This window comes from Gordionus sp. m RMFG-2023, chromosome 4 (genome assembly GCF_954871325.1).
Source record: "Gordionus sp. m RMFG-2023 chromosome 4, tfGorSpeb1-WG-v2, whole genome shotgun sequence".
In the NCBI taxonomy this organism is placed as follows: domain Eukaryota; kingdom Metazoa; phylum Nematomorpha; class Gordioida; order Chordodea; family Parachordodidae; genus Gordionus; species Gordionus sp. m RMFG-2023.
The window spans coordinates 28,363,552-28,424,499 of NC_088778.1; the positions used below are offsets into that span (position 1 = coordinate 28,363,552).

Consider the following 60,948-nt stretch of genomic DNA (forward strand, 5'->3'; position numbering starts at 1 on the left):
GTATTTTACTTTAGATATTAGCTATTTATTTGGGATTTAACATGTCTATCTTCTTCTATCTATCATTTACTATATCAAAATTTATAACACACAATATCGTATCTGATGATCCAAATCATAAGCTGGTCAACAAAATAAAGATCAAAATTTTTTTATAGAAACTTTAAAGAATACCTGATCAAAACAAAGTTAAAAAATGAAAATTAGATTGAGTGATAAAAAATTAAAAAAAGAAAGAAAATATTGATGTTTGACATCTAGCCCCATGTTAGTTTATGTATAAATACTTATTTTTTATAATAAGTTCCTTATTTTTTATTAATATATTAATAAGATATTTTTTTCTTCATATTGCCTTTATGAATTTTATTTTAAAAAAAAGAGCAAATTAAAGGATTTTACTCATTAAAACTACATTAATTAATCTTTGTTTAATCTGTAAATATTGTTTTTATATTTTTATTTTAAATTATGACTATATTTTATACTATTAAGCTTTTTATATTGAAGTTTTTTTGCAACAATTCTACTATTTTTCTTTCTTTCATTTTTCTTATTATAATTCAACTTTTTCTTATAATGATAGAATCCTTTTCTTATTATCACCTAAAATTTATTTAAATAATATTTAAAATTTTGCAAATTCAAGTATAAGAGATGATATAAAATGTTGAAATAGAAGATAATAATACTGTATTGGAAGAAAATGTAGCATTAATATTTTTTTTCAAGCCACGGGAATATTTTTTTATTGACAACACCTGGGCCTGTCCTGCATAATTCTAAGGGAGCATTAAGTATTTTTTCAATTCTCTTGAACGAAATAATTATTTTATCCATCATAATATACCATTAGATTCCTCATCTTGTTCTATATAAATTAGGATTTATAAATTAATTTTCTTTAATATATAATATATATATTTACCAAGTTTAAGAATAAAGTGTCTGTTTCTTGATGCTTAATGAATTCAATTATATACTAAAATTTTGTAAATTTACTGATGTCGCTCAGGAAATTTGTAGCTTATTTTTTTAAACATCATAAATATTAAATTAAAACTTTGGTATAAAATATACTTTTGATATGATGCTCAATATTACCCAAGTTAACTATAAGAAATATAAACATGTTTATATATATTCTTACAAGATTAGTTATATGTAAAAGATTTATCCTAATATTTATCATTTTTCACATATTCTATAATTATAAGGTGGCCTACAATCTTAATATTTAAAATTCTAAACTTAGATTTATATTATAAATTGCCTTAATATGGATTAAAAAAAATTTTAAGAAATATATTAAAAATACACATCTAAACTGATAGAAGTTGGATAATGCCAAATAATATCAAGCTATTCAAGATATTAAATATAATTTAAAAGATTCATTTAATTTAAACAATTCAATTTCGAAAATGAAGACCTTTCTAATATAACGAGTTACATTACTTTAAAAATTGTTCAAAATAATTATCAATTCAAAAAAATATTTATTTACCTTCCAAATAACCATCTAATTAAATAAAATAATAAATTTTTTTATTATAGATTTTGAAACCATTATTATATAGGACTAAGTAAAATGGTGAAATATTAAAATTTTATTTTAATATTGTGGAGAGAAAATAAAAATTATGGAGGGAATTAGTATTTAATATTTTAATTAGGGCGTAAAGTTTACTAATTATTAAAATTAGTTTTGAAAAATTTAATTTATGATTGATAGATTTTAGTAATTCGTTTTAATTTATAAATTTATACTATGACTGATTGTAAAGGTGAAATTTATTTTTGTTATTTAAAATATATTCAAATTATATCATTAGTGGTGATACTTAAATTTTTCGAATCATGATAGATAACTATTAATATTTAAAAATAATAAATAAGTTTGAATAAATATACATCTATAATTATTAGTAATTTTAAGAAAGATCTTTAAAAAACACAATAAATATATGAATACTAATATATAGTGTAAATTGTCCAAAATAACAATAAGGAACATAAAATATTTACTTGAATCTGCTAAATCTACACCTAACAATATAAAATGTAAAATTTAAAATAATTTTTTATTATACTTCTACGTTAAAAAAAATGAATTTAAAATGATTAAAATAAAATTCTTCAACACCTAAAAAATAAATTCTAAAATAAATTAAAATTTCGGTTAATTATAAACAATAGGGGAATTTGTAAAAGAGTTTATTATTAATTTACACGTAATATTTTTTTGGGAAATTGTAAAGTATTTTCCTTTTTTTTATCGAAATTTCTAGAAATATTTTTTAGTTTCTTCAAAACTCTATGGTAGATAAATAGGATTATTCTTTTAACACAATAAATTTAAAAAATATTCTAATAATATTCAAATATAATTTAATTAGATTTTATCCAATTTAACCTGATAATATTTTTTAACGAAAAAACAAACTTAATAAGATTTACTATATCTTAAAGGGCGATTTAAAAATCAGAGTAAAATGTTTAATAATAAATTTAAAGCATGCATATTATAATTTTATTTAAATTAATTAACTAATATTCTTATGCTATTTTTAATTTTCGGCAAGACAAAATTATATTATTTCTATATAGATATAACCATTAAATTGTAGAACATATGGCGACATATTTGTATCTGTTAAAATAAAATGAAAAATTAAATAAATGCTTAAATATATATTTTGTACCTTTCTCAGATGTAATTGTAATATCCCCAAAGACTATAACAGTTTAATTGATTAAATATCTTATGATTATAAATTTATTATATTAAATACCAGGTTCTTGGACCATTTTATTTCCTAAAATAAAATATAAATATTGTTTTTGCTATGATACTTTCATGGCAGACATTATAAAGCCATAACCAAGTATATAAAGAATAGAAGGGGAGTATAATAATGATTAAAACTATTGAATATTGTTGTATTTAGAATTTAAGATATATGTAATCTATTTGCATTTTCATAATATGTAATTTCTTGCATTTTTATATATAAATAACTTATTTATTAGAATTCAATTTATATGGACCCGGGTAAAATGAACCTGTTTTTAATATGTTTATTAATATTTTAATTAATATTAAATAAATGTTTTTTTTACATCTTATTTTAATTATTCAATTTTTATTAAATTATCTTCTCAATAATAAGATTAAAAATTACTACAATATTGTTTGTATAATATATTAGAAGTGGTAATAAAATTAATCTTCTATTTCTAAGAAATTTTATATTCGAAGAAACGCAGGGTACAAACTATATTGATTTATTATATATAATTAAAAGAAGCTATGTGTTTTTTAAAAAATATATGTAAATAAATAAATATTATTTAATAAAAAATATAATAGTGGATTTTTCAAACAATATTTGGCTTTATTAAAAAAACTTTTTCCATTTTTGTATACCATAAAGACACTATGTACTTTAAAAACAATCTAATAAATACATCATTACCTATAGATATAATTAGGGTGCCATTTAAATCTTCTAGATATTAACAAATATTTATTTAAAATATTCAAAAAATAGTTTTAAATTATGTCTGAATCGTTATATAATAGATGTAAGATTTTAAAAATTTGAAAATCATATATTTCTAGGGAAAAAAAGCTCTATAGTATACCTAGTCGTTTTATCATCATAACTAACACATTTAAAAAAAATAAAGTATATTATTTTATACAATTTTTTTTAAAGAAAATCTCCTTTTGTAAAAGTTTTATTATAAGGGACTTATTTACTTGAATTAAACATGTATTGCGTTTTGACAGTTACTATTTAATATAAAAATTAAGGAAATTTTTTTTATATTATAATATAATTTACCATCTGGCTTTTTATCTTGAACTAAAGTTGTACTATATGTAATTAATTTTTTAAAATTTAAATTACTTAGGTTAAGAGTGAGCTTTTCATATCCTAATTCTAATATATTTAATTGAATATCAATTAAAAAGTTGTCCTAATTTACTGATTCCGATCCATAAATTTGAACCTATTAAGATAATTTTAAAATTATTAAGTGAAACACATATTATAGGAGGAAATATACTTTCGATGTAATATTCCATATCATTTAAGTAAACTATAAGAAATATTATATATATAGATAAAAAAATTTATAATATAAAGGTATACCATTTATATAACTTTTAATGTTATCTATAATTTTAAAAATGTAATTATTGATTATTGAATATTTAAAACAAAATAATCGTAGTAATTTGATATGAGTGTTACAAACAAAATATATATAATTATTCCCAATTTGGTACTTAAATTAACTTATTGAACCTTCGATTCTAGTGTAGCCACCTACAAATAAAAATATATATAATAAATGTGAAATTCATGCTTTATTAATATAAATATACCCTTTTCATCACATAAGATATGATCTAAAATAAGTAATTTTAAATGTCACAACAGGAAATATAAATCGTAGGTGGCTTACTCATAGTATGATATTTTCTACAAATCATCATATTTTGATCTAAATATATTTTTTATGTGATTTAAGAAATAGTAAACATAAGGATAGATTATATTTGTTAGGGTTGTTAAATGGGTCAATATTTAAATGGGGCTAACCTAATATTTTACAACAAAAATATATGCGAACCTCAAAGATGTTCAAATCTTTCTGTCATCTGTGATCAAAATCTCCAGACTTTCATATTATTTTTGACCACTGAAATATTTTTAATAGCCCGTTTTTTAAAAAGTTAAGTCATTTAAATAAAACTATTTATTTTGACATAACATGATTTTTTTTTATTAATATTCAAAAAAATATCGGACCCTGCTATACTTTAGGAACTCTTCAAAATTTTAAAATGGGATTTTTCTTATATGAATATTAAATAAGACCTAGTTTTGGTATAGAAGGTCGTTAAATTAATAAACCTGTTTAGCTGCCTTAAAATAAATTCCAAGAATAACTTCTAGCACTTTTCTTTATCTAGCTTCAAAAGGCCTCCAAGCACTCCTTTGTAGGAACTAGAAAGAATATCAACAGTTTTTAGAGAAATCCCTTTTGAATTCTATATTATGAATTAGTGGATTTAAATTTAGCTTTTCTTAGTGAATTTTAACCTTTATTTAATTTTTTTTTAAAAATACAATTCATCAAATATAAATAAATGCATTATTTGAATTAGTGTCAATTTTTAATTTTAATGCTTTGTCCTGATTTAATTTTAACACTCCATTTAAAAAGTCATTGTATGGAAAATAAATTTCTTAAACAAACATTTAAGATGCACTACTGGAGTAATGAACCAGGAACAAACCGATAGACGAAATATTAAATGCCTAATATTGTATATCATTAAGTAAATTACAAATTTTATAAATATAATAAAATAATATGAATTAGCTCAAAAATATATATTTCTATATATAATAAGCTATTTTAAAAAATAATCTTAATTACTAATTAATTTAAGCAAAAATTAAAAAATTAGGCCTCGTTAATAGTACACGCGATTAATTTAATTCATCACCACATAATTTGCAAAAGCAAGTTTATAATAAATATGATATATAATGACTGAGGGATGCGAAAACAAGTTATATCACTTTAATGAAATTTGAAAATTATATATTGCAATGCAAATAAAATTTCTCTTACTATAAATGTGGTCTTACTTAAGGCACGATACATTTACAGTAAGCGTAATTCGCTCAAGCGATACAAAACTAGAGCTAGCAAAATCACAGGTGATTAACCACCGCGATAATAATTTTTGAAATATATCTAAACTCCTGACATGATTTCTTCATTTCCCTCTATATTTATAAATAATATTGGTGATGCTTATAGCAAAAAATTTCTCATCACTTGAAAGAAATGCACTTACTATAAATGCTGCTTTATTTTGATATGTAGTTTATGCTTACTAAAATATTTAAATTCTAGTATAACCCAACATACAGCTGTTTCGAAAATCCTTAAATTTTAACATAACATATAAAAAACTTCGTGAGGGTTTCTAAACAAATTGGAAGTCTTCGCATTTGATAAATCTTTTATTAAGGATTCGGAGATTTAAGATTAGGCAGAATTCGCCGAATACAAATTTTTTTTGCAAATTCTAAAAGCTTTTTATTTACTTCAAATCTTTAACGACGTCGACATATAATTTTAATTTCCCAATACTAACCGATTAAAAAAATGTTTTTTTAAACCTATTAAATAAAATTTCGAAAATATTAACAGACCAGATGCTTTGTTGGTTTAAGCAGATCATGCTATTAATAAGATAAATAAACTAGCTGTGAACCTAAAAACCATATTAGTATTGATTAATATGTTATATATATAAGAACTAGCTTAAATTAAAATTTAGTAAGTTTTTTAAATCAAATAATTTATTTTATAATATTCTCTAAGCATAATTTATATTACTTAAAAAAACTTATAACTAAACCCTTCATTTTATAGACATCTCCTTGCATATTTTATCACTTTCTATGCGATAGAATAATATATCGCCCGATACAATTTTATTATAACTCATAAAAACAAAATCTTTATTTACCCTTATTCAGAGTCAGACTATTCCATTTTATCAATATCCTTTCCTCTTCTATATCCACTATTAAAATAATGATATATTTGTTAATATGAGTGGTTTAAAGCCATGCCTAAATTCCTAAAGAACCTCATAACAAATAAAGACATAGAGTTAGATAACCTAGAATATAGAATTGTCTGCATAATAATCTAACTTCATAGTTGCTTGAATTGAAATTTACCAGTCAATGAGAGCAGACATGTGTTAATAGTCATACCCGTCAACCATCTACTAAAAATAAACTTTCAGATTATTTTTAAAAAATGTTCAAATTCTCAATATCTTCTCGCAACCTTTCATCAGATGATGACCTAAGACCTGATGGCCTCATTATCCTGAGCTATGAGCAAATCTCTCATCTATGATTATATTTTAATTACCTCATTTCAATCAAATATTAATAGTTGAAACATAAAAAGAATTAAATAAAACACCGAATATTATTTTACCCCAATAGCATCCACCAGTGAACAATTTGCCTTTAACATATTCTTTTTTTTGAAATTTTTTTAAAATTTCACTCAGGAACCAAAGAATTCCTCTTTCAGAGAAAATAGAAATAGAAATTTTCCTTTTAAGGACTCATTTATGCTCTTCTTAATTGAGCGTTTCCCCCCCCACCCTCATGGCACAATTTTGTATATTTTTTATATTCATTTTTAAAATAAAATTTATTTTTTATTTGTTTTACATTTTTTAACCCCAAATTATTAAAATTTTTGGAATTCAAATTTATCGAATCTCAAATTCTCTAACTTTAGAAACCCTAAGCTACCTCAATTTGTGGCTTATAGTTAAAATATTTTTTTTTAAGCATATATAACGTTGCATTAAAAAAAATGTTATTCAGGATGATCTCTTATAGCGAAAATGATATTTAAATGATAGATTACTAGATTCTCCTCTCTTAGAAAATGTTATCAATTAATAAAATAAAAAATTATTTACTTGAATCTTCCAAATTCACACCTAATTTAAAAAGAAGATTTTAAAAAAATTGCAAATACACCCTAAGGAAATAATTGATGACAGTGTTTTGATAGAAAACGTAAGGTTTTATTCTCTCTTTTATTTATTTATCTACAAACATTATGTTTTATCATAATGTTAAGAATTTCAGAATTTTAGTCACACATTGCTTATTCCATAGATATTTAATAACACAAGGAAGGGAAATAATATAAAGCGGTTTTATTGATTATTAATAAGTTTTAAGCATAGACTTTTACATTGATTGCTTAACGCTCAATTATAATGTCATAAGGATTTTTCATTTGGCAATCATTTGCAATGATACAATCTCATTTTAATAAATCTATGTTTATAATGATTTTAAATTTATGAAATATTTTTTATTTAAATCGCATATAAATATTAATTGCAAAATATAACATTTTTTCAGAGAGATTATATATAAAATAATTAATTATTTTTAAATTTATATTTAATGTAGAAAAATGAATTTATATACTATTTATATATATATATAATATATTAAACAATTTTTTAAAAATAATATAGAATGAAAAAATAGTAACAGAAAGTTATATGCAAGATGGAGAATTTTCAAAAAATTTGATTGTATATTTATTTTTTTTATATGACAAAAATAGCTGTTTATTTGTAATAGAATATGAATAATTATTTTTTAATATAAAATGTAAATTTAAAATTCATATAAAAGTAAAGTTTTATTTATTCGGAAAAAAAAATAAAGATGTATCTTTTTCATATGTTTTATCTTTTATTTATATAATTTTTGTTTTTACTAATAATTGTATTCAGAAATTTTCTTAAAACTTAAACAACCTTTATATAATGAAAATGAAGTTAAATCTAAATTATCATGAGTAAAAATATAAACTTTTAAGGATAACCCATGCAGTTAAAAAGAATTTTTAAACAACAAATATTTATGTTTGCATATTTTTCAAAAATCTTTTTATCCAACATCTACAAATCATCATATTTTATAAATGTGTATTTATTTACATGATTTTTAAATTTTCCCAATAAATTTTTAGTTAAATCTAAATGGCCTATATATATTTGGTAAATTTGAAAGAAATGAGATTTGCCGGCAATGTGTTATTTTTCAACTTTAAATCATTTTCTTAGGGCGTTTTTTAATTTATAAATCTTTTTACTATATCTTAACTATTTATGGTTTATTACTATAAAGATGATAAAATAACATATTGCGGGACAAAATAAATTGCCGCTAACAAATATATAAATTTTCTTTAATTATATTTGAATGAATTATATTAATAAGATCTGGATGATATTTATGTTATCATGATGACTAAAAATATAATTTTAATTAATATATTTTTTTAACATACATATAATATTACTATTTGTTAATTTACAGATATAATGTTAAACCGACTTATTTTTTTCTATTATTTTTATTCCTGAATTGGAAACCTAAATAATTTTTAATCAAAATGATTCTCATTTTTTTTAAAATTAACTAGTTTCCAATTTATAATAAAAAGTAAATAGACCCATGCAGTTAAAAGAAAATTTATTTACAGCATATATAATAAATTAATTATTTAAAAATATAATAGTTTCAAGCCAATATATATTTTTCCCATTATATAAAACATAACTATTTTTTATACATGTTATGTTTTCATGAAATATATAGGGTATTTTTTATTTTTCTTTCATTTTGTAATTTATCAATTAATCTATTTTCCCCAAAATATAAAAAAACTGTTACATGATTCATATTCTATCATAAATTAAACTGCTATTTTTATTATATTAAAAAATTACAAATTTAATTTTTAAAAATGATCCATCTTGCGGATATTTCTTTATTACTTTATTTTCTTATTATATATTATTATTATAAAAATTATGATATAAAATTAATCTTTTACATTCACTTATATATGAATATTTAAATTAAAGTTAATTATTTTTAAGTTATATCTTTTTGAAAAATATTACATCTATATTTACATACGATTTAAATAAAATATAAAAAAAATTCATAAATACATAAAATATTTAACCTTAAAATCAATGTATTTATTAAAAATTATATTTTTTTCAAATGAAATTTATTTTAAAGATGTTTTTTAATCGGTGAGCATTCTATATTAATTAAGTCTGTAGTTTTATGGCATCAAACAATATTAACAAAAATAAAAAAACTTAATATTGGTCTAAGAAATTTTAACTAAATGAGATTTTACTTTGGTATTATAGAAATAGGTAGACAATTAAAAAAAAATTTTAATTGTTTTAATTGCACGCATTTCAGAGGCGTTTGTTAACAAATTGAAAAAAGAGTGACATTTTTTCTAGAAATAATAGAAAAGGTAAGCAAACTCACATTCACATAATATAATCTAACTGAGCCTCCAATATTTTCTATTGAAAACTATACTATTTTTTAGGCATACAAATTTTAATTTTTGAAATTTTAAACAAAATTATATTAAATATATTTTATGTACCATTATGTTGTAGAATATATTGCTTATTATCTAATAAAACAATTAGTTTTTTAAATCACACCCGTTTATAACAAAACTATATATTTTTGCATACTTCTCTCAGACGTAACTGTTAATTTATCAGAAACTAGAAATATTATTTTTAATTGATTAATATTCTATTAAATAAATTATATTATATTGCATACTATCTTCGATAAATATGTTTCTTCCTAAAGGAAAAAAAATATTATATTTACAATGTTGTTCCTATTGACATTATTAAAGTATATATATATGTGTGCCATAAAATAAGAATATAAAAATTGGTGTTTAAATTATTTAAAATTTATTTATTTAATCACCTGTTGATATTATTAAGGTGCCCATTACGCCTTCTAGATATGGATTATATTAAAATTGTATATTTCATATTATCGCTATTCAAATTTTTAGATATTAGGAACTCCCACGAATTATTTGGAAATCTTTTCAATTGGAATTCAGAATCATTATAATTGCAACAGTTCTCTTAATTTTTTATATTTTAAAAAAAATATAAATTTTGGTTAGCGGGTAATGATCATTTTTTTGTGATACAATCTACTATAATAAAATTTGATCTGGCCGCTTATAAGCAAGTAGTTATCATCTCTCTATATTTACCATTTAACTCCTTATAGGAATTATCTTTTTAGAGTTACCATGTCATTATGGTCATCATCCACTTCTAGTGTATCACTCCTTATACCCTATAGTAACCACCTCATTGAATGACTCCATATGTACTATTCTAGTCCATTATAAGTGGTAAATTATGAAGACTATGTTATATCACGGAGTCCTATAAATGGTCTAGCTATTTCAATATGTACCACACGCTATCGTAAAATGCTGATAATTTGCTCACTATTAGGATTTGTCAAAATAAAAAGATGACCAAGAAAGAAGTATTAATTATAAGGACACCCTCTTAAAGAAACTGCTACTATGATAATGGGCTCGAACTAAAAAGGAAAAACTATAAGATTTTTCTTTTTATATTATTTTTAGATTTTGAAATAACATTCAAAATTCTTTCATCTATTTTTAATAATGGAGTAATTATTTAAAATTTAAAAAGTACTTATTCCTTTATATTATTTGATCATGGACAAAATTTTGCTCCTGCAAATTAGATTAGAATTTAAGTATATGAATTTTAATTTGGAAGAATAAAATGTAAAAGTCAAGTAAACATTTTTTTTATTTCTGTAAATTTCGATAATATTTTTTTTTGTTGAATCTTTTTTTTATTTAAAATTTATTATATATATTAAATATTTACATATAAATCTATTTTGAAAAAAAAACATGAATATTTTTAAAAAAAAATTAAAAGGAGAATGCTAAGTGAATGGGCCAATTAAAAAATTTATATAATGAAAGATTTAATTAGCCATTTTTTGTGTTTAGATTATTATATTAGTCGTATTGGGATATGGAATCCATATTTCTGAATTTTTCAATCCTAAATTCTTATTGAGAGCGATTTTCAAATTTAAAAAATCTTATTTGGTTGGAAATGTATTTCAGTATGTATATAGTACCCAGACTGGGAATTTCATAGAAATTTATCGTGAACTTAAGAATTATCCACTTAATTTATAATGTTTTTTGTTATCATATTTAGCAGATTTATGGGCAAGAATTATCTAAAATTCGTGGCTTGGGAATTGGCTCGGGAGTCTGCTCATATGGTTCATTGTGCAGCCAACTCGACCTAGTCGTTTGACTGCACTTACATTTCCGGGTATATCGAATTTTAAATTTTATAAAATCGCCCTCAGTGAACGATTTAAAATTGAATTCCCGTATCCCCATGAATTTCATATCCCAATACGACATATCTATTAAATTAATTTTTTTTAATAAAAAAAAATATTCTGGGATATTATGTGATAGATTTTTAAAAATTAAATAGAAAAATATTCGATCCAAATCGGGCCTTTTAACAACATGACTGTCTACCTACCAAAATATATTAACAAAATATTTTTTTATAAAAGAACGTAAAAGATTTATTTCGATTATAATGATTCTGAATAATTCATACGACTTTTAAAGGAAATCCCTAATAAGGAATTCTAAATTCAGCGGTATTCCAAATTATTAATGTAATATATCAATAAAATCTTTTTAAATTCTGTTAGATTTAAAAATAGACTAATTAAGGTCATCTTCAGGCCATTTTAATCATATATATTGGATACGGACGTGGCAACGTTATATTTTTTAAATTTTAGGGAACTAGCTTAAATTATTGTAAATTTGAAGTGATTCATAGTTTCTTAATAAAAAATATATTATATATACTTAGTTGTTTCACTAGAATAGCTTTATCATAATAAAATTTATGAAATATTTAATTATATGATTTTAGATAATATTCATTTTCCCGCTTTGCATGAATTTAAATTTAAAAATTATATGAAATAAATAAATTTTCTTGATTAATTTAAAATTCATTTACCTGAATTAAACATGTTTTCGCTTTTAATAGTTACTTTAAAAATTAAAATTAATGTAAAAGAAACAAAAATTAACTTTATAAAAGAAAGTAAAGTCAAAAGATGGAATAATAAATTAATAAAATAAAAGGAAAATGTTAAAAATGGGGTAGTTAAGCCATAACACATGAAAATGTAGCTTTTCTTTTGTAAATTCATTTATAATTCTACTTATACACTCGACTCTATATTTTTTATTAGTTAATGGATTTAGTTTGTAAATTTTCTTTCCTTTTATTAAGAATTTTTTAAACTTTTGTAATACTGTTTACCATGTATCTGAAAATTATTATATCGCTTCGATTTTTTTTTTATAAAAATTAATTTATCTGTTAAAACCTATTTAACTAGTTTTAAATATAAATAAATTCTTTTTATGATTAACACTTTTGTGATATATACTAATTACATTTTGAAAATGGGTAATATATTTTAAAATTTTCCTAATTAAATGCAAATCCCACTTAATATTAAAAATTTAAATTACACGGTAAGGTGAGATATATGATCTCAAATAGGGTTGCTGTATAAATTTAATAAGTTATTTATAATTCTTATGAAAACAATATAGTTTTATCCTTAAATTAATCTGGTTACATATAATATGCAAATGAACTAAATAATATATTTTACCAATAGGTTTCTTATCTTGTTCTATAAAAAGGGCTTTACAATTAATTTATCTGAAATTTTATACCTAAGTTGATGGTAAGTATTTTATGTGAGACAATTCCTATAGTAAATTATATCATTGTTCTTTAAATATTATCTAGTAATTTACTTATTCCTATCCACAAATTTGAACCTTCAAATAATTTTAAACAATGAAATATTAAGTGAATATCAATTAAATAGTGATATACTTTTGATGTATAGCTCCATCTTATTTAAGTAATCTATAAGAATTACAAATAATTTGTTAATAATTTGTAAGTAACTAAAAGGCCTACCATTTATAAAACTTTCAACATTTTCTATAAAAATACATTTATATAACGTCAATATTGATTTGTAAAATCGACTATAAAACATATATCAACAATAATTAATAAAAATGACCATTGATGACTTAGTAAATGCACAGGCATCTAAACCAAAAACTACCTCTTACAAATATTCGAATTCAATTTTGATTTATATTCAAATATTTTACAGATAATATATGTATCCTAATTATTTTTTTCATTTGTATTGATTTGACTTTTATTATTTATTCAAACAAATTAATTTAAAAAAATATATTTTATAATGTTAATATTTTCGTATAAAACTATATCTATAGTTAGCTAATTTTGTGCGAAATATCTATTACATATTACTTATTTATTATTACTTTTACTACCATATCGAAGTTAATATTTGCCTAGAACGGAATGAAACAACAGACAACTTCTAATTACAACTTAAATCACCCAAACACAATAATATAAAAATTATAATTGCTCTTTAATTTTTTTTACATTACATATAAATATGTATGATGTTTATTATTATTTTTTTTTAATCATGTTTTTTTACTATAGAAATGAATGGGATTAAAAGTTTTAAAATTATTTTAATAATATTGTTAAAATTGATATTCCTATTAAGAAAATTTGATAATATTATTCGAATAAATGGAATATTTCTGTGACAAATTTCTATTGAGCGAAACTAAGATTTTCATTATCCTGCCTGCAAATTTTGTTGTAAAAGCTGAATGAATAAAGAGAGCCTTGTTCTAATATTAAAAGTAATAATGTTGTTTCTATACATCCACTGTAAATAATTTATTGTGAGAGCACTTAAATATGTGTAAGAGTCCTATCTTCTCTCTTGGAACCGTCACGATGGAAGAGAAATAAATTGTCATTCCTACAGATTACAGCTTCATCTTAGCTTTTTAATGTTTATAATTATTATGCCATTAAAACATTGATAAACTATCTTAAACTGTTGGTCCTAGGTAAATCTACCTAAGGCAAAAATTATCCAGCCAAATCCTTTACTTCCTAAGTTTTCTAAAATAGTGTAATACACTCTTAAATAAATTTAAATATGTTTAAACAATTAATAAACCTTTTAAAATGAATTGCCTAATATTTGTTGTTTAATTAAACAATTTTAAATGGGCACTAAAGAGAACTATAGGTTCTGGTTCTTTCCTAGATTTGCCATTCTAAGGGTTTCAGGTTTCAGTCTGATTAGAATATCTTTATACAATATGAACCAAATAAGAAGGAAATAGAATAATAAAACTCGATTTTAAATAATTTATAAGAATTATTCCCCATTAATTAAATGATAAACCTTCTTTTTGTATGGTACCTAACACATTTCCATCTGTTAATGAGTAATATCAAAATTTAATTTAATGTTTTCTTCAAGTAAATATACCTTTTTCTTTGCAAATTGTAATAGCTGGGAATAATTATATTTTTAATTAACAATTTTTTTTACATTCATAAATTAGAAGTAGTTTACTTAGGTTATCATGTTTCCTACAAATTATCACATTTCGATCTATCCAGTTATACCAAAATAATGACTAATTAAAAAAATTAATAATATTTACCTGAAATGGAATCCAGAACTAATATAATTAAGGATAATTATAAATAAATGTCATAATTTATAGATTATCATACAATGATTATTGTTAAGACATTCATAAATTGCAATGAGAGCTGATATAAACACAAAATATTTATTCATTTTTTTTCTTTTATTAAATGTAAATGATTTTTAAAAATTGATGAATACTATATAATATAATCGAAGGATAATAACTTTCACACACCTAACATAAGTTTGTTTATATTTTTAAAATTGAAAGGAGGGGTCAAAAGTAATTAAAGTTCATAAAAGCTTAATTAATAATAAAATAATAAATAAAAATACTAATAAAAATTGGAAGGTAAAAAAAAACGAAAAAATTGCAATAATTTTAATTAAGATAAAACAATATAAGGTATCGAGATATTTTACAACGTCAATCCTTTTTTACACTTTTACATCTAAAGCCATATCATAATCTCTTCGAAAGCAAATCTCAGAGTTAATTTAGAAATTTGGTGATAATCCTTTAAAAGACCAATCAACCCAAAAAATATCGCTTAACGACAAAGACTTGCTACCGCAGTTATTCGTTTTAACTACATAAACTTTAAATCTTGAATCAATTAATCTTCTATATTTTTCCCAATGTTGCCTTCTTTTCGCCCCTATATTTTCTATGATTCTCTTTTGATATCTTTTTAAACTTCTTCTATTCATTTTTTTTCTCCTTGATCATAGTTTGAGATTTTACGTCTGTATTAATTTCATATATTTTAAAAAATAATATATGCCTTCCTTTATTATATTTACTTAAATAAAAAAGGAATTGCATCAAAAAAAAGAAGAAAAGAAAGAATATGACCGTTTAAAGGTTCTAATTTTGTGCAGTAAGAGAGTATTTAAAAAAGGGCGGGGGGGGGGGGGGGGGTGTTAAGATAAATGAAATGAAAGGCGCAAGAGATAAAGTTTATAAAATGTGTGAATTATTTTTTAAGATCATTTCTTTATTGCTCATGATCTGTCATACAAATTTGATATAAAATATATTATAAATTTATATTTTCTACCTAAATTAAAAAAATAGATATATTGATAGAACCTATAATAACTACCTTAGATCCATTTAGATAAGTCAGATCCATAGCCAGAAAGTTGTGGAGAAGGGGGGGGGGGGGCAACAGGTTATTTGGGGTCTAATATTCGGTTGTCGTAATTTTTTATATGCCTAAAACAAATGCAGATGCCTGGTTTAGTAGCCATAAATTAATATTTTGAACCGTAGCTATAGGAGGGTATTAACGTACTCCCTCAAATAATGGGAAAAAAAATTTTAAACTTGGCTTTGTTACAAATATTTCTAAAAGTATTCTTATAGCTTAACGATAGCGCTTAAAAATGATCTAATCGCCGGATTGTCTGTAGAATAAAATCGTTGCTTTTAGATGCTAAACTAGTGTAATTATGAAATTTATCATTTTAATGGCTTTGAGCATGGGTAGATAGTGATGGTGACGTATCATTATTGTCTCTTTCAAAAGTTATATGTATATGTAGTTGAGCATTTCAAATATTAAATTCATTGACCTATAATTATTATAGATAAAAAGAAGAGTTCACAATTATATGGAGTTCAATTATACAAGTTTCAATAAAGAAATATTTTACTAATTTATAGGTTTCTTATATAATTTTTTATAAATTAAATAACGTAAGATAATAATAATAAATTGCTATTGATAAATTATAAATTAAAAGAGTTCACAATTGGAGTTCAATTATACGTATTATTTAAAGCTTCGCAGTCTATAATAATTTTATATGTATTGTATTAATTTTTATTAATTTAAAATTAAAGAGAATAAGTGTTAAGAACCCTATGTTGGAAGGAATATTATTATAAAACAAATTTTCAAGTGGTAAAGCAACAAACAAATTTTGCTTTACGATGCTTGTCAAATTGTCTTTGAAATTATTACAATTCTGAATGGTGATTACATGATTTTTTGTTTGTTGATCAATAAAATAATATCATTAAAGGAAATCTTATTATTTTTTGGTTAAAAAAATTGAAATACTATTATTTTTTCTGTGCTTAAGTCTCATTTATTTTCTTTCGAATAATTCGAAATTGCCTGCGAACCGATTAAAAATATATTCAGTTAACTTTTGAAAATAGTATTTTAAAATAATATAAATACATAAAATAACATGAAATAAGTTAGTAAAAATCACGATATATTTTATAAATGGTTATCCAAAAATCATAATTATTATAAATTATTTTAATTAATATTATAATTTATTTTAATTAATATTATAATTTATCTTAATTAAAATTTTAATTTATTTTAATTAATATTATAATTTATTTTAATTAATATTATAATTTATTTTAATTAATATTATAATTTATTTTTAATTTTATATTATATTTTATAATTATTTTTTAGATTTATTTTAAATAATAAAAAATGTAAAAATAAGAATTTCTTTTTTAAGTTCAAAGGAAACTTATATTTGCCTTGAAACACAGATATTTATGGCTGATTGTAAATTTTAATAGAAAATCAATTGAAAAATTTAAACTTAAAATCTTAAAAAATGGTAATGGGGACCTAAGGATCCTTTAGTAGAAATAATTCTTGTGATATATGAAAATTTGGAAGTGTGAATCTATTGTTTAAATCAGATTGGGGTAAATTCAAAAGGGAAACCAATTGAGAAACATCAATTATATAGGTTATATAATATGCTACGTAGCTATTCAATCCTTGAAAATATAATAGATAACCTTTTAGATATTGCAGTAATGAGGAATTTATTATATGTTTTATAATGAATATATATATATATATATATCATTAAGATTAATATAATAATTTGTAAGGTTAACTATCTAGCACATATAGATAGTATCAATTATATAATGTAATTTAGGTTATAACTAAATTGTGAATGTACATATAAATGAATATTTCATTGCATGACAGAATCAAATATATAACCTGTAACATAAATCTATTGGATGTTTTATGTATAAATTATGGGGAATGGGAAAATGTCATGGTAAGTATGAACTATTTTGCAAATGTGATAATTGTTTGAGCAATATTAATGTATTGGATATTTCATGAAATTAATATGGATAAAGATAAAATTGTGAACAAAATTAAGTTAATGGAATAAATTAAGGAGAATTTGCAGAATATGATAAAATTATGGTTGATAATGAACTTATGAATGAATTTTAAATTCTGATATTGAAATAATTATGAAATGGAACAATTATATATGATTTAATATGAACAAAATATAATTATTATAATTGCTGACAAACAAAAATTTAGAAAATTATATGGAAATAGTTAATTTGGTACAAACGAAAATGTTCATGCTTATAGCTGAATAAAATTAGAATGAAAATTATTAATGGCTGAATAATTTTGGGAAATGAAAATATTGGAAAACTATTGATAATTGACATTCATTTGCATGTATATGAAAATAGAGTATCATCGATCACTTATGGGATGATGGTTATTTATGGAAATTGATTACTCTTAGTGAAATGAACATTAATATAATAATTATATGGGAAAACACGGAGAATGGTTTGTGGATCTATGGTAATTAGGAAGTTGGGCTCTCAAACATGACCTATAAAGCCAAATTTAGTCTTATTTGGGTTAAAGGACTCTTCTTGTACAATGTAAGTGTATGGATTATCTCATGGGTCATTCAAGGATGATAACGATCTCTTTACCAGCTCTAATATAACAGTAAGGTGACCTCGTGGGCCAGCACAATGTAGGCCTATCTAAAATGGACTCGGTAGCGATACTCCGTTGGGAGATTAAGCATACAATGACCTCGATAACAATACTCCGGTGGGAGACATACAATAGAATCAATAAGAATAATCCGGTAAGATATCTGTCGAGTCAACATATGCTAAGGTGGGAGTTCAATTAACAAAGGAAACAATAATGATACTCTAGGTGAAATCAATCAACAATGGAACGATATTGATACTTTAGATAAGATCATTCAACAAGAAAAACGTTCATAATTTAGGTGAGATAAATTTTACTAAGGCAGCTAATATTGATGCTCTTTTGGGAGATAAAAATTATAAAAATAACATCACATGGTAAAGGTATATGGAGTTCAAAGACAAGGATTTTTTATGTGAAACTTTAAGTCGTGGATGCTTCTAGGAGATGTAAGTTCCCTTTCAATCAATGACGGGGAAATTTAGTAATTAGGAATTATTTATATGTTATATAATGGTTATATATAAAGATATTTATGATTTATATAATAATTTGTAAGGTTAACTACCTAACATATATAGATATTAACAATTATAGTAAGTATTTTCCGCTATAATTAAATTATGAATGTACATGTATAAATGAATTGTATGTTAGAATCACATATATTAAAGATATTATTGTGTAAAGATACCTATATATATAACCCTTTTTTCTTTATATTTCATGTTAATAATTGTATTATTTAAAATTTATATAATGAAATTACAAAAAATACCAAAAAATATTAATTTTCTAAACTTTAAATATTACATTTTGAATCATAAAACACGTTTCTGTATCATTATATATCATATAAAATTTCATTTAAGATAATCGATAAAAGTAGTAACAAAAATAAAAGTTTTTTATAAGTTAATAGTAATCTCTGAAAGTAAAATTAACAATAATATCATTTTCAGTGTTTAATGAATAAAATCAAATAAATGGTTTAAGTTAATAAATACTTGGATAAAGATAATAGAAAGATTTTGAGCTTTTAGTAATAAAAGAAATGCCAAAACAAAACAAAATAAGATAAAATATCATTATTTTGTTAAAATAAATTTAATATAATAATATTTTCATTAACCAGATTAAATCTTAGAACTCCTCATTTGTAGTTGGCATTTCATCACTCTTCTACTTCAATGCTATTAGCAATAAATTGAAATCATGATAATTATCTTCCATTTCTAGATATGATCATACTTATATTCCCATTTATTTACTTTTTGATTAAGTTAAATCTTGATTTCCAAATTTTTCAGAGGCTATATTAAATTCTAAATTATACAAATCTATGTTGTTGTTTAATAAATATGTTTAGTTAGTACATTTTTCTAAATTTTGATACATGTATCTGAGAATTTGCAGAATACATGTGAATCGTAGCCAATTTACCACAGCAGTCATTCTAAAACGCTATACCGGGTCGAAGCTAAAAAAATATTATTTATTAAAAATAATAATTATATGTAAATGATTCTCAGATTCACAGTTGCTCACATATGAATAGTTATAAATAGAGGGTTCTTTCGTTCTAATCTTTATTACTAATATTAGAAGCATCAATCCTTTTTTAAAATTTTGAAATTTTTATGAAAAATTTTAAAGAATTTCATGAAAAACTAAATTTTAAGATTTTATTTGTTGGTGATTCTGAATCGGGAAAAACATGCCTAATTGATAGAATAATTAAAAACTCATTTAACAAAGTTAAATATAGATATTGAATTGAAGTTCTTTATATTTATCTAGATTTATAAAAAAACAACATTTAACACCTTTATATATAAAAAGGAGCTAGAGAGTTATAAATTGCAAATTAATGTATGGGACACACCAGGTAATAATAAATTACATATAAATAATTTATAAGATATATGATTTATTACAGATAATCTTAAATATTAGTTATAAAAATATTTTTTTAATATAGTATTTGATATATATACATTCTAATAATTAAAACTAATCTAAATTGTATATCTGTGTTTTTTGGTAAACCTATTTTAATATAATTTTATTCCACTATGTTTAAATATAATAAATCTATATATAACAATTTATTTAATGATGTCATTTTGTCACATTCTTTCTAAATATTAAGAATATTTAATTAAGACATAACATACTTTAATATTATCACATTAGTTAACATAGAGAAGAGACATAATATTTTTGGACATTATTACAATATAAAATTGATCATTAAACCAAAACCATGATTCAAACATTTCAATGACAATGAACTGTATTTAGAATTACTATTACTCTTAAGAGAATAGTATATTTTAAAATTGATTTTATTCCAATTTTATAAAAAAAAATTTAATTGATAAAAAAATGAAGTATTTTTTCTAGATCTTCAATATTTTGCCCATTCCTTGCTACCTTTTTTATATTATAACTAAATTTAATTTTTCATTAGAATATAAAAAATTTATATTCATTTCTTACAGGCTCTTACTCAAATAATACTCTTATGCTCAGAGTTAGGTGAGTTATTAGAATATCTTAATTACAAGTATCTTATTAAAAATATCAAAAATATATAATATTGTATCTTTTTCCAAAAGAAATTATATTATCAATAAGCTAAAGATGAAATTAGATTTTAGACTACATCCAAATTACTTTTTTTAAAAAAAAATACCCAAAGTTGGAGGTTTACTTAACTTGATCCAACTTTGTGTTGAGTTTGTGAAATTGTACTTATTTTTATAGTTCAAGGTTGGGGGGAAGGTGGAAAGATTTCAGGTAGGTTGGATTTGTAAATATTTTAACTACAATTTTGCATTTAATTAGTGATGATAGTTTTATTTTATATTTACAATTCTGTTTGTTTAGAATTATTTTCTTATAAAATTATTAAAATAAAGATATATTTTTTTAAAATTTAATTTTCAAGTTGTTGCTATGTAATTAATTTTATGTTTGGATCAGGTCAATAAAATTTTTTTTTGTCTTATGGGTTTTTTAAGAAAACCGCATCTTGTAAGTCACTATTCAAACTATTGTTGAATGCGATGAGAAATTTAAGTGTATTTTATACAAGAGTAAAAAAGCTTTCAATAGCTAAATTCACATCTAAAAAATTTGAAACAGTAATCAAGTTAAGTCACATGAGTGTATGCAACAAAGGGGCAAATCCCCCCAACCCCCCCCCTCTCGAGAGTCAACAAATTCTGATGCCAGCAAAAATATTTTTCAAAAATATAACTGATTTCTACATCTTATTCATACATTCCAATTTGCATTTATTTATCACATTCACAGAAGAAATAAATACTCTAATATCATATTCAAATTTTGGTTTATTTATCTGCTATTTTAAAATTTCTCACAAATCATTTGAAACTTTTTCACTGCAAAGCTAAAGTAAAATAGCAGAAAGTATTATACTGGAACAAGGAAATTAGTGACAAATATATATGGCAAGTCTCATAAATTACATTGTTGAGTTAAAAGCTTAGCTATGAATTTAATATTTATCTGCCTCGACTTTCACAGGGCACACCTATCGTTCTAACATTATGGGGTCATTTGATGAATATTTTATAACTCATGAATGATAGTTTTTGACTAATCAGGCAGCACTTGCAAATATTATTACTATGGCAGAGTCCTTCCGAATCTATTTCAAATTTTGATAAGGGGAAAAAAATTAAATATTTGGCAGATTTTTATTGTCATGATTTTAAAGGATCTCATGTGCATTACTAACTGAATACAAACTATTGTATAAAAGGGTTAAATACAGTTGATAATATTTCTAAAAATGCTTTATTTTTACTTCTGCCAAAGAAAGAGCAGTTTCTTTTTTAACAAGAAATGCCAGAAAAGTAGTGTTGTTGAACGGTTCGATTTGAGTCTATTTTAAAATGCGGCTATATTTTAGCCAGAAAAGGTCGCATAGGTAATATATGTCCAAACCTTTGTGCCATTTATAAGAAAAATCTAAAAGCGGCTCAGATCAAACCATTTTTACAAAATTACTGAGAAGTACTACCTCTAAAAATAAATTGAATAGATGTTGGCCCTTCTTAATTCATATATGGAATTGACACCAAGCACCGATATCCTTGAAAAATTAGCTCAATCCCATAGAAGATTGAATTTTACATTGTAAATTTATAATATGCTTCTTAATAACACCATTTTTTATATCATGATTACCTAGTATTTTATATATGTTAGCGACAATGTGATTTTTCCAGCTATGCCCTATTTTTTTAGACTTAAAATAATTTTTGAGCGCGTTCTTTTAAATTTAAAGATCGTATTTTACTTGAAATGTATTCCATCATATGTGGAATAATACCTACCTTATAAATTTCAGACATGCCTTTGAAGCTTTAAACTTAATATAATTAAATTATTTATATTAGTTTTTCCATATATTTTTTATATAAATTATAAATGACTCAAAGGTTAACGGCGAAATTGCTTACAATTCATAAGATAGGTATTCCAAACATGATGACACATTTTCGGTAAAATCAGATTATAAACTTTAAAAAAAATGCGCTTCAAAAAAATGATTTAAATTTAAAAATAACACATTGCCGCTAACATAGATTCACACAATAATCTTTATAAACATTTTGGTGTATTAATTTATATTTCCAACATTTTTTAAAAAAAAATCAAAGGCTTTTTCGAGACATTTAATTTTATGATTCTCATACACATACAACCGAAATATACATTTAATATTTTATAATTAATTTCTATTTGAATTTGCTTAAATTTTCTTAAATAATTCCTAGAATAATTTTTATGAAAAATTAATTATCCCCTCCCCCACCTCTCACAGCTAGTTCTTGCATAGGCTCTTGAGTTAAGACTAGTGTTGTTAAACCGTTCATTCGTGCTAAATTTTTATAAACGGCGAACTAGATATTTTAGCCAAAAAAATATTTCTTAAGCCTCGAGATTTCGCTAATCGATGGCCAAACCTTTGTGCCATATATGACCAAAATCTTCAGGCTTGCTTGATATTTTCTGGATAACATATTGAGTTAACCGTTTTTTAAAAATCGGCTCATATCGAGCCGTTTAACAATAAGGAGTAAAAAGTTCAAGACATGTACGTAACCCCATCTATATTTACAACATAAACATTTATAGAGAAAAGATTATTATTTTTGATACAAGCTCATTTTCATTCGTGATATCATTGAATTAAACTATAATTTCAAAATAATACAATATTCAATATTTTTATTGTAAGAAATTTAATCGGAGTTTGAAATTTTTGGATATGGCCAAAATTTTCAGCAATTTTTTTTTTATAAAGGCCAAAAATCTATTAAAAATTTTATATCATGAAAGATTTGGAATTTTAAGGCAGAAAGGATAGGTTAAATTTTTAGTTTCTTTAGCAATATAATATAAAAGAGAATTGATTCTGTAAAAATAGCAAATAACATTCAGATAATATGTGTTCAACAAGAACATTTATATTATTATGTAGTCAGAATTTTCCAATGATAGAATAATAGGTTAATTATTCCTGAAAACTACAGTTTCCAAGGAAAAATACGATAATGCATTTTCAAATCAAAATTATATTTTAATTTACAGAAATATTAATTGTGTTTATTTTGACGCGTACCCGGGATAAAAGTAAAACATTTTTAAAAAAATATATAAAATGCTACTAGGTAAGTATTTTAGACAAATTCAAAGTTGAAAAATCATAGGGATTAGTGATCTGCATCGGGTCAAATTTTTCAAGCCCGAACCCGACATTTTTTTAAAAAAGTTTTGACGGCCCGGCCCCAATTTATTTAAATATAGAAATAAATTTTTTTTTTTTAAATTATCATACATAAAAAATAAACAATATATATCATATGGCGTCTAGTTTCTACTATATTTTTATTTTACATAAAAAATATTGGCCCCTTTTTAATTTAGATATATTTAAAAAATTTTACAAGATCAGACCCTACCCGAATTTATTTTAAGAAAAAATTAGTATCGACCCAAACCCTAAAACCCTGGGGCTATTTTTGTAGATCTCTAATAGGGATAAATATTAAATTTTTATTCCTACAATAGCAGTTTACAAAAATATATCTGCTTTTTTCTCACGGGAAAGGTTCAATCTCAAAGATCCACCACCTGGTTCCGCCCCTGCATTCATAACTTAATCTCCCTAAAATATTTATAAAACGATTATTATATTTTATAATATTAAACAATATATTTTTTAAAAATAATTAAAATATCATTGAAAGCTTTGTGCTTTTTAATAATATGATGGTGGTGGGTTTTTTTTACAATGTATTAAAAGGTATTAAAAAAAATTATTTCGATGGTAATAATTAATTTTTTTACTTTTATGGCTTTCTCAGAGCCAGACACTATTAAATTCTCGATTCTAATAAAATAATTTCTTCCCTTTTGGTAAAAAAAATATCATTTAATTTTCCCACTTTTTAAAAATGAATTAGTTTTTCCAAAGTAATATAAAAAAAATACAATAATAATATTCTTTTTAAAATTTATTTTATTACTTTGCAAACATTTTTTATTGCGGGAACCAGAAATTTCAAGCGTTTAGAAGTGTAGGAGAAAACTTTAAAACCGGAAATATAGGATTTATAGGAAACTAGAGATTACTAAAAGGATATTTTTTTTAAAATGCGAAAAATTTCATCCCATTCCTCGACAAATACTGCAGATGGAAATATCCCTGTTTCTCAACCTCATAGGATTTTTCATTCTAAACTTATCATTTAATAAAATCTAATGATGATGTCCCACTTCTTTATTTACCTCTTTTACCTCATTTTTTTTTATAAAATCAATTATTTAGAGTTTTAGCTTACATTATATATAATAACAATAATAAAGGAGAACTTAAATACAATTAGAACAAAAAGGAATAAATTAAAAAGATAATTATAATAACATAATCATTAGGGGTACCACAAAAATTTTGGAGTCCTATATAGGACCCATCTCCATAATTTGAGGCTCCCATATGATTTTTTTGCGGGGATGTCTTTGGTCACCTTTATAGATGAATAAATTTACAAATATTTTTTCTTTGAAAATTTTACCTATCCTAATTAAATTTGCGATTACTTATATAATTATAATTAATATTTTTATTTTGTATAATGTAAGTTTAAACGCTTTTGTCTCCGCAAGTGATATACCCCTTAATCATCCTCCCTAAAATGATTATATTTGATTCATTAGATCTGCAAAAAATACGAATCATATAATTGCTCCAACATGAATTTTATGAAAATATTTTCAAAAGATAAAAATAAAAAATATTAATTTTTAAAATTCCACAAGGAATATGTTAAATATCATTTAAGAATAATTTTTTCGAATCGAATAAAGGAAAATCTATATTTCAAATATATATATCTTTTTATTATTTATCCATATTCGGTTCAAATTTTAAAGAATAATTTTAGTGTTGTTAAACGGCTCGATTTTAGCCTATTTTTAAAAACGGTTAATTCAATATTATAGCCATAAAAAATTACCTAAGCCTCGAGATTTGGCTCATCGATGTCCAAACCTTATGTCATCTATGGGAAATATCTTCAGGCTTGCGTAATATTTTTTTGGATAAAATTTTCAGTTAGTCGTTTTTAAAAATCGGCCTAAAACGAGCCGTTTAATAACACTAAATAATTTTGTTATTTTTTATTCTTAAAATACGAGAATCACAATGAATAATTCGTTAAAAATTATACATCTCATCACATTAGGATTAAATTGACATATTTTCTTTGTTAATTTCGCGTTTTTTTTATAAAAAAAATATAATATTTGATTTAAGGATTTATGATGCTATACAATAATTAATTATACACATTCAAATCAAATTTATTTACGTGAAATATTTTTTAGTTTAGTTATTTAATAAATTTTGTATTGAATGAATATTATTTTAAAAAAATTTACACTATAACAAAGATCAAAGATTTTTTTATATATATAATCTAAAACTCAACTTCCATCATATATAAAAAGATAATCGAATTTTAAGTAACAAAAAAAAATTTCATTTTATTTAAATTTAATAAATAAAAGAAGTCCTTATCACTTCTCTCACCTCCTTTGTTAATGTTAATGCACATTGACACGTTTTCACCTATGATATATTAATATAATTAATCTTAAATTAATATTTCGGGTTATGATGGCGAAATGGGAATTAGTTGTGTATACGATACGATATTAAGAATTATTTAATTTTTTTTTTAAAAAAGTGTTTTTAGGATGAAAAATTCTATGAGAATGGTAAATAGGAATTTCAGGATTTCTTCTGCATTATTTATCGACGGATAGGGGTTTTTCAGGTATACTTCGTTGTGTAGGAAAAAACCTAGATCGAAACATTTTATCATAGCCGTCTTTCAAGCTACTTGTATATTACTTATATACTCATAATGATTATACTTTAATCGAATTATTCGATTCAAAAATACGAATAAATAAAAATAATAGTTGATTACTCGTATATATTTGAAATTATTCGCAACAATTAAAATTATTGACATATATTGGTAATTATTCTTAGGTCTTCATCATGTTCCTTGTGGAACTTTTTATTTTTATACTCTTATCTCCTCATAATCTTCCTTTGAATTTTAAAAAAAAATTTAATTTTTCAAATCAAATCGAATATTCGATGAATGCAAATTAGGGATTATTTGTTCGAATATACGAATTAGAGATCTGTATATCCCGGTCCGACCCTCCTGGGGTCCAAATTGGCTCGGGTCTGGGATGGGTTTATTTTAAAAATAATATCGGTTCTGGGTATTTGGCCGTGGAGCAAATCTCTAATATGAATTATACCATTATTTGATTCAAATTATCAAATTCAATACGAAATACAGTAATTGAATTCCTATTTTTGATAGTCATAATTATATAAACTTAACAATTTAGGTATATGGATTGAAATATTTGCCTTAGAGGTGGTAATTTGGGAGAGGGCAAGTTGCTATTTATAGCAAGTGTTCAAAAAGGTCTAATATAATAATTTCCCAAGAGCCTTGCAACCCTAACCATCGTTACGGGAAGATTTATATTCAAACGTATTTTTAAAAATGTGTCCGTATTCTCCTGATCTATAATAATTTTTTTTATACGGAATTATGCTTTTTCGTAGAAATGAACTATGTTACAACGCTACCAACATGTTTGCACTTCGTTTTTCGCGAAATGTTGGCATAACAAAATTGTTAGGATCAAGAAGCCTTGAGTTTTTCTACCCTCCTTTACACCAGCCCCCCCCCCCATTCCCGATAAAGAAATTATTTCGAATTATATTCTTTTAAAATGGTAATAAAATAGATAATTATTTTTTAGCCAGATGGCATGGTGTTTTTTATATTAAAATCGTTCACCTGTAAAATTGATCGAAGTTGCTTTAAATTGGAAAATCCTATAAGAATAAAATGACGCTGACGATACATCAAATTCTCGAAATATAATGACATCTATAATTAATTACTAACCAATTTCATGAAATTTTTCTGATTATGAAGTTTTTTTTTTACCCCCTTAAATTCACTGACATATAATAATACCTAGACTGACGATGCATTCATTAAAAGTGTACATCAATAAAACAGCTGGGGACGCCATTTTGGTTACCCGTATCATTATTAAAATTTTTAAACGAGAGGCCAATCTATTCCTAAGTATGACGCAAACTTTATTAAGGTATTGCCTGATCATCGAGATAATAAGGAAGCAAGCTATCGATTTAATAGTAGTTTTTAACATGAGAATAATTATTATATGAATTGCCAAGATGGCGGATCCAGCTGATTTGCATTCAACGACGCCTTCAAATGCATTATGCTTAATAGGAAAAAAAAATTGTCCGGCCTTCTTTTAAATAATTATATTTAAATATTAATAACTTTTATATTTTTTTAGTTATAATTCCTCTTTATATTTTGCGAGAAATTGGTTGGCTGGCTTTCAAAGTATTCCTTCGGGAAAGAAAAAATCTACTTTTTTGAAGAAACAAATTAAGAAACGCCAATTGTAATTTTGATTCATAAAAATATTATCGTTTCAAGGCGTAGTGAGTGTAACCCCTCCCCCCCCCCTCATTCAGAAATTTGTATTTTTTTATAATTAAAATTTTTTACCTATATATCATACGCCTTCCTCTGCTCCTCTTACTAATGTCTATATAATATGTCACTATAAACAAACATTTAAAAGGAAAATGATTATTTTAAATAGTGATTAATTCAAAATTTTCAAGGGAAAATAAATAATTTTAATCGTTTCTTTAAATGAAATTCCCCAAATATAATCCTTACAATGTTCTTTAGTAAATGAACTCAAAAGTCCTGCTATAAAATTATTGGTGGAAAATACTCTTAATATTGGTTTCCCTCCTCCGTAATGTCCTGGATAGGGCTGAAAAGCTTTAAAACGACACGATTAAGATTTTGGCTAAAATAATTTTGTGTAAACCTAGATATTTGATCATATATAGCAGATAGGTTTCGCCCAACCATTATTTGAATTTTTTTTTGTCATTTTAAACCTTTTGGGGGGGGGGCATGATATCAATTTGATACCACTTGCAAAATATTACAATTAACCTTAATGAGCTGAGCACTTTTTATGAAAACCACCTAATTATTAAAAAATTATATAATAACCTATATATGCAAAATGTAACTACATAAAGTTATATTATTTTTGAGACAAAAACTAATCCTTATAGAGCATTTATGCCTCTCAATTTTTGTTCTTGATTCTGAATTCTAGTCAGAATAGCGGCCTGGACACCATTTTTTTTTTTTAATGATAGATTTTGACATAATGTGATAATATCTTTTAAATTAGTTTCTAGATTGTTCTTATATGCCCACTTTTTTTAAAAAATCTAAAAATGAACAGATATTTTGAATTTTAAAAAGACAAAAGACGAGTCTTTATGAATTTTAAAATGTAAAGAAGCGACAAATTAATTTCGATTATTAAAATCAGATTAAATAAATGTTTATTTGCTTGACGCCTCCTGATGCGGGTAAGGGGGGTGGGTGATTATGATACCCATTAAAATATATAATAAAATCAAAGATTTATCGGCAAATTTTTTTTTTGCCCCTGAGAAGGGTTAAATAATCTTATTGCAATATCTTGTTATTTATATTTTATGAGAAATTTTCATGCAGCATATGAATTATTAAAAGGTTCTTTATATGATTTTCCGTCTAGTTAATTGAAAGCACCAATTATATGTTAACCTAAACGCGTTGAGAAACTAAAAAAGGCCTGCCTTATTCATTTTTAGAGTTTTAAAAGGAGTTAACCATTTCCTGTAAATCTTTCTAGAGGATGTTCCGGTTACCGAACCCTGAAGAAGAGTCCTGCATTCGCGTTAGCGCGAATTCGCTGCGGCGTATACAAAATATGCTATATTTTTATGTCCTTCACCGCAAACTTTACCAAGATAAATCAAATGATTTTTTAAAATTTGCGCTTTTTATATTTCTTCCCTCGTTATCCTCCTCTTCCTTTCAATTAAAAAGTTTTTAAACTATTATTTAATTTTTTTTTAAAGTTTATTTTACATGATCAAATCTGTTCATGTAAGGTATTACATAAAATAAAAATGTATAACTTATTATTAAGACTGTAAATGATGAGAATCAGGATATCTTTTTTAAATAAAAATAATTGATAAATATACCCTTTACCTTCTTCCTCACTCATGACAAGCACGCCATGTTTTCTATTATTTAGTTACGATATTCAATATAATTTTTATGCATAAATGTAATATACTTAACTTACTAAAAAAAATTAAATTCATTTCATTTAGAATTATTTTAAAATAAAGAAAGAGAAAGATTCATAACTGTTTATTAAAATATGCGTGATGCTAATTTTTTAAATATAAATATCTTTTTTTTAAAAAAAAAATGTAATAACATTGTTTATAAAAAATTCCTATTATTTTAATTATAATTTGAAAATCTTATTTAGAATTTCCCATCATCCCCTTCCCTTTATAAATAATTCCATTTTTAATACACTAAATACTTTTAGCAAAGGCCCCCAGAAACTTTATTCTAGGTGGTATATATATTTTTTGGAAAATCACTTAGTGTGCTATGTAATAGTATCATATAAGTCAAACAAACTGTTCAATTATTTTTTATTTTATATAAAAAAAATATTCTGTAAAATCCTTTTGCGTTTATATTTCTAGTAATAATTCCACCAGTATCATACTATTGCTAAATTACTCAATTTTAAAAAACGGCTTACCCAATATTTTAGCCAAAAAATATTACGCAAGCCTAGAGATTTGGTTTATAAATGGCTGAAAGGTTATAATAAAAACCTTAATTTTAAAATTGGCGAAATTGACCCTTTAACAAATCAAAATTGCATGAAGTTCACATTCAAGCGAAAGCATTGGAGATACACGATTTGCAAATTATTTTTCCACCTGGGAACGTATGGACGTCCATGTTTGACTAGCTCTTGTTGGAGCCCTGAGAATTCCATTTAGAACCGAGCCCGTTTTCTAAATACTTGAATAAAATAAATAAAACAAAAATTACTAATTCATTTGTTCAATTACTTTCATTTGTTCTAATCCTGATCCCGAAAAAAAGGCGAAAACATCATTTTATACATTTTTTTTTAAAACTCCTGGTCCCAATTTTTTTTTCAAAAATTGCAATTATCTTTAAGATAACCTCTGTCGTTGATAAATAGCCATTATACCGAAAAATAAAAAAATTTTGACGTGTATATAATACAGGAACTAATTTAATTGTAAAAAAAATGATAACGTAAGCCTAGCACATATTATATCTATGGAGGGGGGGGGGGATTTTTTTTTACCTAATTAGATTTCACTCACAATTGAAATACAGATTTGGTTTTGGGGGAGAAAAAATAAACAAATAAAATACTTTATATTTTAAACCAAAATTTTAAATAAAATGGCTATTTATTGGCCTAGGTAACGTGTGTAAGCTTCAGGTTTTCATTCGAGTATCCTAATATCATAATGGCTTCTCATTTTTTTTTTGAATTTGGGTCATGCCCGACCCCATATTCAGATCTTTAGATTATAACTTTTCCAATTTGTTCGCTTAAAGCACATATAATGTATATAACATTATTATATAAAAAAAATAAAATATTAGGCTCGGCTGATTGCGATTCTATCAGACCCCTGGCTTACGCCGATACAGATTTAGTCATGTTGTGTTTTTCGGTCGTATCACCTCAATCCCTTGAATCTCTTCGTACTAAAGTTTAAAAAATCGAAAAATGATGCATATTTTATTTTAAATTTAGATTTACAAATATCTAAAAAGAGAGTAGGCCGTGTCCTGGCGTGTCTTATTTATAAGCAATCTTCTGTTTAACCGTTTTCATAAAACAAATATCTAAATAGAGAGTAGGCCGTGTCCTGGCTTGTCTTATTTCTAAGCAATCTTCTGTTTAACCGTTTTCATAAAAGGAAAGAAATTTACCTCGTCCAAATAAGACGAATCAGGACAACGCGCCGTAATATTTTATTTTAGCCTTAGCAAAACCTTTAAGCCTTTTCCCATTTCCAAGCCCCCGCACCTATTTTTTTTAAAAAAGGATTTTTGGTCTTGAGGATTTAGTTTATTTTCATTTTTGAGCCCAGCCCGGATATTTAAAATTTTAATCATCTTTAATAATTTTAAAGAATAATTATTTTTAGGCTTGGCCCGTGTTTTGTAAACTGTTATTTTTTAAGTCCTGATCATGCCCATATATTTTAAAATTATATCATTTGGCTCGCTAATATTACTAGAAAATTAAATTAGAATTAAAGAATTTCTTTAAAACTATTATAAAAATAATTACAGAATTAATCAAATAAAACTCTTAAATTTAAGGGGGGGGGGGGGAAAGAAGAATTTATAAAAGTTTTAATAAAATCCAAAAAACTATTTATTTATTGTTTTTTTTTTAAATTAAAAATATTAGTAAAATAATTGAATTAGTTTTTTTCCGGCTATGTTTTATTTTATCAACTTTATATCATTTTTTAAAATTTTAAAAATCTGGTTATTCTGGAAATATATTCCTGAATTGTAGGCAATTTTGACGTTAGCCTTCATAATTGATCAAAAAATATGCCCATATTTCGGTAGTATATATTATATTTTTATTTCTTACAAAAAAATTTAATAAATATATATTATAAAAAATTTATACCGGTGCGCCAATTTAATCCGTCTATGTTGATAGCGGCTGAAATGCAGTTCACCACCTGCCGCCGATTAGATTTTTAAAACTGGCGTCGGCCGCCGATAGATCGTCAACGCGCAGATCTAATTATTATATATTTTAGAAAATAATATCCTCATACAATTTACACTAATTTTATTGATTCAATAAATCACAGTTCTAAAAATTTCTTCAACCTCGTCATACATAATATGACTTACAATAGCACCCCCATACAATTTTTAACGCGATTTTCTTAATTGATAGCATTTATAGTAGACGCGATTTGCTAAGGCGATGCGAAATTAATCGCTGCTTAATTTACAAAAGCAAGCCAATAATAGGTGTAATACCTAAATTCGGAGCTAAATGATGAAATCGCAATTTATGTGTATTTCAAAAAGTATTGTAGCTGCGACTAATTTTGTTGCAAGACTCGGGATTTGACAATCAGATGTCCAAAACTTTCTGCCATCTATGAGCAAAGATTTCCAGACTTACATAATTTATTTTCGTTAAAATTTTAATCGGGGGGGGGGGGGGAAGGGGGCTTTTTAGCAACACTAGCTCCTTACGAATCAACCTGTGATTTCACTAACTTTTAATTTATAGCTTGAGCAAAATCTCGCTTACTATAAATGCAACGCCCGTTCCAAAAATAATTCTATTTTAGAAGAACCGCGAGAGATTAATTCATTTTGGAATGGTACACCGATTTCAAGCTCTGCTTATCGTTCCATTTTCATTCACAATCTTTATTAATTTAAAATATACGCGCTCCCATCATTCCACATTTGAGTCAGTGACATTTGATCCTTATTTTTGTGTGTATAATATTCTATTATAAATAAAATATTATAAACGCACGCGGCGACATTATTCAACTCCCACCACCACACCTTTTGTCTAAGTAATATAATGATAGAGATAAATGTTAATGAAAAAAAACCTTGTTATGAACTATTATTTAACTCCTATTGTAATATTTATAAACTATTTATACCTTATGGTTAAAATTTATATTTCGCGTGAGAATTAGATAATTATGTTTATTTTCATTTTTTTTTCCTTTCTAATAATGGAATTATTATTTTTAAATATAATATTATATAAAAAATTTGATAAAATAAAAAGAGTGGGAAAGAAATTAAGAGAATAAAATATTATTTAAGATTTGATCCTTTTTTTGCACGGTGAAGTGGAATGGTCTGTAAAAGCTAATTATTTTTTTGTGTATTTGATTTAATTGTTAAAACATCTGACTTTCTTTTTTTTTAAAAAATTAAAACCTGATTATTTATTGTAGGTAATATAACTAGCTTCCTTAAGAAATTTTTATTTTATGGAGTACTTAGTATAAAAAACGAAAAAATTTAAGTGTTTTTTATTAAAGAAAGCTTTTTATTCTAATGAATTTATTTTTTAAATATAATTTGTTTGTTTATAATGTTATTTAGTTGATAACTTTATTTTAGAAAAAAAATAGATTGCATTTGCGAGCCTGGCTCGGTTACTTTTACCGGGCATATTTAAATTTTCTTTAAATATACCCGGACCAGGCCGAATATTTTAAATTGTCATTATTAGCTATAAAAATTAAATATAAAGGTAAATATATTTATTATAAAATCTGGGCCGGTCCTTAAAATATAAAACCCAGTCAGGGCCGAAATTTTTTTTAAATAAAACCTGGCCAGGCCTTGCATTTGGTACCTCTGCAGGTCTCTTCATAATTTTTAATTAAACATTAAATAATATAGTTTTATTCAATTAGTCTATAAAACAAATTTTGCAACAATAGAAAGAAAGGAAGAAAAAGATATGTATTTTTAAAAATAAAGATTTGAACGTTTTGGCGGTAGCAGAGTGTCGCTAAGCGGCTTTCCAATTTTTTTTCCGTATTAAACATTACAACATTTCTGAATGTTTTGCGAAAACGGGAAGGGGTATCAATTAGTTTTGTTAAACAGCTCAATTTGAGCCGATTTATAAAAACGGCTAACTCAATATTTTATCCAGAAAAATATTATGCAAGCCTAAAAAATTTGCTCATATTTAGCACATAGTATTGAGCATCTATTGGCAAAATCTAGACACTTAGGCAATATTTTCCTGGCTATTATGTTGAGTTAGCCGTTTTATAAATCGGCTCAAATCGAGCCGTTTAACAACTAGTATCAATAACCAATAAATAACAAATTTACTCGTGCAAAACGAAGTTCTTACTTCCGCACCTTTCCAAGAGTCTAAAAAGCTTTTAAAAAAAATTGATTGGTTATTTGTTTGATTCATCATCCCTACAAATATAAATAACTTATAAACTGGTAAACTGGTAAATTATTTGTATTTAATCTTTATTTTTAAAGGATTTAGCCTTTCGTTTATATTTTAGATAATATTATATAAAATGTTTTTGCCTTTGTTCTTGTATACCATGATAAATTATCATACTTAAGATATTATAAATCTACGCATTCTTGTTGAGTCAAAAAAAAAAAGAAATACATTGGAAAGTAATCTTTTTTAAAAAGGCAATTCCCTTTTTTTCAGATCCAAACAAAGACAATACCTTTCTTTTATAAATCATAAATAATTATTTTTAAAATTTTATATATAAATTAATTTCATATATTTTTGGTTCCCTATTTTTAATCTCTCAGAATTAAAATTGAAATTATGCAGTGAAAAAAAAAATCCCTTACACGCTCAGAAAAAAAATATTGAATCATCAGATAAAAAAAAATCTTAATTACCAAAATAAATAATAATTGCCCAAATACAAAATGGAAATTGCTCAGATTAAAAATGAATCATTTAGAAAATCATAGATTTAAAAAAAAAAATTCCTAAAATTCAGTTATAATTCTTAGCTTTAAACCCGTGTCCTAAGTCAGCTTAATACTAGATAGGCAAAAAAGCAAAAAAAAATTTACAAAAAAAACACATAAACAGAAAAACGAGAAAAAATAAGATAACAATGCCACCAAACCTCAATAGGGTATCCTTATTCAGAAACTTTAACCTATACTAATTTGCAAATAAATATCCTAATTAAACCGACCTAGGACATGGCCTAAATATTATTTTTTAGGTTTGAGCCATTAAGGGGAAAACGTTTTAATTTTTTTTAAGCGATATAGTATAAATTTTTACCAGAGTTTACCATTTTCTAAAAATCTTCAAAGATCCTTGCTCTTTTGAAGATCATGTGAAGATTTTTTGGTAATAAAAAATTTTTGAGCAAAATGAAAAATGTCATTTGTAAAAAAAATCTTCTTTGAGCTTGTTAAGATTCGGGTTAGCTTGAGCGCTTAGGATCGTTTGAGATGTTTTGCTGAGTGATTCAACTAAGAGTGTTCGCAAGCAATTTTGAGAATTTATCGATTTTGATTTTATATCGCTAGGGCTGAAGATAAGCTTACTATTTAAATATTTGAACGAATAATTCCGAATGATAAGATAAAAAATAGTAGATTTTCTTTTATTCGTATTCGATTTCAATAGTTTTATGTATTCGTAAAACACGAATTGGATCGAATAACGAATAGTTCTGTTTAGGTATATTTGAAATTAATGATATTTTCAGACCTTTCGATTATACTTGTTTTTTTTCTTCAAATATATATTTATATATATTTGAATTTGTTATTGTAATCAGTGGATCCCAGAAATTAACTCCTATTGCCCTCGTATACCTTTAATTCTCATCGGTTGCAAATCTGATTTGAGACACGATCCTAGCCTTAAGGACAAAACTGTTACCTATTCTCAGGTAATTAATAAAATATATTATTTTTTAGTATAGATTAAAAGTGACTTTTAAAATACGAGTAAATTAGAGCTGTTATTATCTTCCGTTCGCCCATTTTGTTATGGCTTACTTCCTGCCACCCCTTAATGTTCAATTTTCCTGGGACCAATTTCCTGCCTATCATATTATCATAAAATTTATATTTTGGCTGCAACTTTAAGAATTGGTTTGGATTTTTATTAATATTTTTTTTGCTGGGTGGAATTATTATTTTTTGATCCTGATCGATGTCGACAATTTTTTTAATTGAATAAGTGACCTTTTTTCAAATGCATATTGCTTACTTTCTTTCCTTCGGTTCTATTTTAATCGATGTCACTTTCATTTTTTCTTAAAAATAAATTATTTATAATTATAATCTTAATTTATTAATCCAGGCATCAAATTTACACAAATCTCTAAACGCGTTAACTTACATCGAGACATCGGCCGTTCTAAATCTACTCAACTTTAGCACGCCTAACCCTGAATCCTGCAATGAATTTTCCAATTTTTACTCTATGCCGTTGCAATATTGTCCAGATCCGATCTCCATATCCTTGCAATACATACTCACTGGTTAACTTTCACTTTTTTAAAAAAAATAAGATATATCACCATTCACCTGTATAACGTGAAATTTTTTTGAAGGTTTGGATCGGTATCTATAAACAGCCAGTTTGATCTTCTCCAATTAATATCGAAACGTTTTGGATTAGAAAGTTTATCCCAGAGACCTGGCTGCCATATAATGTAAAATTCGGGCATGGCCTTAAAATATTAGATACTTCAACATTTCATGCCGGGTCCTAAAAATAATTTATAAGAACCCGGGCCGGTATAATGTTGCTCAAAAAAAATCTAATAGTATATATTTGAAGGCTTCATTCATTTAAGTATAGGCTTCTTCTTTTTTTCGAAAAGGCACATGATACAGTAAAAAAATAAACATAACAATCGGTAAATACATAATTATAAGTTTTTTAGAATATCCAATATATGAAAATATTAATAAAATTCATCAGTAGAGGGGTGCCAACTGTATAGATTTAATTGGGATTCCGGCTAATGATAATTTATGTCCTTCCTTAGACATTATATAACAGTTTATTGAAGTTCGACCAATTCATATTATGAATTTTTTTTTATTAGATATTAACCCTATTATTCCATATCTGGCTACCCTTAACCACACCTTGTATGAAAATATTACTAAAATTCATCAGTAGAGGTGTCCAACTGTATAGGTGTAATTAGGTTTTTGGCTAATGATAATTCATGTCCTTCCTTAGACATCATACAACAGTTTATTAAACTCAGGCCAATTCAGATTAAACAATTTTTTAATTCCCTTTCCATTAATTTATAAAATACAAGTGCAAAATTAAAAATAAATCAAAATTTTGGAATTTCTAGCCCTTTCGGAAGGTTTAAAAAACCCCGTCCGAGCTACATATTATTTGGGACAGGTTCCAACATTGATTATAGGTCTCTTATTCATCACATTTAAAATTGGTGTTTTTTTTTGAAGGGGAGGCATCGATGACTTATGTTTTAACTTCTGAGTTTAATTCTACAGAAAGATAAGCTGCGTAATTTCTATGACAAGGCGTTAATAGATTTTAAGTGAAGCTCTCCACTATCATTAAGCCTTCTCTCAATTTAATTTTTTCAACAGAGGGGCTCACAGTTACAATTATGTGATCTTATAAACATTTCAATTTTTAGCCTTATTCTTTTGGCAACTATTATTATGTTATATTTTATAAAATTAATAAAAATAAAAGGTATTCCCAAAAAAATATTGTTGACAAAGTTACATCTCAAGGAAGGGGGTTCAATTATTTCTCATTTTACTCCTGACAACGTAAAACATAAATATGACAAACACGTGAAGCCCTTAATTTGCATGCCTAACCTTTTTCGTTTCAAATTTTGGAGATACATTAGAAGGAAAGTTTGCAAAGATCGTAACGATATTATTATGATGCGCGAAGAAAAGGGGAACGAAAGCCCTAAATGTTAACGCCTTTTACTAGATTACCGGTCGCATTTAATCATTTATAATCAATCGAATTTTTTATTTTTATATATATATAAAAATATACTTTTATCGTATTATTTAAATACTCTTTCGCGTGTATGTGAGTCTCCTTAGATATCCGTGTATTGAATTTGTTTAATTTATTTAAATAAAATTTATATATTCTTACTTATCGCATTTTATTCAGTGTTGCCGGTGTTGTTAAACGGCCCTCGATTTTTAAAAAATAGCGCTATTAAGATTTTAGCCAAAATAATGTTATGTAAGCCAGGAGATTTTGCTCATAGGTGACACAAAATTTTAGATCTCTATATGCTAAATCTCGAAGCTTATTTCTTATTCTTTCGGCTAAAATTTTAATCGGGCCGTTTTCAAAAATCGTTTGTAAAAGGTATCAACTACGTGATCCACGGAAACAAATGCAAGAGAGGGCATCTGTCTAATTCACTAGTTTCCTGCATGTCTATTTAAATAATGTACTAATAACTCTCTATCACTTTGTATGTGTCTCCAAATCGTTTGGGTCATATGAAAAATACACCCTCTTACAGTTATTGGTGAAAATGAATGAATAAAGACATTTATTTACGCCTGCTCAAAATCCGTCATTACAGATATAGGATTTAGATTATTTTGTAATTTTTTTTTTCTAATCCAAGACCCTTATAAAGGTAATCAGGGTTTTATTCGGTAATAGCGTAAAAATTATGCGTATAATCCTATGATATAGGATATGGAGGGTCCAAAGTTGGTAAAAAATTAAGGGGGTTGCCTTAAATGGCCATCTGCATACCAGTACTGCTTTTCGCCATCAATGTAAGGTTTTGGGCGGTGAATATCAAAATTATTCAATTCCGGTTGCAAATTCATGCTGTCATATTGAAGGAATGACAACCTCGAACATTGTATTCTATAGCTATCGGGTAAATCTAGATCATAACTGTTAGTCAGGCTAGGTAATGGAGAACCTATAAGCGATCTAGTCTGCTGAATGGTCCGTTTTAATCGATGCGATAGGTGGAAGGCATGAAGCAATTGGGAACCCCCTGCTATTGCAATGCTTATGAATTTTTGAGATATAACAGTCACCTCAACGGCACGTTTTTAATGTTATTTAAGCATTCGGTTTTTAATACCTCATTATCATCTAACACATGATTATGATTATCTAAATGAAGAATTACTTCTTCATTTAGTGTGTGGCACCGCGGCAGGTCTACCTTCCAATAATTCATAATACTACACATTTCCATATTGTGTTTTGATTTATCTTTTTTTTTCTCTCTTTCCTGAATATATATCGATCATGAACAAGTTGTTTTGATCCACGTTCACTGATAACATAAATTAAAGGCATTCTTAATAATAAACGTAAACTATAATATAAAAAATTATAAATGATATACAGAAATAAGATTATAATTTACCTTTAAATAAATAGAATTCTCAATTTATGATGATTAAATTATGGAAAGAAATTATAAAGATTAAATTATGGAAGGAAATGAAAAATATTAAAGTTTTTAATATTTTTAAATGAAGGAAAGGAGAAAATTTTAAGATATAATATAATTCTATTTATTAATTTATAATCTAAAGTTAGGCGGGGAAAAAATAAGAAAAGATTTGAATTTATGTTTAATTTAGATTATAAAATTTACATTTAAAAACTTTTATCTTTATTTGAGAAAAATAATGATTGAATTCTTTAAAATTATTGAACAAAAAGAGAAAATCCGAAAATAAAATAATTTTTTTTGTTGTCCAAAATTTGACGGAAAGGGGATTTAAGATTTAACATAATTTTGGTTATTCTTATAGTATTTATCAGGAAGGTGTATTGTTTTTTTAAATTTTATAATTCAATTATTTTTATAATTTTAATACCCTTAATATAACTAAATAAACAAATTGCGCATTAATTTTTAAAAACGGCCGATTAAGATTTTAGCCAAAATAATATGTAAAATTCGAGATAGAGGTCCAAACCTTTCTAACATCTATGCGCAAAATCTCCTGGCTTACATAATAATATTGACTACCAATCAACATCCTTATAATTTGGTAAATTGATCCACCAAAGAAATCGGTATAAATATTGGTATCCAATTTTATTTTAATATTACACATTTAGTAAATAAAATTGAGATTTTTGTAAAAAAAAAATAGGAAGAAATGATTAATAGGACCAACATTCAAAATGATTTCTATTTAATCATCCTTTTTTTGAAACTAATAAATTACAAGTGTATTAAATACGCGCCGAATTGACGTAGATATTTTAAAAAAAAATGAACCTTTTTTTCTTTGCTTCCCCAATGCTTTGTTAAAAAAAGTTAATATACAATAGATTTAAAATGTTTATTTATATTAAAAAATAAGCAATTTTATATTTGGTTTGAGTTTTTTAATGTAATAATTAATGATGTGTAATTGCTAGATTGCATATTCATGCATTAAAGTACATTTAAAAGTGTGCATAGATTGGAGTAAGCTTTAGCTCCATTTTATGGTTGGCGCGTTCGATTAAATGACATTAATATAATGATGGATAAGAAAATTAGTCAAAGTGTAAACTATAAAGTAAAGCTATCGCTGACACCGTATGTTGTTCAGCTATAATTAGTAAATCATCAATATTATATTTATTAGAAATAATAATAAATATATATCGTATTGGCATGATATTTTCTTATATTTATCTAAAAATAAGCTATGCCTAGTTTTGATTCCCGATAAATTTTTAACATTTTTTTTTAAATGTAAATATAATATTTATTTTTTTAACATAGTAAAAAATAGTATTAATTTTATTAATGTAATAAATTAATATTCATTTTTAATTATTTTAAAATAATCCATAGATATCGTCAAGATAATTTTAACACCTTAATTAAGTATTAATTTTATATTTGGTCTTTAAGAAAAATTACAAAGGATGCAATGTTATCTTGTTTTTATGGACACTACCTTAAGGTCAACTAACCGATATTATAATTATATATATATATATTAATTTAAGTTTTAGACTTAATAATAATAAAAATTTATATTTAATAAACACTATGTTTAATCATTTTTTAGAACTGCTGAAGAAACAATCAGTAACAATATTTTATGAAAATGTCTACGAACTAGCTTTTATAATATTTTTAACAACAAATCTAAAATAATCTCTGACTATGGACAATTTTTTTTCCTAGAGAGCATAGCTTAGCCAAGACTTTGATAAAATGGGGAGCACTATTAGGTGGGTTTTTTTTCCATAAATTTTATTGGAGGTTTTTAGGTCGACTTATTGTAGGCTTTTGGCTATATTAATTTTTTATAAAAATAATTTTGAGTTTCACTTTTTTTTTATAAAAATGCAAAAAAAAAGGAATTATAGTCGTTATAATTTATTAACTTTTACTAATTTGTCTTTCAAATTCTTCTATAAATATAATGTAGTAATCTGCTCATAATTTTTCAAGCCCAACCCTGCCCGAAACTATTATAAGAACTTTGTCCGGTCAGGCTCGATCCCGAACGAAATTTATTTTATTGGTCCCGAAAAACCCTACCCAAGATTTTTTACAAAAAACTTTTGTTCTCCCTGTTCGGCCCGAATTTATTAAAATATGGAAGAATTTAATATATTTTAATTGTAAAAAAAAAGTATTCTAAAAATAAAAATTATTGGGGCCTTGTTACTTGAAAGAATTTTAAAATTTATCAATTTATTCCATAAAATTGTGTGATATCATATTTAATTTAAGCCCCACCAGGTCTGGACCAAATTTTTAAAATATTAGCCCTGACCCTGCCCAAACACTGTGTTTGGTTGTATCTTGATGACGGCTTCCTGTAATTTTATTTATCCTCATTTTTTTTAAAAACTTGCGGAAATTTTGAAACAATAGTATTTAAACTGAAATCTTTCATATTTATATTATTAATTCGAACTTCTTCAGGAAGTTTGATATCAAATTCTCTAAGAATGGGCATTCCAAAAAGAAGGGAATTCTCACCCTTAACTACCCAAATAGGTAAAAATTTTAAAATATTCTTTACTTCGACTTCCACTAAACATTTACCCAATATCTCGATCTTGATATGGTTTCCTACTAGTTTATAAGCCGATGATAATGGGGTTTGCCTATGCGACTCCATGTAACCTCATCTATCACACTACACGCCATGCCAGTATCAAATTCCTTAGTACTGCAGCCAATTTATCTTCGCATCGATTGTAGCTTTATTAGCAAAAAACAGGCGAGGTGTCCGTTGTAAAATCATTTATATAGCATGCGTTCTACACTCTTTCTCTATGTGGTTTGCTTTTCCGCACCTAAAGCATATTACGCTGAAATTAGGCTTAAAACTTGATTTATAATTATTATAGTTGAATTTGTTAGCACTACAATTATTGAATTTATTAACGTTATTATAATTATTCCTAAAATAAGTATTTTTGGAACCTTGCATAGGCTTATGTTTAATTATTTTATTGACTTCTGCCAGGGTTTCCTCTCCAATGAAAATAGCGCGATAGCTAGATGCACAGTATCTTCAAAAATAATATTATCTTCATCATATTTTGACCGAAGTTCTTTGTCCAGCTTAGGTAGCTCTACTCCTAAGATGAAAATATCTCTTAAGAGTTCATCAACCGGCGATTTAAAATTACATAAAGAGCAAATGCTTTTTAATTTGATTAAAAAATCGATAATAGTTTCACTGCCTCTTTTTAAAGTATAAAAATTATTGCGATGTAGAAAAATACTCGAAAAATCTTTAAATATTTTTTCTAAATTGTCAAGTAGAATTGGATAATTTATGTTATCTAGGTTATTAGGGAAGTAAAAAAATTTTAATTAAATTATCAGTCCTATATAGGCTAATAATGAATCTTTTTTTATTTTGATCAACAATATTTTTTACTTTGAAAATGAGTTCTATATTATATAGATAATCCTGAATGTTAATGATGTGTATTAAATTGTTGTTTTTTGTTATTTATTATAAAATGTTTATTTTTATTATTATTATATATTTTGAGATTAATTTGAATAATAAAGGCTGATTTTGATTTTTTACATTACAAAATAAAAGATTAAGAAAAACTCGTTTACTACTAAAATTACATTAATGGCGCAGTCTATAAAAAGTCTAACGGATTCAAACCTGTGTTACAAAGATTGGTACAACTTATTTTAAGAATTTAAAAACACACAACCAAGTTTAACACCATCACAAGAAAAATCTCTGTTATTAACAAATAGGGTGTGATACGTACAAAATACTGGTAAATTTATGTGCACCTGATAGTCCGGGAAACAAAGAGGTATTAGAAATACAAAATATTTTAATCATGCATTTTCATCCTAAACCTAATATAATAGTAGAAAGATATAATTTTTATCAATATAATCAACAAAATGATGAAAAATGAGAAACCAATAATTAAAAAAGTTAATAATGATAATGATAAACAAACAAAATCATATAATAAATGTTAAACAATTAAAATCATATAATAATTATAATGCGAGCTACAACAATTGTTTTTTCAAGAATGCCGCTTGTTATAAATGCAACAAAATTGGACACATTGCTCGAGTCTGTAGAAAATAAATAGAGAATTTATTAATAATAAAACAAACGAATATAATCCAGAATTTTGGGTGGATGTCAAAATAAACAACAGCGATATAAGAATGGAATTGGATATTGGAGCTGGAGTCAGTATAATTAACGAAATAGATTGAAAAAATAAACTTAATCATCCTAAATTAACAAATTGCATGCTAAAACTTAAAAGTTATATAGGAACCAATATACCAGTACCACTATTAGGCCAAACTGTAGTAAAAGTAAAATATAAAGGGTGAACATTAGAACTACCTCTCATAATTACAAAAGGATATGTAAAAATCTAATTGGAAAAAATTGGATAATTAAATTTCCCAAAATGACTTAATTACCTGAAAGGACCATACAAATAAATAATATTAATATACAAAATGAATTTCCTCAATTATTTACCAAAGAATTAGGCTGCTTGAAAGATTAAAAGGCACAAATATATATGAAATAGAAGTCAAAAGTAGTAGACAAATAGCAAATGCTGACATGCTATCTAGATTACCCCTAAAGGGAACTCCAATATCAAAAGAAGAAGCGCTAGATTAAATACAGATGAGAGAAACACCTTTAAATGCAAGCGAAATTAAAAGAGAAACAATGCGAGATTATATATTTTCTAAAGTATACAGTTATACAATAGATGGATGGCTAATAAACTATGATGCATGTTTAAAGGAGTATAGCCAAAGGAGAGAGGAAATTACAACTGAGAGAGGTTGTTTATTATGGAGAACGAAAATGATAATACCACAACAATACCGAAACAACGTGTTGGACATGATTCATCAAGGACATATCGGAATGGTAAAAATGAAGATAAGAGCCCGGCAATACGAGTGGTTGCCTAATATAAACCAAGATATAGAAACTTGGGTCGAAAAATGTAGAGAATGCCAGGAACAGATATGCCTCAAAAGACAGCAATTCAAAATTGGCCAAAACCACCAAAAGCATGGCACCGATTACATATTGATTATGCTGGAGCATTTCAAAATCATTATTGGTTGGTAGTGTTAGATGCTAGCAGTCGCTAGCCAGAAATAGTTCCCATGACTAGTACTACAACCGAAAGCACGATAAAAATATTAATAAATATTTTTGCAAGATTCGGATTTCCCAAAATAATCGTTTCTGATAACGGACCCCAATTAAGCAGCAAAGATTTCAATGATTTTTGTGAAAAAAACGGAATTCAATTAGTGCACGGAAGTCCTTACCATCCTCAGACAAACGGCATGGCCGAACGTTTAGTTCGAACTTTTAAACAGAATATGAATAAAAGAAACGAGAGGGATTTAGAAACCAGCCTAGCTATTTTTCTCTACAATTACAGAAATACACCAGGAACAGAAACTGAACAAAGTCCCGCTGAAATACTACTAAAATTTAAACCTAGATGATTGTTAGATCAAATTTTCCAACGGGGAAACAAAAAGGAGAAATTTGAATACCACAATCAAAAATTTCAGATAAATGAAAATGTTTGGTCGCGCCTTTACAATAGTAGAAAAAAATGGGAAGAAGCCAGTATTAAAGGCATACTCGGATCACAACGTTATGAAGTAAGTATAGCGGATAATACGATTATACGTCATACGGACCAATTAAAGAAAAGAACCGAAAATGTATTAATTGAAGAATACGAATTAGAAGAGAGATCGGAGTAGAAGAGAAATCCGAAGAGATAGTAAACAGAGATAGTAAACAAAGAGGATGTAATAAAAAATAACTATGAAATGAATTCAAAGGAGAGGGAGGAAGAAACAAGTCAAGATCGATATCCCAAAAGGATACGATCGAAACCAGATCGACTGGGGATAAATGATGTGTATTAAATTGTTGTTATTTGTTATTTTTTGTAAAATGTTTATTTTTATTATTATTATATATTTTGAGATTAATTTGAATAATAAAGGCAGATTTTGATTTTTTACATTACAAAATAAAAGAATAAGAAAAAATTGAGTAGGTTTTGATATTTCTTCGTTTTTCTTCAGAAATATCTTCTTTGAGTCTTCGTTAGGCATATTATAATTTTAACCATTTAATACGTCTCTAAAAGAAAATAATTCTTAGCTAAATTAATTGAATTCGAAATAATAATATATAGTGATTTATTTAATATAATAAAATATATTTATATGTTTTTATTTTTGCCTATTATAATAATTTGTAGCTTATAAGCAAATTAACAAAATCAATTTATATTTATATTAATATCAACAATGTCATTATCTTTGAAATTAAATCCTTAAATAAAGTATATAAACAGGGTAATATATATCCCGCAAAAAAAAATTTCCTATTTTTTTGTTCCATAAGAGATTTCCTTGATATGAATAAATGTTTAAGAACGACAGATTGATTTGTCCACTTTGAATTCCTATATTTATATAAAAATTACTTATTGTAAACTACATTATCGAGAAGATTAAGTTTCTTATTTCAATAAAAAATGTAGTATTACAACAAAATATTTTATTTTTTAACAAACTATTAATTATCATAATGATACCGTCCAAAGAGTTGGGTGAGCTACAACTTTATAGAAACATTCCTATTTTTATTACTAATTAGTTGTTTTTCTTTAATATGTAAAAGAGAATGTTGAACTTCATATATTTTATAATAATTTGGGCTTATACTACAAAAATTTTATTTGGCAATATTTTATTTGCTAGATCCTTTAAAAGCAAAAGTCCATGATATAAAGACCCAATGCATTCGATATTTATATATTTAATTTTCACAAGTGTTCAGGTTTTCTTCATTACTTTATTTATTTATTATCTTAATTTTTTTGTTTCCTATTTCTACAATTACTTTAATAAATTCAATATATGTATACATACTCCCGTATGCATATTGGTTCCTGTTTAAATTAATTCATAAAAATTGGACTTAGGAGGATTGCTATAATTTATAATACATTCTAGAGATCTGTAAACGGCTCCACCCTTACCCATCTCGAACCTCAAGTTATTTTTAAAAATAATTTTGGTTCGGACTGGTTCGGGCTTAATAAATCTTTAAAAAATTTCTGACTTTCTATATATGATATCTACATTTTGTCAAATTGATATATTTTAAAATTCTGGCAAGAAACAAGGCTGTAATATTTATTTGTTAAAAAAATATTAAATTTTTCTATATTTAAATAAATTCGGGCCGGGCCCAGGCCGGGCTTGAAAAATTAAGCTCGATACAGGCACTAATATATTTCACTATTATATTTGTCTACACATCATTAATAAGGGTCAAATTTTTATTTTTTTTCTTATCTTTCGGTTACTATATTTTTAATTATTTCATATTCACTGAAATTTTTACTAGATAAATATCTTGTGAGCATTTTAAATGCTGTTTTTAAAGATTAAAGCCAAATACAGGTTGCATTATCAAAAATGAACAATTTAACATACAAATGGTGTTGCTAAATTATCAATATATTTCATTAAATTATTTTAAGAAATTTATATTATTATTAGTAGAATTAAAATTAGTAGTGGAAACTCCTTATCCTTATTTCAGTTATTATTAGAAATTTAAAATAAATTTCAGATAAAAGAATTTCCTTCAGATAAGCATGACTAGAGTTGAGCTTTTATTATTATCGAAAATCATCATAAATACAAAAACAAAACAGAATTATGATAAAAAATAATCCTGATTATTTGATAAAATAAGCATAAAATAATAGTTAGGGAAACTATAGGGGAAATTTTCCTATCGGTACATTTATAATTTTAGCCATCCAAACTTGTTACCTACCATAGCACAGTGAAAATAAATAATTTTAAAATTATTTTGGCTAGTTACTTAAAATAATATGAATCAAAAAATAGTAAACCAATAGCAAAAAACAGCACCATATCATGGTCTATGAGTAAATTAACATTTTCATATTAACTAAATTTTACCGTTTTAATATAGATATAAAAAAAATGAGCAACTAATGATTCAATTTCCTTAATGATCAAAAAAAATTCAAATTTAATTACCTGAAAATTTGATTTATTATTATAAAATTATTTTAATTATTATTCTAGATTTAAGAACATTATTGATTCTTAAGTTAAAGAAATTGGCAAAACAAATATTTCTTTTTTAAAATTAATATTATTTCATATATATAGTTTTACGATCTATTTCCCACGTGACATTTTGTTAAATTTCTTAATATCATCTTTCTATCAATTTAATATAATTTATCGAACGTAAATAAACACAAACATAACTTTAAAAACGTGATTTCTATTTTAGAATAAACCACCAGCCAAAGGTAAAATAATTAAAATATTTTTTTTACAATTAATATCTATTTTTAAATGTCGAAATAAATTTAGAAAATCGATAATATTAAATTGTTCTTCTAACAATTTTAAAATATTTAACAAAATCAGAGGTTTTTAATTTTATTAACTTTAGAACTGTAATTTCTAAAAAATATTAATATGATATTAATACTTATAGAATAGTTTTATGTTCTAAATCTATACTATCACATAATTTATTTTACTATTAATTATTTATTTCTTTTACAGAGTAAGATAGTGCGGACGCTTCCAAAGCCTGTCCACTTCGTTCCATTCTAACCTTTACCAAACATACAGGGGCATTTTCTCAAAAATTATAAAATAGATTAAAATGAAATTATATGTTGGAAACCTGACTCCTGAAGTAGAAGAAGATTCAATAAGGGAGTTGTTTGAGAATCTCAATATTAAAGTTACTGAAATTGCTTTGAGAAAAGGGTATGCATTTGTGGATTGCCCTGAACAAGAACAGGCAGATGATGCAATTGATAAATTGAATAGTAAGATATTTTTTATTCAAATTAAATATTCTTTGAATAATGTAAAGGATACAAGTTTATGGGGACAGATATAGTTGTTGAGCCATCATTCCCCAAGACTAAGTAACAACATTTTAAATCAAACAATGTTATAAAATTTTTATTAAAGGACATTTAGAGTTCAAATCAAAAATACTCCTCAAAAAATTTCTATTGAAGATTTGCAAGATCTTTTAAAAACCTTTGGTCGTATTTTGAAATTTGAGACTTTGAATAATCCACCAAATACTCATATTATTACTTATGGATCAATGGAAGAAGCAGAACAAGTTATAGAGAAATTAAATAATAAGGAACTAGAAGGAGAGACATTGGATGTACAATTTTATTATAAAATTTTTTGATCATTTTAATTTTATAGGTTGGCTTGATTCCACCTAGAAGACCAAGAGCAAGAAATTTTAATGGCAATTCAAATTCTTCTAGTAATAATAGGGGTACTAGAAGAGGAGTATCATCCTATAACAATAATAATGGTCAGAATGGTAGAAATATAATACCCAAAGTTTCTGAATTTCCTTTAAAGTAATTGAATAATATTGTTGATTCTGAAATATATGTATAAATTAGGATATCAGTTCCTAGTGAAATGGTTGGAGCTATAATTGGTAGAAAGGGAGAAACTATTAGGACCATTACTCAACAAAGTCATGCAAGGTAGGATTTAATTAATATTTCACTTATTTATTTATTATCAGGATTGATGTATTTAAGAAAGATAATTCAGAGGTAAGAAGAAATTTTATGATGAAACCTAGAGATATGTCACTGAATAATGATTGGCAGGTAAAAACTAAATTTTTTTAAAATCTTAACTCCTTGTTAAGACAATCATGATTGTTGGATCACTGGAAGCCTGTACTGAGGCATGTAAAAAGATTTTAGAAATAATGAATGAAGAAACTAAAACAAATGGAAAAGGGTAAATTATGAGATATTCTATACATTTCTTACACATTTATTCAGAGAGATACCTCTTAAAATTCTGGCTCACAATAACTTAATTGGTAGAATTATTGGGAAAAATGGAAATAATGTTAAACAATTTATGGCAGAGTCTGATGCTAGAATTACAGTATCTAGGTATTTTAAACTATATTTACTTATTTTAATTACATCTGCAATATGAAAGATTAGAATTAGGAAAGGTTCCAGTTCAGTCTTTAACTAAAAGACCAAACTGAACTATAATTTAAAGACTGGATTATGATCAGAACCTATTTTAGTTTGTACACAAAACAACATATAAATCAAATGCATATTTAAATATAATAACAGTGAGGCATCAGACATCCCTTTAACACCTGCTATGCTGGTTATATTTTTTAACCATAAAACAGATTCTAAAGACTAAATCACCGTTGTTTGGTCCAACCTTAGAAAACTGAACAATTTACTCACAACTAAAGATTTTTTGTATCTAATTTCATAATTTTTAAATCAATTTTCAGTGGCCATCAAGATGTAGACAATTGTAATATGGAAAGAACCATAACTATAAAAGGCCCCTTAGATAAAGTTATCAAAGCTCAAACAATGATAACAGCCAAGCTTAAGCAAAGCTATGAAAGTGATTTAGCTGCAATGAGGGTAATTTCATAAATATGTATTAGTTGAAAGAATGTACCAATAATATTAGGGGATAGTCAAAAGCTATATTAAGATAATATGACAGATTATCAGCCAATACAATTTTATATTATTATTTAAAAAAAATTTATATAATGTGAATGATGTTAAATATTATTTAGATAAAATATGGTTTAACCAAATATTTAAACCTTGTGTGATGGTGTGCATGCAATTTGAAGAGTATACAAAATTTTTAAAAAACTTTTTATGAATATTTTAAAGGCCTAGTGTATAAGTGGTTATATTAATATACCATCCTTATGGAATTTAATTCTATTTAAAAGTGTTTCTATGCTATTGGGTTAATATAGCAGATTGGCCAGTTAATAATGTGGGCTAAGGTGGAATCTTTAAAAAGTGTATATTTATTATTGGTGTTTAGTACTCTCTAAGCAATGATGATAAGTGCTATATATCACTCATACAATATTAATAAATAATTTTTTTATCCACTATTTTTATAAGGATATTGGCTGATAGTTGATATTTAAAAATTTGAATAATTAGTCACAGTTGACATTTAAAAAATAATAATCATTATACCAAATAATCTTTTTTAAATTTATATCTATAGGATTTCATGTTTCCAGGTCTACCCAACTATGGAGGCCCAAGAGCAAATTCAGTAGGCTTGATCGTAAGATCATTCATATTTAGTGCAGTCAATTTTTAATGCATAAGACTGCAGTACAAAAATAATAATTAAGAAAATACTATCATACATTCATGACGTTCTTTAATAATTAATGAATAATCAAACTATTAACTTTAAAAGTTTATTTAAAGCCTTCAATAACATAAATTATATAAATTACTTACATAATTTGATAAAAAATATTATGCCATTAAAGTTATAAAGAATACAATTATAATTACAGAATATGGCCAACTACTTCCCAGGGCTCTTTTTTGGTGCTGGTAATGGAAGAGGAGAAACAGAGACTGTGTTTTTGTACATTCCCTATGCCTCTGTTGGTGCAATAATCGGAACCAAGGGATCTAATATTAGAAATGTCAAAAATCAATCTGGAGCCCAGATTATAGTATACTGAATTACTTTGAAAAAATAATTGATCTTATATTTTATAGATTTCTCCTCCTGAAAAGGCTGATGATGCACTTTCCAAAGCTAGAAAAGTTACCATTATAGGAACCCCTGAAGCCCAATGGAAAGTAATTATAAACAAATTTTAATTCACTGATATCTCCCCATTAAATTTTTTTATACAAGGCTCAATTCCACATTTTCGAGAAGATTCAAAATGAAGGATTTGCTGGTATGGATGAAGTTAGCTTGACTTGTCAAATATTTGTTCCCACCCCATTGGTGGGTAGAATCATAGGACGCAAAGGCCAAAATGTTTGTCGAAATTTTACAAAATAAATTATTGAGAAAAAATTAAATCCTTACTTTATTGATACATCAAGGTGCAAGAATTGCAAAAGCTCACTGGTGCTTCTATTAACGTTTCGGAAGAAGGTAACAAGGAGGATCCTCCAGAAGAAAGCTGCATCTCTATCCAAGGACCCTTCTATCCTAATCAAGTTTAACCCTAAAAAATATCATTTATTTAATATTAGTAGTGTTGTAAACGAACGCGTTCATGCTCGTTCGAATTTAACTTTCGTTCAATTTTAAAAATATTTTTATTTATTTTGAAAAATTAATATTTCTGAATTTTAAAAAAAATGTATTATTTATATTTTTTAATCGGCTGTGTATTACCTTTTCACATTTCAATTTATTTAACACATAGTTTATTAATTTGAATATTATTGTTTATATTATTTTTTAACATGGCTAAAATATATTATATTAAAAAATATAAGTTTATTTATATTAAATTAAATTAAAAAAAAATTTATCATAAAATTTTGAACGCTTTTATGAACGTGAACGCGTTCCTTTTTTTTGAACATGAACTTGAACGTGGTTCGATTTTTGTCAATGAATGTTGAATGTGAACGCGTTGGATTTTTTAAGGGCCAATTTACTATTTTAAAAAAATTGAATTTACCAATATCCCATCCGATATTATTTTTTGGGTTATTTTATAATATTTATACATAATTTTCTAATTCTTCCCCATTTAATGGCGATTTCCAGGTTGGTCAGTTTCCCTCTGATTTTTCTTTTCCATTTTTGATAGTCCTCAACATAAATATTTGTAAGATTTATTTTTCTTCTATCTGCCACTAACACATTTATTCACGTCATCTTGGGCCTTCCTCGTTTTAATCCTCTTACTTCCATCAAAGTGCATTTCTTTACATTACCACTCCAATCACTTCTATTTACATTCTTGCTTCAATTCCTAAATTTCTTTTTCTCTCAGAGATACCCCTATGTCATCCTCATCTCTGTTCTTTCCTATTTGGTGCGTAAATCACTTTCATTGCCCATGTTTTGCTGCTATAAACTAAACTAAACAACACTCACACAGCTTATGTAAACTTTTCCCTTTTACTTCAGAGAGACATTTTTATTTGTTATAATAGACATCTCTTTAAACTTCTTTGACCCTTGTAAGAACAGCAGAATCTACACCATCATCTGTGTTTAACATCACCCAAATAGCAAAACTTTTCCCAGGATTAACCTTTTACAAATATCTAAACCACCATTTTCTACGTTATATGTACCTCTTTTATGCGCGTTCTACAAATAAAGATCTTTCTTGCTAACATCTTTTCCCTGATTCTTTTACACATTCATTGCTTCCATAGCCACCTCAACTAATTTTTCCTCACTATTTGCCATTAATACAACGTCATCTGCATATGATAATCCCCAGGTAAGTTCTTAACACATTTTAACTACCACATCCATTACTAAGATAAATAATAAAGGACTGCATGGATCCTTGGTGAAGTCCTACTTTCACTTCAAAGCAGAGACCTTAATGGGCCTTAATTTTTTGACCAGGCCTGGCCTAAGCCAGCAGTAAAAATATTTTTTGGCCCAAGCCCAGCCTGGCCCATATTTAATGTTTAAAAAAATTCCCTAGTCCAGCCCAAGCCCATAATAAGTTTCACAAAAATTTTATTTTTTTTTATTTAATGAATATATACAATATTTGAATATATTTAGGCAATCATTTTGTTTACAATAAGCAACTGTTTTAAATAATTTAAATTTAATATTTTTAGGCCCAGCCTAAGCCCATTAAAAATTTTTTTAACCCAGGTCTGACCCAGATTCACTAGAATATATTATATTAGAGACCGGGTATTGGCCTGCGGGCTGGCTCGGTTCATGAAGGTCTCTGCTTCAAAGCTTTCACTATCTCCATTATATGTCTGACTGCAGTTTGTGCTCCCACATACATTGCCATCACTACCATAAATAACCATTATTCCACACTCGATTTTCAAGACCCATTTTATAACCTTGTGCAGCTACCTTCCAAGTGCCTTCTCTAAATGAACAAACGCATAATACAGTTTTCCTTACAAAATTTGCATCTGTTGTGTCTTTCCTCAGTGTAAACTCAAACTGCAATTCATCAATTTTCGTGTTCCCTTATCCACTTCATCACCCTGTCAAATACTTTCATTGCATGTTCCAAGAGTTTAATAGCATTGTAAGACCCACAATCTAAAAGATCATATTTCCCCTTGTATACTCTATACTTCTTCGACAATTGGGAATAGCACATTTTGTGACAATAAGATTGGCTAAATTCATTAACCATTCAATCCCTAAATCAGAACCTTTGAACATTTCTGATACCACTTTGGTTAAACCTTCTGCCTTCCCTTTTTTCATCTTTTTCTATGCTCTCATAATTTTGTCCCTACCAAATTTACACCCTGGTCCTTCTACCTTTGCACAACTAGCTTCGTTATCATTCATTCTCTTTGCTCAAAAGTCCTTACTTATGTCCCAGATCTTCTTAACACAACTACTATCAATCACCATACATCCTGCCTCTCTTTGCCAGCCAGACCACATTTCCCATTCCTTCCTTTGTTCTTCTTGTGCTTTGCTATTAATTTCTTTTCGTCACCTTGTAAATATCGTTATCACTATTTTTTTTACTATTATACTATTCTTTAAACATCCCCATTTCTCATCCACAGCTTTCGCAACCTCCAAATTCCACATGACTTCTCACTTGTCATTTACCACAGTTGCTTATGCCACCTACTCTTATCACTAATGTCATATTGAATTGACGTCTAGCACTCATCCTTCAATTTCCAAACTTTTAGCCCTGTCCCGAACTTACTTTTAGTGTAGTTGGTGCTGACAATGCATTCCTCCCCCAGTATCACTTTTATATTTTTTACTCTGCTCCTTATTACATCTCCTTACTAACAATCCACCACACTTAACACTACGCGGCTTGTAAGTTACCAGCTTCTCTGATTCTTTCTTAAACATTGTACAAAAATCATATCCATAGCATCACCAAAATCCTCTCCTCTTCTGTATTTCTCGTGTCATAACTAAATCCTCCATATACTTCCTGATAACCCTCACTACTCGTTCCCACATGTCTAATCACCAGCCAAGATAATCCCATCTTCATTTACCAGTCTCGTTGTCACCTTCAATAGACTGTCCCAAAATGTATTTTTCACTTCTTCCAACCTGCAGAACATATGGCATAATAATATTGCAGAGCTTTCTACCAAAGATCATCTTGATATTTATTATCTAATTACCTAGTCTTCTATCTTCAATTACATTGTCCACCCATTTCTCTGCAACAAATAGGCCAACATTAACTTTATCATCGTTACTTCCTTTCCCAGATTATCTACTTTTCTTGTCCTGCCAATCATTCTTACGTCATTACCTTTCCATCTGGTTTCTTGTAAACAACACTCATATATGCCTTCCATGCAGTGCATCATCGCTTCTCCCATTATTCTCCCAACATTCCATATCGTAAATTTTATCACTCGTAAACTGGTTTCTTCACTTATTATCAAGTCATTTTGATAGCAGTCATATGTATTATAATTATGATTTCACCAGGTTTTCCATCCTTCTTTTTGACGTAGGTGGATGAGGAGGCTCATAGGGTACTTTGGTTATACTCACCCATCCATTGTTGTAATCATTAGGAATTTTCAAGGTTTTACAATCAGATGCTTTTCCTGCTAACCCATTTAGGTGGTTTTTATACCCCATAGAGGAAACAATGATCCTATTAGATCCAGACCACAGAGAATTTTTTAAACCTCCAGTAGTCACCATAATAATGAATAAAAGAAATTGATTATTAGATAAATTTAGGAATATTGAATATACAAAAAAATTTATTGTCAGCACAGCGCTATTTAAAATAAATTATCTTTTATTATTTCAGTCAGCCCAGCGAAGAATTAGAGCCATAATAGCTCAGACAAGGAGCACCTCGGCTCCTCCCTTAAGGAGAAGAAGAGTTGGAGGCAATAATAACAACCCTGAGCGTGAACGAGAACAACCACTACCACAACTTAATGGAAATTAAAAACCTTGGATTTATAGCTAAAAAACAATTTTCTTGTAATAATTTTTATGAAGCTTAACAAATAATAAATATCAATAATTTTTGTACAACTTTATGATAGAATTAAATATCATCTTTTTAAAAACATAGTTTTTTGTGTTCTTTCAATATTTCATTGCATACATTAACGTTACTCTATGTTTCATTTTCATGTAAATTTTTGGATTTGCTTAGAAGTCTGAATTTTTGGTAAATTTTTCATCAAAATAGAGCACTTTTAATTTGTTGTCCTTTACTTACGATACATATATTGATCTTACAATGATAATAATAATCCCTATAAATATCTTAATTACATAAATATGAGCATTTTTTTATGTAATAACCTTTTTATTACATAACCTTTGCAAATAAACATTATATATCCATTTTGGATAACTCCTTTCTAACATATAGTTTTTCTTCATAACTACCCTTTTCTAACCTACGAGGCATTGAATCATAGTGTAGAATGGCAGATCAGTTTAAATTATTTCGCATTGCACCATTGTAATGATAGTTATGGCTTTATTTGGATCTTGTTTAATTATTTTTATAACGATTTGGTATAATTAAAAACTCATTCTTAAATTAGCAAGGCTGGTGGTTTATTTTGTAATTTATTATATAATATATGCAATTAATAATATTTATTTTGTAAATATATATATAAAAATATTGTAAATTATATATTTTTTTTATACACATCATTTAGTCAATTATTTGATGATTGAAAATCTGATTTATCTTATAATATTATTATATATGGCTATGTCTATTTATAAACTTCAGGTTTATGCATTTTCATTTCTCCCAATTTTTGTTGGGGAAATTTGTGTGTGTGATTCTTTTTATACCGTTTATCGCACTCATTATTAAGTATTTTTATTTTTTTTAATTTCATTTTTATTCAATTCACTATTATTTATTATATAATAAGTAAGGTTACAATTAAACATTTTTTAGATTAATTTGTATATTCCGAAATATTCGTAGATGAAAATTTGTGTACCTGAAAAAATTTACTGTGCAAGTGCTGAAACCTTCAGTCCAGAAGCCTCATCTGTAGTTCTCTAACTCTCATCACAACACCTCTACAATTTTATTTCAATTTAATTTTGTATCCTTTAATTCTTATAGTTTTTTTTTCTCTTAAAAAAATTGAATTTATAAAATAAAATTTACGGATTTTTTAAAAATATTTCATACCATTTGGCTAAATTTTTTCATAAATTTTTTTTTTGAATTATAATTTTCCAATTTACTTTGTAATCCCAAACGATATCTCATTTTTTCAATACAAAAAAATTATAAATAAATATAAAAAAAATAACAAAAATATTAATTGTATTAACTTATGATTTTATTAATATCATTCATACACCCTGATTCATTCTTTGTGTTTTGTAACTTCATTTAATTCGATTCAGTTTAACCACATTATAACTTTTATTAGAAAATAAAAAAAATAATGAAAAATATGTAGCAAATGTTTGATTTGTTTTTTGCGTTATTTAACGATGATCAATGCATTAGGAAAATAATCGAGGTTGCTAGGTCCAAGATATTTTATATTAACGTAATTAATATACACATATTTCAAAAATTAATTAAATCTTTGCCATTTGTTAAAAACTCGCCATGATAAATCAACAAACAATCTGGTTAAAATATTATAAATATAAGAAGGTTAAAATTTTATTTTGTATTAAAGTAAAGTTAAAAGTTTGAGCAGTAAATGAATAAACGAACGATCTACTGAATTATTTTTCATTTAAGAATTTTTTTACAAATTAAGTTTTTAAGCCTGAACCAGATAAAATGGATTATATGTTAACTTAAAGTTACAAATTTATTAATTTTTATTTTACTCATCTTTTTTTCGGTATATTAACCTTATTTCCACTTAAATTTGGTTTCGATTTGTATACTTTATCCTTTGGAAACCAATAATCCTAGACATATAATTGAATGGGATTATTGTAAAAAAAAAATTCCATCTGAAGAATATACTGCGTGATCAGTATAATTTTTTCATTGAAATCTATTTTTTATTTTGACTCGATAAAAATATATTTTTATAATATTTGTCTATGGTTTGCTTATTATTTTAGCAAATCTAATATCAAAACCATTACTTTTATCAGTGTTTTCGAGGATATAGAGCTCACAGTTAAAAAGAAGGTATGATGAATTTAAAATCTTTTGTTACATTAATAAATTCATTATGTTTGCTTATTATATGAAGCAAATTCAGGGTAGCACCATTATATTTATCAGTCCGTTCATGTATTAAAGGAGCATGGGAAAAAAAGATATTTTATAAAATCCACTATTAAATATGTAAAAATTACAAATTAAATTGTATTTAATTTTCATCCTCTTGTGATTTCAATTATTGTATTTGGAGTTGGATTTCGAATTAGTTGGTATATCCCTTTTCCTTTGATCAATCAAATCTTCCTTAAACGATCTTTACACTTTTACTAGGTTCACGAGAAGGGTTGGTTGTTTCTTTAATTTTTTTTGTAAAAACTGGTAATCATTCGACAAAAAATTTAACAGAATTTTAAAATTATTTTTGTAATTTTAAGTTAATATGTTCTCTAATTGTTTAGGGCAGGCCCAACGTGCTTAACTATTTCTATTGCCATTATTTTGGATAATGAAAGGGGCATGGGGAAAATGTATGAATGAAGATTTAGATTATTAATATTTTGCACTACTTTTGTCATCAAGTGGTTTTTGCGGCGTTTTGTTTATAAGATTGATTCATGTAAGAGATACGATAAAAAAATATATTTAAAATATTTTATTGCATCACTAAATTTATTCTGTTTACTTATTGTTTGAAGCAAATTCAGGGTGACAAACTGGAGAAAAGTTGAGTAAAGAGTTACATTTTATAAAATCCACTATTTATTGAGTAAAAATGACAACATAAATTGTATTTTACTTCCATCATCTGCCATGTCCCTTTCCAAATTTGTTTGATTAATTACATTTAGATTGGATTTGGAGGTTAAAATATATCTTTTCCACTGGTCAATCCCCATCTATCATCTCATTGGATAAGTAGGCATTTCGTTAAATATATTTTTTTTCGTCTTTTATGACCTCTGATTTTTATTTGACACGTTAAAAAATATTTAATAAAAAGCTAAATTTTAAAATTATTTTATTAATATCTGCTTATGATTTATGGCTTATCCAAGGTGCTAAACTTTTACATTTACTAGTGCATTGATAGATTAAAAAGGTATGAGAAAAAGTATTATTAATATCTACTTTAGAGATCTGTAAAGTTAGTCCCGGCCCGAGTTCGGGGCCTTGGAATTTTTTTTAAATATATCTAAATTTATCAATTTTATATTGAATTTTTTATGTAAAATAAAAATATTTGATTTTATTTATTGAAATTAAACGACATATAACATGTCTTTTATTTTGAGTAAATATAAAAATTAATTTCTATATTTAAATAAATTCGGGACGGGCCGGGTGGGTAAATTATTTTAAAAAAATTCAGGTTCGGGCCGGGCCGGCAAAATCTTTTTTAAAAAATTACGGGTTCGGGCCAGGCTGGCAAAACTTTTTAAAAAAAATTTCAGGCCGGGACGGGCTTAAAAAATTAGGCCCGATGCAGATCACTAATCTACATTATCTTACAAAGCTTATCAATTAAAAATTACAAAATTATTTGCATTCTACATTCATCTTCTTTTGGCGTTTCTATTATTGTATTATGAATCGGATTTAAATTAAATTAACTATATCATTTTTCATTTGTATATTATCATTAAATTCTCCTGATATATGTTTTGTCACAAGTACAACGAAAGTTTTAGCGGGTTCTTTAATTTGTATTTTTGTGATGCTTATAACAACTGATAATAATTTGAGATACAATAATAAAAACATTTTAATTAAATACAGGATTTTAGAATGTTTTTAGTAATTTTAATTAATATTTTCGATTATTTTTCAATGCAAACCTACAATTCGAAACTACTATTTTGGGGAATGGAGGGGGCATTGAGAAAATGTATGAATAAAGCATTATTATAAAATCCGTTAATATTAATTAAAAAATATCAAAATTTATAAATGGTATTTTACTTCCACTACTTTTATATGTTCCAAATTTGGTTTCGATGTGAGGTTACTGATTCCCTTTTCCGCTGGAAAATGCCCCCAGTAGGAATATATTTCTTATAACCTCTTATTGCATTAGCTTGGTTATTGATGTTGTCATTAGATGTATCTAATTCGATTTTTATGACCAATGATTTTTATTTGCACCTA

The 60,948-nt window shown here is 25.6% G+C and overlaps 2 protein-coding genes across 4 annotated transcripts; both read left to right on the plus strand.

The window, feature by feature from the left end:
• The first annotated feature begins 20,559 nt into the window (after positions 1-20,559).
• On the plus strand, positions 20,560-39,142 carry LOC135928517 (ras-like GTP-binding protein Rho1). Its single transcript, XM_065464977.1, has 6 exons — positions 20,560-20,676; positions 20,762-20,807; positions 32,149-32,258; positions 36,870-36,983; positions 37,400-37,580; positions 38,789-39,142. Exons 1-6 carry the CDS (start codon positions 20,560-20,562, stop codon positions 39,025-39,027), a joined length of 807 nt encoding a protein of 268 aa, XP_065321049.1. The 3' UTR covers positions 39,028-39,142.
• Positions 39,143-48,798: 9,656 nt separating this feature from the next.
• Positions 48,799-58,043, plus strand: LOC135929164 (insulin-like growth factor 2 mRNA-binding protein 1). 3 transcript variants are annotated; one of them, XM_065465688.1, is made up of 16 exons: positions 48,799-48,955; positions 49,218-49,489; positions 49,537-49,591; positions 49,638-49,845; positions 49,890-50,053; positions 50,099-50,185; positions 50,227-50,314; positions 50,356-50,450; positions 50,495-50,611; positions 50,980-51,118; positions 51,735-51,785; positions 52,039-52,203; positions 52,250-52,333; positions 52,392-52,520; positions 52,589-52,705; positions 56,482-58,043. In XM_065465688.1, the coding sequence occupies exons 2-16, from the start codon at positions 49,321-49,323 to the stop codon at positions 56,623-56,625; spliced, it is 1,812 nt and encodes a 603-aa protein (XP_065321760.1). In that variant the 5' UTR covers positions 48,799-48,955; positions 49,218-49,320; the 3' UTR covers positions 56,626-58,043. The 3 variants fall into 3 exon arrangements, with proteins under 3 accessions (XP_065321760.1, XP_065321758.1, XP_065321759.1); XM_065465686.1 differs by having other exon boundaries at positions 51,735-51,797; positions 56,482-58,041; XM_065465687.1 differs by lacking the exon at positions 48,799-48,955 and adding an exon at positions 48,968-49,078 and having other exon boundaries at positions 51,735-51,797; positions 56,482-58,042.
• Positions 58,044-60,948: the final 2,905 nt, after the last annotated feature.

Coding starts and splice junctions, on each gene's coding strand:
- LOC135929164 (XM_065465686.1), top strand. CDS start 49,321: ATGAAATTATATGTTGGAAACCTGACTCCTGAAGTAGAAGAAGATTCA. Junction 50,054..50,098: donor GTTTCTGAATTTCCTTTAAA/GTAATTGAATAA, acceptor TGTATAAATTAG/GATATCAGTTCCTAGTGAAA. Junction 52,521..52,588: donor TAGGACGCAAAGGCCAAAAT/GTTTGTCGAAAT, acceptor TGATACATCAAG/GTGCAAGAATTGCAAAAGCT.
- LOC135928517 (XM_065464977.1), top strand. CDS start 20,560: ATGAAAAATTTTAAAGAATTTCATGAAAAACTAAATTTTAAGATTTTA. Junction 20,677..20,761: donor TTAAAAACTCATTTAACAAA/GTTAAATATAGA, acceptor ATATATAAAAAG/GAGCTAGAGAGTTATAAATT. Junction 36,984..37,399: donor AAACTGTTACCTATTCTCAG/GTAATTAATAAA, acceptor TTATTAATCCAG/GCATCAAATTTACACAAATC.